We start from the raw sequence: 72,089 nt of genomic DNA, 5'->3' as shown, positions 1-72,089 counted from the left end.
AGAGGACCCCCAGCCACTGCAATGTGGGAGTGCTAACCACTAAGCCACTTATCCTACAAGGGACACAGAAGGGTCCATTTAGATAACAGCCAATTCTCCTACCAGTCCATGTCTTTGGAGAGTGGAAGCAAACTGGAGTAACTGAAGGAAACCCATGCAAACTCCATGCAGATGGTGTCCTGAGTAGGATTGAATTGAGGGACCCCAATGCTACAAGTCAGCGGTACTAACCACTAATCCCCTTTTCCTACAAGGATGACAGTGAGTCTAAGCAATGCTCATTACAGGGTTCTTATTTTATATATAGAACTTTTCTTGGTAAGTCTTCTCTCGATGCCAAAGGAGATGACAAAATCCGACAGAAAAAAATCAGATTTTAGCATTTATCTATATGGAATGCGTTACTAAAAAATATAATTTTTTTTTTTAAACTTCACAGCCGACTTCTTAAAAGTAAAATCAGTAGATAAAAAGCCTCTGGGCTGGGATCCCAGTGTTTGCTGTCTTCTGATGTCGCCGTGAAGAATGCGGCGCGGTGCTGAGGTGACACGGAGTCGTGTGAGGTCTCTGCATCTGCCTCGCTGCAGGACGGAGGCCTGGTGACACCTCCGTGTTCTGTCAAACGCAGCCAATATTTGCTGGAGGACGACCTTGGACTCTCCTGCTGACCCGCCGCTTTAGTTCAGCTGCTGAACGTAGGCACCGAGCCATCCCCTCCCCTCTCCAAACTACCAGACCCAGCACCACCATTTAACTCCATCATGGGCTAGCCGAGGGTCTGGCCATGTAGGCCGGTGCCTAGGGCATCAAGTTTCTAGGGAGGAACGCCAAATTGCATTGTCACATTTTTTATTTCTTATGATTGTAAAAACAGGAAATTCACAAATTTGGGGGTTGGGGCGATTTACCTTGCTTTAACGCTGAATTGCCCTCATGGCCTCCAGGGGCACCAACAACATGGAGAAGATTGGTCCTGGCACTATTGGCTGGTGTGCCCCGTGGTGTTCTTTGGCTCTCTCCCGGTATTGAAGGTTAAACAGGCCGGTGTCAGCATGATAAGAGCCCATGGGAACACCGGCCCAGATGACGTGTCCTGTATGTTGGGGGGGTGGGGCTTCAATTCCAGGGACAACTTCTGACTGTCTGGACTGAAGGACTGAACTCCCTTTGTTAAATTCTCTGCAGCTGGTAGTGTCCTATCAACCAGTGCTGGGGGGAGGACTACAATGACCCACAGAGGTCAGGAAGAGTTCAATTCTGTTTCAGAAGGCAGAAATTAGACTATTTGTCTGTCTGTCTCTCTGTCTCTGATTATCTATCTATCTATCTATCTATCTATCTATCTATCTATCTATCTATCTATCTATCTATCTATCTATCTATCTATCTATCATATGAAATACTGAAGGAGAGGGACAAATATATACATAGTAGATTGATTAGATGATCTCAGTGGTAGAAGATGGATAAATCTATACAGGACAGAAGGATAGATGGAGCGGAGGGAGATATTTGTTATTCTCTCTGTTGGCCGGAGTTTTGGCACTCACAGCCCCTCCGGTGTTAAAGTTCAGAAATGTCTCTGGCTCTATATATAGATGATGGGACATGTCAGGTGTCCCCGCTCTCTGCCCCGGCCGGACGGACAATTTGTTGTCACCCTCCATGTTACTTGTCTGGAAGAAAAACAAAGTGTGAATATCCTCCTCCTGTTGCTGGTCATTTTCCTAAATTCTCTGATTTCCCCGAATGTCAATTTATTTCCTCCTTGCTGCCTGTCCTGTCCCTGTCCTCCCCGTTGCCTGTCCTGTCCCTGTCCTCCCTCCTGCCTTTCCTCCCTCTTGCCTATCCTGTCCCTGTCCTCCCTGCCACCTGTCCTGTCCCTATCCTCCCTCTTGCCTGTCCTGTCCCTGTCCTCCCTCCTGCCTTTCCTCCCTGCCGCCTGTCCTATTTCTGTCCTCCCTGCCGCCTGTCCTGTCTCTGTCCTCTCTGCCGCCTGTCCTGTCTCTGTCCTCCCTGCCGCCTGTCCTGTCTCTGTCCTCCCTGCCGCCTGTCCTGTCTCTGTCCTCCCTGCCGCCTGTCCTGTCTCTGTCCTCCCTGCTGCCTGTCCTGTCTCTGTCCTCCCTGCTGCCTGTCCTGTCTCTGTCCTCCCTGCCGCCTGTCCTGTCTCTGTCCTCCCTGCCTCCTGTCCTGTCTCTGTCCTCTCTGCCACCTGTCCTGTCTCTGTCCTCTCTGCCGCCTGTCCTGTCTCTGTCCTCCCTGCCGCCTGTCCTGTCTTTGTCCTCCCTGCCGCCTGTCCTGTCTCTGTCCTCCCTGCCGCCTGTCCTGTTTCTGTCCTCCCTGCCGCCTGTCCTGTCTCTGTCCTCCCTGCCGCCTGTCCTGTCCCTTTCCTCCCTCCTGCCTTTCCTCCTTCCTGCCTATCCTGTCCCTGTCCTCCTTCCTGCCTATCCTGTCCCTGTCCTCCCTGCTGCCTGTCCTGTCCCTGTCCTCCCTGCTGCCTGTCCTGTCCCTGTCCTCCCTAGCGCTTGTTCTGTCCCTGAGGCTGGTCTCCTTACTGGCCGGAGGCTTGTCTCTTTACTGGCCCGAGGCTGGTCTCTTTACTGGTCCGAGGCTGGTCTCTTTGCTGGTCTGGGGCTGTGTCTTTGCTGGTCTGGGGCTGTGTCTATGCTGGTCTGGGGATGTCTCTTTAATGGTCTGAGGATGCCTCTTTGCTGGACTGAGACTGTCTCTTTACTGGTCTGAGGATGTCTCTTTGCTGGACTGGGACTGTCTCTTTACTGGTCTGAGAATGTCTCCTTGCTGGATTGCGGTTGTCTCTTTGCTGAATTGGGGCTGTCTCTTTGCAGGATTGGGATGACTCTTGGGATGACTATCTAGTCACCCACCACCCCTGTCCAACATCTCCGCCCTGCCCCTCCCACCCCCTAAAGGGATCTGGCTACCCAGTTTAAAATGCCTCAGTCTATTATTTGTCCATTTGGGGCCTGGTGTGAACGATCAGGGCCGGTGCTAGGATCCCTTTCCACACAGACGAAGGCGCAACCCCCCCCCCCCAAACAATGAAACTCCCACACTGCGCACACTCCACCCACGCAGTGAGAGACGCAATGCACCCACAAACCCAACCAAACCCACCACATGCCCCCACTGTCCACAGCCATGCAAGCACCCCCCATGCCGTGGTCGCAACGCGTTGGGGAGTAGTGCAAAAGACGCCACACAGCACTGGAAACCTGAGCCATGCTGAACTGTCACCAAATGGCAGTGTGCAATGAGGGGGTGGGGCCACTCATTCCCCGCCTTCCACAACCAGCAATGGTCAGCTGGCAGGCGAGATGAACCAAAATCTTCACGCTGCGCCTTTCTCCTACCGGGTGAAGAGTTGAGGTCATGGGTTGCCTCCCCTGCCAACTACCTGTGGTTAGTCATGGAAGTCCTGGACTGAGTGAGATTGGATGTCTGGCTCTTTAATCGCAGCAGATGAGCAGTTGATGGTGGCGCGCGCGCGGACAAGAACTCTCCGTCCTCCAGCCTGCGACGTGCCGCAGAGACCTCCGTCTGTTCCATTGTGCCGAGCGAATATCAAGGTCTATCGGAGGACTTTTTTTTTTTTGGATAATGCTCCCTGTTGCCACGGCAACTGTATAACAAGGGAGCCGTCAGATGTGATTTTTGACAGACGGCCGACCACGGAAAAATAAGTCAGGTGTTTAAAGGGGTAGAAAAAAGTCACATTGATTTCTGACTCATTAAAGTGGACCTGTCAGTCACTTTACAAGCCTGCATGAATAAATCCCGGACATGCCCCAAGTTACAGGAACAGGATCATTGTTCAGAAAAGCTCCACCTTTTATTGTTAAAAAGTCATCCTTAATCTCCAGCATAGGGATGGTGGAACCCATCATAATGGGCACAGCAGGTGTACAGACCTGGGAACTCAACACAGGGATGGTGGGAACTCCTCCTAATGGGCACAGCAGGTATACAGACCCGGGAACTCAGCACAGGGATGGTGGGAACCCCTCATAATGGGCACAGCAGGTGTACAGACCCGGGAACTCAGCACAGGGATGGTGGGAACTCCTCACAATGGGCACAGCAGGTGTACAGACCCGGGAACTCAGCACAGGGATGGTGGGAACCCCTCATAATGGGCACAGCAGTGTACAGACCCGGAAACTCAGCACAGGGATGGTGGGAACCCCTCATAATGGGCACAGCGGGTGTACAGACCTGGGAACTCGGCACAGGGATGGTTGGAACCCCTCATAATGGGCACAGTGGGTGTACAGACCCGGGAATCCAGCACAGGGATGGTGGGAACGCCTCATAATGGGCACAGCAGGTGTATAGACCTGGGAATCCAGCACAGGGATGGTGGGAACCCCTCATAATGGGCACAGCAGGTGTACAGACCTAGGAACTCAGTACAGGGATGGTGGGAACCCCTCACAATGGGCAGATTGGGGACATAAGTGACAACTTTCTTTCTTTTGTTCCAGTAATTCCCAGGTGCCCCCTGTGCACCTGCTCCTGGCTCCACCAACACGTGCGTTGGCTTAGGTTAAGTGTTTTGGATCCCCCTGCCTTGAATTCTCCAGTAATATCCATGTGCTAATCTGTGCGCCCTCTTCTGGAGGTTGGCAATGTGGCAGGGCACATCCTTATCTGGCTGGCTCGCCAAGCCATGCACCGTGAATCATTTTAGCTCTACCTGGAATTCTTCAGTGATATCCATGCACTAATCAGAGTGCCCTCTGATGGCGGTTGGTGATATGGCAGGACTTCCTTGGCTGGCTCGCCAAACTGTTCACCGTGAATTATTTCAGCTTTCAAACATTAAAATTAATTACTGGAAATTATCACCTGATGGGCGTTCTGTGCTTCGCATTCAGCACAGGTGGGAGGAAAATATAATCCGTCCAATTTTTGGTCAGCAGCTGGCGTTTTCCAGCAATTTCCAGCGAATGTTTGGACAGGTGCAGGTAATGGAGTGCATGATCTGTGCCAGTCAGTGCAATGCACAACCTAAAAATACTACGTCATTTTTTTTTTTGCCCCCGTGCACCATATATAGCGACAATAAACCTGTCATTATGCAAGTTTCAATTTTAATTATTGACTCTTAAAATCATCTTCAATTGCACAATCCCTATAAAGCAGGGGTGGGGAACCTTTTTTCTACCAAGGGCCATTTGGATTTTGGTAACATCATTCGGGGGCCGCACAAAATGTATGCATAAATGTAATAGGCATTGCTTTGCGGCAAAAAAACGCTGTAAAAAATTGCATGACTTTGAGGTCACAAAAGTGTGAAAGGGGCCTTCAGTAATCAAGGTATAGTGTGCCCTCTTTCAATGCAGACTGACCACAACATGCCCCCTTTCAATGCAGACTGACCACAGCGTGCCCCCCTTTCAATGCAGACTGACCACAGCGTGCCCCCTTTCAATGCAGACTGACCACAGCGTGCCCCCTTTCAATGCGGAGTGACCACAGCGTGCCCCCTTTCAATGTGGAGTGACCACAGCGTGCCCCCTTTCAATGCAGACTGACCACAGCGTGCCCCCTTTCAATGCGGAGTGACCACAGCGTGCCCCCTTTCAATGCGGAGTGATCACAGTGTGCCCCCTTTCAATGCGTAGTGCCCAGAGCGTGCCCCCTTTCACTGCGGAGTGCCCACAGCGTGCCCCCTTTCAATGCGTAGTGCCCCCTTTCAATGCGGAGTGCCCACAGCGTGCCCCCTTTCAATGCGGAGTGCCCACAGCGTGCCCCCTTTCAATGCAGAGTGCCCACAGCGTGCCCCCTTTCAATGCGGAGTGCCCACAGCGTGCCCCCTTTCAATGCGGAGTGCCCACAGCGTGCCCCCTTTCAATGTGGAGTGCCCACAGCGTGCCCCCTTTCAATGCGTAGTGCCCCCTTTCAATGCGGAGTGCCCACAGCGTGCCCCCTTTCAATGCGTAGTGCCCCCTTTCAATGGGGAGTGCCCAGAGCGTGCCCCCTTTCAATGCGGAGTGCCCAGAGCGTGCCCCCTTTCAATGCGAGTGCCCAGAGCGTGCCCCCCTTTCAATGCGGAGTGCCCAGAGCGTGCCCCCCTTTCAATGCGGAGTGCCCAGAGCATGCCCCCCTTTCAATGCGAGTGCCCAGAGCGTGCCCCCCTTTCAATGCGGAGTGCCCAGAGCGTGCCCCCTTTCAATGCGAGTGCCCAGAGCGTGCCCCCCTTTCAATGCGGAGTGCCCAGAGCGTGCCCCCTTTCAATGACCACAATGCAGAGTTAACAGCGTGCCAAGCCCCAGTGCACTTAACTTACCTGTTGTAGCGGCGGGCGGCTTCCTCTCTTCGTCTCTTCGAGTCCTCCCGCGTCCCGCCTCCCAATGTCATTGGCCGAGGAGGAGGCGGATCCGTGAGACAGTAGCGAATTTTCATTCGCTATTGTCACACAAATGGGCGGGCTCGAGGTGCACTGTTCTGCTGCGCCTCGGGTCCACCCACAGTGTCAGAACGGAGCCATTGGCTCCTTCTGACAGAGCGGCACGGGGGGGGGGGGCGGATCGCAACGATTGTTGAAGAATCGTGCGGGCCGCCTGTGGGCCGGAGGTTCCCCACCCCTGCTATAAAGGGTGCAACAGGACAGTAAGCTTTAAAGCTGTACTAAACCCAATACCAACAATATAATATATTGCAGCTTAGCAATCATTAGATGGGATGGCTGCATTAGTTTTCTTTTTTCTTTTTCCCTTTGTTGTTATCTGGTGATCTGGCCAGTAACACCCTTCCTGTATTATAGCACCTCACTCTGGATGAAAGAGAACAGCAGACAGCAGTGTTGTCAGTCTGGGGGGGGGGGTGATCTGGCCAGTAACACACCTTCTGTATTGGAGCACCCCCACTCTGGATGAATGAACACAGAAGGGACAGCAGACAGCAGCATTGTCAGTCTGGGGGATGATCTAGCCAGTATCACACCTTCTGTATTGGAACGCCCCCGTTCTGGATGAAGGAGCACAAGAGGCACAGAAGACAGCAGCATTGTCAGTCTGGGGGGTGATCTGACCAGTAACACAATCCCTGTGTTAGATCGCCCCCCCCTCCCACTCTGGAGGAAGGAACAAAGGAGGCACAGTAGACAGCAGCATTGTCAGTCTGGGGGATGATCTGACCAGTAACACACCTCCTGTATTAGAGCCCCCTCACTCTGGACGAAGGAGCACAGGAGACACAATAGAAAGCAGCATTGTCAGTCTGGGGGTTATCTGACCAGTAACACACCTCCTGCATCCCCCCCCCCCCCCCCCACACACACACACACACACTCTGGATAAAGGAGAACAGGAGGCACAGCAGACAGCAGCATTGTCAGTCTGATGGTGATCTGACCAGTAACACACCCCCTGTATTAGAGCGCTGCCACTCTGGATGAAGGAAAACAGAAGGCATAGAAAACAGTCCCCTCCCTTCTGGATGAAGGAGCACAGAAGGCACATCAGACAGCAGCATTGTCAGTCTGGGGGGAGGGGAGTATTAGATGGACTAGCAGATTTAAATACATTAACAAATTGAGGCCAAACTCCAGCTCACACTTTATAATCCATTTACAGTGAACAGTTTTGTTTCTTTTGCGATAAAGGATTTACATAAATGAATAAAAGCCGATCATTGTAAGTAGGGTTTGCGCCAATACAGGTTTTTTTACTGGCGAGTACAAGTACCGATATACTTTCGGTCAAGTACTCATCAATACCGAGTACCCATTCTTTTGCGGTGCAATTTCAGCCCATACAAAATGAATGGCCTTGATACGCACTGCAAAGAATCGCATACGATTTAAACAGGAATGCAGTGTGATTCCTCTCCGAATGGCATGCGGTTTCCCGCACTTCTCCTGTGTGAACTCAGGCTGAAGTCCACCATAACAAGCCTGGGTTCACACAAGAGCAATGGGGGGAAACCGCATGCCATTCGGAGAGGAATCGCACTGCATTTCTGTTTAAATCACATGCGCCTCTTTGCCCAGTCATTTTTTATGGGTTCAAATTGTACTGCAAATGTATCGGTTTCGGGTGTTGGTGCATTGGCTTAGTACTGGCACTGATACCTGTATCAGTATCAATGCAACCCTAATTGCAAGCACCCCTGTCGGTGGTTATTGGTTTGTCTCAACCCCCTAACTGCTACATTTTGCAGGACAGCTTGTTCTGTTGCAAAACAACAGACTTACTGGCAGGGTCACCGGTTGAAAATAAAGAAAGGAATGCCTAAAACAGAAAACAAATACAGCCATCACATGTAAATTTGGCTAAGCTGCAATATAATAATGCCTTTTTTTTGGTACAAGGAAGGAAGCCTGGATAGCAGACTTATGTTTTTAGTGCACAATTTGGATTTTTATTCATTTTTTTCTTAAAAGTAAATTTTGGGATGAATTTTGAAATGCTATAAATCCTGTATAATAATAATAATAAATAATAATAAATCCTCTATAATAATAATAATACTTATTCAATTGCTGCTCCAACTCTTTCATAGTGATTGAAAGTGCTCCCTCTGGTGGTCGTTTGTGGATCAGGGATTAACATTCCTGCTTAAAGCAAACCTGTGAAGCTTTTTAGAAGCTGTAGGTATTTCTTTCCCCTGCCTTACTGTTACCTCTGCTTCCCTGGAGAGCATCAAGGACCCAGCTGCTTCTTTGCCCCCTTTGGTCCTTCAAATCTGACCCGCTCTTAAATCTTGCACAGTTGGACCTTGCTTTGTGCACTGGTGTGCAGTCATGTTGGATCAGGAAGGGGCCATCCCCAAACTCCTCCCACAAAGCATGAAATTGTGCAAAATCTCTTGGTATGCTGACACCTTAAGAGTTCCATTCACTGGAACTAAGGGGCCAAGCCCAACCCCTGAAAAACAACCCCACACCATAATCCTCCTCCACCAAATGATTTGGACCAGAACACAAAGCAAGGTCCATACAGACATGGATGAGCGAGTTTGGGGTGGAGGAACTTGACTGGCCTGCACAGAGTCCTGACCTCAACCCGATAGAACACCTTTGGGATGAATTAGAGCGGAGACTGTGAGCCAGGCCTTCTCATCCAACATCAGAGCCTGGCCTGACAAATGCTCTTCTGGAAGAATGGTCAAACATTCCCATAGACACTCCTAAACCTTGTGGACAGCCTTCCCAGAAGAGTTGAAGCTGTTATAGCTGCAAAGGGTGGAGCCAACTCAATATTGAACCCAACGGACTAAGACTGGGATACCATTAAAGTGCATGTATGTGTAAAGGCAGGCGTCCCAATACTTTTGGTAATATAGTGTATGAGTGTATATATATATATATATATATATATATATATCTATATCTATATATGTGTGTGTGTATATATATAAATATATATGTGTGTAAAATATATATATATATATATATGTATGTGTGTGTTTGTGTGTGTGTGTATATATATATATATATAATTAATTTATTTTATATATATATATATATACACACACACATATATATATATATATATATATATATATATATATATATATATGTGTGTGTGTGTGTGTATGTATATATATATATTTATATGTGTGTGTGTGTATAAATATATATTTATGTGTGTATATATATATATATATATATAATTAAATAAATAAATAAAAAATATATATATATATATACACACACACACACCTGTGTAGATAGATATATAAAAAAAAAATTTGTAGACCAAGGGGAAAATCATATTTAAAGTTTACAACACTTTTTGGACTGCTGAGATAAGTTCAATTAGCCTGGAGAAAAAAATAAAAATGTTTCATCGCTGGATGTTCATGAGACAGAAGGAGCAGTAAAGTGCAGTCACTGTACAGCTCTACTAAGCAGGTTATGTGCAGCTGATCATATTTGAATATGTATTTGAATAATACCCTATAATATATTCTACTGTGCTGCATTGTAACCAGGCGGGTATGCCCCTCCCCTCCAACCCCCCCCCCCCCCATACAAGGTTGCGGCCATCCGATAAAACGACAATTTCCTCTCCGATAACCCCCCCCCCCTGCCCCCACATTCACAGCTACAAAGGTCTGGCTATATCAAGCAGCCAACCTCATGCCACCCACTCCCTGGGCACAGTGTCAGCTCCCCCCCCTCTCAAACGCCCTCTTGGCACATTTAACCCCTTCACTGCCACAGCCCGCAGCATACAAAGAGCCGTGTATTATTTATTTTTTTCCGCTGACAAGTTGTTTTGGACGGCAGAAGAGGCCGTGAGATTGAGCGCCCTTTGGCCGCGGGCCAGTCATGACCCTATCGGAGCAAAGATGAGCCGGAGACAAAGGGGCGCTTTATGCCGAGGGAAGAATGGCAAACGAGGGAGGGGGCGGGGCCTACGGGACGCGGCTTTAACTGGGCAGAAAGTTTTTCCGAAGCGTGAGATGAATTCACTGAGACGTTTGGATCTTGGCGCTTGGCCGTGCGAATATTTGTTGGGTGTTTTCATAGCCCTTCAGTAAAGTAAAAGATGAGAAAAGATATAAAAGATGAGGAATGATACAAATGATGAGAAATTGTAGAAAATATGAGAAATTATACAAATGATAAAAAATTGTAAAAATTATGAGAAATTATACAAATGATAAAAAATTGTAAAAATTATGAGAAATTATACAAATGTTGAGAAAAGATGAGAAATGATACAAAAGATGAAAGATGATACAAAAGGTGAGAAATGATAGAAAAGATGAGAAATGTTACAAATGATGAAAAATGATACATATGATGAGAAATGATAAAAAAGATGAATAATTATGCAAGTGATGAAAAATGATACAAATGATGAGAAATGATACAAGTGTTGAGAAAAGATGAGAAATGATACAAAAGATGAGAAATGATGCAAATGACGATGATAATAGAAAAGATGAGAAATTACATAAAAGATGAGAAATGATACAAATGATGAGAAATTATAAAAATGATGAGAAATGATGCAAATGTTGAGAAAACATGAGAAATGATAAAAATGATGAGAAATGATACATATGATGAGAAATGATACACATGATGAGAAATGATAGAAAATATGAATAATTATGCAAATGATGAAAAATGATACAAATAATGAGAAATGATACAAAAGTTGAGAAATGATACAAATGATGAGAAATATGCAAATGACGATGATAATAGAAAAGATGAGAAGTTACATAAAGGATGAGAAATGATACAAATGATGAAAAATGATACAAATGATGAGAAATGATATACAAATGAGAAATTATACAAATGATGAAAGATTATAAAAATGATGAGAAATGATACAAATGTTGAGAAATGATACAAAAGATGAGAAATTATGAAAAATTATACAAATGATGAGAAATTATCTAAAAGATGAGAAATTATGAAAAATTATACAAATGATGAGAAATGATACAAATGATGAAAATGATTGAAAAGATGAGAAATGATACAAAAGATGAGAAATGATATAAAAGATGAGAAATGATATAAAAGATGAGAAATGATACATTCAGATAGCGATTGCCCCACACATGTGAGGTATCACCGGGAACGTCGGATCACAGGCAGTCATTCTGGCACCAGAACTCCTCTGCAAATTTTAAGTGATAACCTGTAAAGGCTTTAGTAAGCATTGCCTATGTATAGTAAGATGTTAATTAGTTAGAACCCCCCAAACATTCTATATTTTTTAAAGCAGAGGCCCTAGAGAACAAATTGGTTGGTTTTGCAATTTTTTTATGTCACATTATATTTGCGCAGCGGTTTTTCAAACCCAATATTTTGAGAAAAAATACACTTTTTTTTAATTTAATGCAAAAAAACACCACGCATAATCCAATATTTGTATAAACTCTAAAAGATGATGTTATGCTGAGTAAATAGATACCAAACATGTCAGGGTTCAAAATTGCGTGCAACGGTGACAAACAACGTAAATTTTGCTATCCATAGGCAACGCTTTAAAAGCCTTTACAGGTTAGCGCTTTATATTTACAGATGGGGTCTGGTGGTAGAAATACCGCCCATGATCTGACATTTGTGGTGATACCTCTTGTGTGGGACGATCGCTGTTAGCATGCGTGTGGGACCGACATGAGTGTTCGCCTTTGTGTAAGAGCCTGGGTGGGCACTCTAAAAAAAAGATTTTTATTAATTATTAGTTTTTTGGGTTTTTTTATTAATTTTTATTTTACATTTTTATTTTTTGCTTTATTTTTTTTTTAATCATTTTTATTGCTGTAAACATCCCCTGTGACAGCAATAGGCAGTGACAGGTCCTCTTTATGGAGAGATCTGGGGTCTATAAGACCCCAAATCCCTCCTCTGCCATTAAAAGCATTCAAAACACAGAGATCGGCGTTTTTGAATGCTTTAGATTAAAAAAAAAATAGTTTCCAAGTAAATCGGAAGTGATGTTATATCATTGCTCCTGGTTTGCTGTTCCGAACAGCCGGTCCAAGCTGATCCTGGCTTTGCTTGGCTGCCTGGCCAGCCGGCTGACGTGCCGGCTGGTTGCTCGGGTCTCCTGGTGGGATGGGAGAGACTGAGAGAGCCGCTGATGGCGGCAGGAAAGGAAGTCTTCACCCCAGTTGCTTGTAATAGCAGTCGAGCAGCTAGAAAGCCGCTCCAGTTGCTATTACAAGACCGCCGTGAAGAGAAAAACAGGCGCCACTGTAGTTAGCCAGAAAGGTTTATTGCACAGTATACATAATCACTTACACACAGGTAAGCTCCAGTCCGTATGGCAGCGTCTCCAGCGCACGATCCGGCCGTCCACCGGTCCGGAGGTGATGTCACAGGAAGCTGGTCAAAGAACTTGGTTACACCGGAAGCCGCAATTGGAACGCAGGCTCCCGGAAATGACGCAACGCGTTTCGGAGCATGCGCACTCGGCTCCTTCCTCAAGCGTTTCTCTGAACATTACAAGACCGCCGGCTCTAAAAAAAAAATCTGAAATGAGGGACAAATGAGGAGGACAGAAGGACTTTGTTCCAAATGAGGGACAGTTACGAGCTACACTATGTGGTAAGGTTGCCCCCTTACTGGTACTGGTGCCGATACTAGGCATTTGCACGGGTATCACCAATACCTTCTGTCAGCTGTCAGCGGGATTTCCCTATTAAATGTAAAGAAAAGAATGCCGGCAATTATTGGTTTTCCTTCCCTGCCGCCTCCTCTCCTCCCGCCAAGGCCATCTAAGTGTAGTAAGGCCACAATTTAATGTATAAAAGGTAAGAAATACACTCACAAGGTTAAAAACCATTCCAGCATAAATGATGAATGTGGTGGTCCGGGGGGCGCTCCCCGCTTTCTGGTAAGTATCTCCGAGTTTACCAGGAAGCGCTAGGAGCCACCAGAGCCCCCCGGAACTCTGGTCACCAACACCCAAGCGGCTATCACCACAGAGTAGAGCGGATAAACACCACATTCATCATTTATGCTGGAATTGTTTTTAACCTTGTGAGTGTATTTCTTACCTTTTATACATTAAATTGTGGCCTTACTGTACTTAGATGGAGCTGTTCACTGAGTCCCTTCCAGTTCCCCCCCCCCCCGCCCTACCCTCACTAACTCCCCCCCACCACTCTGCCCTTATCCTCCTCCTCCAAACCCCCCCTGCCCTCACTTATCCTCCTACTCTCCCCCCACCCAACCCTGCCCTCACTTATCCTCCTACTCTCCCCCCTTCCTGTCCTCAATTACTCTCCCCCCCCGCCAACTTGTCCTCTCCTACTCCGCCCACCCACCCTGCCCACGCTTATCCTCCTACTCTCCCCCCCACCCAACCCACCCTGCCCTCACTTATCCTCCCCCCCCCCCACCCTGTCCTCACTTACTCTCTCCCCCCCCCGCCAACTTGTCCTCACCTACTCTCCTACTCCGCCCACGCTTATCCTCCTACTCTCCCCCCACCCACCCTGCTCTCGCTTATCCTCCTACTCTCTCCCCCCCACCCAACCCTGCCCTCACTTATCCTCCTACTCCCCCCACCCCACCCTGTCCTCACTTACTCTCCTCCCCCCTCGCCAACTTGTCCTCACCTACTCTCCTACTCCGCCCACCCACCCTGCCCACGCTTATCCTCCTACTCTCCCCCCACCCACCCTGCTCTCGCTTATCCTCCTACTCTCTCCCCCCCACCCAACCCTGCCCTCACTTATCCTCCTACTCCCCCACCCCACCCTGTCCTCACTTACTCTCCTTCCCCCTCGCCAACTTGTCCTCACTTACTCTCCTACTCCGCCCACCCACCCTGCTCTCGCTTATCCTCCTACTCTCTCCCCCCCCACCAAACCCTGCCCTCACTTATCCTCCTACTCCCCCACCCCACCCTGTCCTCACTGTCCTCCCCCCTCGCCAACTTGTCCTCACTTACTCTCCTACTACACCCACCCACCCTGCCCTCGCTTATCCTCCTACTCCCCCCCCCCCCACCCAACCCTGCCCTCACTTATCCTCCTTCTCCCCCACCCCACCCCACCCCACCCTGTCCTCACTTACTCTCCTCCCCCTCGCCAACTTGTCCTCACTCTCCTACTCCACCCACCCCGCACTCACTTATCCTCCCACTCCCCCCCCCCTTCACCCAACCCTGCCCTCACTTATCCTCCTACTCCCCCACCCCACCCTGTCCTCACTCTCCTCCCCCCTCGCCAACTTGTCCTCACTTACTCTCCTACTCCTCCCTGCCCACCCTGACCTCGCTTATCCTCCTACTCCCCCCCCACCCAACCCTGCCCTCACTTATCCTCCTTCTCCCCCACGCCACCCCACCCTGTCCTCACTTACTCTCCTCCCCCTCGCCAACTTGTCCTCACTCTCCTACTCCACCCACCCTGCACTCACTTATCCTCCTACTCCCCCCCCCCCCACCCAACCCTGCCCTCACTTATCCTCCTACTCCCCCACCCCACTCTGTCCTCACTCTCCTCCCCCCCCCAACTTGTCCTCACTTTCCTACTCCTCCCTGCCCACCTTTGTCCTCACCCCAACTCCCCCCCTCCCCACCCCCCAAACAATCCCTCTACCTATTCATCCTAGGTGATGGGTATCAGAAGAGCCACTGATAAGGCAGTACAGCCAGCCCTCTAGGTTTACATTAAGGTGAACTTTGCAATGGTCTCATGACAGGTCCTCTTGTTTTCTGGCAGGTGTAATAATGGAAGCGAGGAATGCCTACATATTTACATAGTTATATAGTTAGTCAGGTTGAAAAAAGTCCATCTAGTTCAAGCAATTTAAACAGATCAGGAAAGGAGTCGTCTCGCGATCGCGCCAGGAGGCCCGCTGCTTGCCAATTGTTTTCTGGAGACACATGAGGAACATCCAGTGCGGTGGAGGAATTTCCAGGAACATCTGGATGTGGGGAGGAGACAGGGGGGACCAGAGTGGGTGATGAGGAGGAAAGGGGGGGGGGGATCAGATCATACATGAAAACAGGTCAATAGGGAGAAGAGATATCGCCATTCCAAGGAGAGGACGGGCCGGACCCACCACAAGGAGCTTCAACTGAGAGCGAACCAAACATTTCCGGAAGGATGGGAGTAAACAAGAATCCTTTGTTGGGTCAAAAAAAAAAAAAATCATCCTCGTTGTATCAATTTTCTACAAAGTGTGTTTCTGCCTATGGATTGTTCTTTATGGTTTCCTTCTCTAAATAAAAGTCAACCAATCATGCCTGACTGGCTGAAAACAATGCACTGCGGGACTGAATGTTAGACCACATAATAGGGATGCACCGATGCCAGGGGGTAACTACAGGGGTTGCAATCAGGGGCTGACTGGCAATTTTCGGCCCAGGAGGCAAACACAAACCAGAGGCCCATGGTGCAGCTACTCGGCCCCCCTCCCACTCTCCCTCATCCTGGCCTCCTCCTGACCCCCATTCCAGGCTGAAGCTCTGCGCCTGGTACTCTCTGCTGATCGAATCCAGGTTCCCCACCTGGCCAGCAGGGGGCGGTTGGGGGGAGCTGGGACAGCTCAGTCAGGGCTGGCTGGGGGAGGAGAGTCTCCAGTGGGGCATGGAACTGGCCTCTGCTCAGACAATTTACACCATCCATGCTGGGGGGGGAGGCCTGCGTTTTTTTCTTGTCTTCATCCCGCACTCAGTAGGTTAGCAGGGGGGACTTTTTACTTCTTCACATCCTTTAGGCATGTCTGTGGCAGGAGCGGTGCAGCCTTTCAAGGGGCATCAGAGCAGCCAGGGGGCAATTGCCCCCCTGCCCTTGGCCCAGTCCTCCCCTGGTTGCAATTGCAACCGGGCCCCATGTGCGGCTCCCCTGTACACCTGGATAGGAGGGACGGCGGGGGGCAGCATGTAGAGGAATCACTGTCCTCCTTTTTCCTCCTGTAGCTGCAGGAGGGAAATGGAGGAGATTGGTTCCTCTGTATGCTGTCCCCGCCACTCCTCCTATCCAGTTCACTTGTGTTCTGCTGTCTCTGGGCCCCTGTGTGCTCCCCTGCCCCCCCCCCCCCCCACTGTGCTCCCCTGGTACCCCCCCTCCCCCCCACTGTGCACCCTCCCCTCTCCTGAGAGAAGCAGCTTGTCATCATTTTGGTGAGTCCTCCTAATCGATAGTTATCTGGACCAATTGATGTGATTGTTAGTTTGCAGACAGAGGTACTGGGGATCGGTCATTTACGATGAGATGCAGCTTGTCATAGTTTTGGTGAGTCATCCTAATTGATGGGGATCTGTATCACTCAACGTGATTGATGTTAGTTTGCAAACAGAGGTCGGGGAACTGTCATTTAGTGCCGACAGCACCACTGCCTCCAAATGACAGATCTTCCATTTGCTTCAGTTTATAAGCAAGCTGGTGAGGATCCTTTGTGATGTCATTGACCAAATGTGGGCATAACTATATTTGGTCAATGACATTGTCCAAGATCCCTCCGCTATTTTTAAACTCTGGCAGTACTGGGGATCGGTCATTTGTGATGAGAGAAGCGGCTGGTCATTATTTTGGTGAGTCATCCTAATCGATAGGGATCTGGACCAATTGACGTGATTGATGTTAGTTTGCAGACAGAGGTACTGGGGATCGGTCATTTGTGATGGGAGAAGCAGCTGGTCATCATTTTGGTGAGTCATCCTAATCGATAGAGATCTGTATCACTGAACGTGATTGATGTTAGTTTGCAAACAGAAGTTAGGGATCTGTCATTTAGGGCCGATAGAACTACTGCCTCCAAATGACAGATCTTCCATTTGCTTCAGTTTGTAAGCAAGCTGGTGAGGATCCTTTGTGATGTCATTGACCAAATGTGGGCATGACTATATTTGGTCTGAGGTCAATGACATTGCCCAAGATCCCACACTATTTTTAAACTCTGGCAGTACTGGGGATCGGTCATTTACAATGAGATGCAGCTAGTCATTTTAGTGAGTCCTCCAAAGCGATGGGAATATGGACCAATTGACATGATTGATGTTAGTTTGCGGACAGAGGTACTGGGGATCGGCCATTTGCATTTGCGATGAGATGCAGCTTGTCATAGTTTTGGTGAGTCCTCCTAATCGATGGGAATCTGGACCAATTGACGTGATTGATGTTAGTTTGTGGACAGAGGTACTGGGGATCGGTCCTTTACGATGAGATGCAGCTTGTAATCGTTTTGGTGAGTCCTCCTAATCGATGGGAATCTGGACCAATTGACGTGATTGATGTTAGTTTGCAGAAGTACTGGGGATCGGTCATTTACGATGAGATGCAGCTGGTCATCATTTTGGTGAGTCCTTCTAATCAATAGGGATCTGGACCAATTGACGTGATTGATGTTAGTTTGCAGACAGAGGTACTGGGGATCGATCATTTACGATGAGAAGCAGCTGGTCATCATTTTGGTGAGTCCTCCTAATCAATAGGGATCTGGACCAATTGATGTGATTGATGTTCGTTTGTGGACAGAGGTACTGGGGATCGGTCATTTGCCATGAGAGAAGCAGCCGGTCATCATTTTGGTGAGTTATCCTAATTGATAGGGATCTGTATCACTTGATGTGATTGATTGAGATCAGGGATCTGTCATTTAGTGCCGACAGCACCACTGCCTCCAAATGACAGATCCCCCATTTGCTTCTGTTTGTAAACAAGCCGGAGAGGATCCTGGAGGGATCTTGGGCAAACAGAAGCAAATGGGGGCAGTGGCGGAGCTAGACTTTTAAAACAGGGGTGGCAAAGGGGTGGCAAGGTATTATTTTGGGGGGTCAATATACAAAGTGTTCAATTACACTAAAAATAAGTTTCCTGTGTGTGCTGCCGCGTTATGTTTTGTTTTGGAGCTGTTTGGAGCACGAAGGAGCTGCGTGTCAGCTTAACCAATGAAAAGTGTAGCAGCAACACATCCCCCATATAGACCTCCCCCGTACAGTAGGCCAGGGTAAGGTGAGGTCCCGTCCCCCATATAATATAGATCCCCCTTACAGCATGCCAGGGTGAGGTCCCGTCCCCCATATAGATCCCCCTTACAGCAGGCCAGGGTGAGGTGAGGACCCCCATATAGATCCCCCCTTACAGTCAGCAGGTCAGGCATTGGGCAAGGGCAGGTTCCCCATAAGATAGATTCCCCTTTCCTTTACAGACTTCTCACTACTCAGTCAGTCACTAGTACAGTCAGACAGTACTACAGTAGTAGTCTGTTACCTACCTTTTGTAGTAAACCAGCATGCCCCCCATCAATGTAGTGACCAGCATGCCCCCCATCAATGTAGTGACCAGCATGCCCCCCCATCAATGTAGTGACCAGCGTACCCCCCCATCAATGTAGTGACCAGCGTACCCCCCCATCTATGTAGTGACCAGCGTACCCCCCCCATCAGTGTAGTGACCAGCGTACCCCCCCCCCCCCCCCCATCAATGTAGTGACCAGCATGCCGTGTCCCCTTCAATGCAGAGAGACTTACCTAAGGTAGAAGAACACAGCCTGACATCCATCCCACATGTTCAGTCTGCCCCGCAGCTAATTCTCTTGACCGAGCGGTGAGCACGGCACAGCGAACCAATCACGTCGTGAATAGCGGCACAACGAACCAATCAGGTGTGCAGGCACGTGTGATTGGTTAGCTGTGCAGCTGCTCATGGCGCCGCTGCTCACCACTCAGTCAGGAGAACTAGCTGCAGGTAGGCAGACGGAACATGTGGGACGGATGTCGGGCTCTGTCCTGCTACCTTCTACAACCACTGAGTATCATACGTTCAGCGATGTGACTATCGCCCACGCTCTATCGTTCAGCCCTACCTATGAGTGTAATGTTTTCAGCGGGTGGCAACAGGAGTGGCAAGGACTTCGTCTGGGGTGGCAATTGCCACCCCAGCTAGCCCTCTGGCTCCGCCACTGAATGGGGGGATCTGTCATTTGGACGCAGAAGTGTAGCGGCACAAAATGACAGATCCCTGACTGCTCTTTGTAAATATTATCACTTTTAAAAGAATACATCATACAGCATCTGCAAATGTGCAGATTTAAGGCGTGATATGGACTGTAATTAGCGTTCTTTTTTTAATTTTATCTATTCTATTTTATTAGCACTTTATGGTTTTAGACATTATACTGCGATTGATCGTCATGGCGAAGTTCTCCTTTAAATTAATTCCATGCTGCAAGTCCCCGAGCCAAAGATGACAACAGCTCTTTATTAAAGAGAAAACAAAACGACCACAAGTTTGGGCAAACGGCGAAACAAATTAGGACAAGCTTGTTCCAAACAGGCCCACATCCTCCTCCTCATCCTCATCATCATCATCATCAGGATGGTCATCCCAATCCAGCCCTTCCTCCCTCTGAGCCGTCCCGAAGATTCCATCAAACAACACATTGTGTGAAAGGCTGCCAGCCACCAGCACAACGTACAGAACGGGGAGAGGGGCGCCGCGAAAAAGAGGGGCGCAGAGAGAAAAGAAAAGGGGGAGAGGAGACAACAAGAACCAGGAGAAGAGGAGAAAAAAGCCAAATTCACAGAGAAATTACAGAGAAGAATGTAAGAATCCAACGATGAAACAACGATTGTAGTGAGTACAAGACATGACTCAAGTGTACATGACTGCTTTTTTTTTTTTTTCCTTCTTTCTTTGCTTTTTTTTTTTCAACTATTTTTATTATTTTATTTTTTCTCTTTAATTTTACTTTTTCTGTGTTCTGTTTTTTTTTTTTTTGTTTGTTTGTTTGTTTTTTTTTTACTTTGGATTTTCTTCTTCTTTACTATTGGTTCTTTTTATATTAAGGTGTATTTTTTCTGTCAGCTTTTCTTCTTTTACTTTCTTTTCTTTCCTTTTTTCTTCTTTTACTTTGCATTTGCATTCCATACTTTGTGCACTTTTTTTTTCTTTTTTCTTTCCCTAATCTTTCTTGTATTTGCTTTGTATTACTTTGACCTTTTCTTTGGCATTTTTTTATCTTTTTTTTTTAATCTTTTTTCTTTGCAGGGGTTTTTTTTTTTCTTCTTTTACTTTGTAGTACTTTTTCTCTGTCATTCTTTTTTTCTTCTACTTTGTATTTATTTATTTATTTATTTTTATTCATTCTTCTTTTACTTTGTATTACTTTGTACTTTTTTCTTTGACATTCTTTTTTCTTCTCTTTTTTTTTCTTTTCTAATCTTTCTTCTTTTACTTTGTAGTACTTTTTCTTTGCAGTTTTTTTTTTTCTTTTCTTCTTTTACTTTGTACTTTTTCTCTGCCATTCTTTTTTTCTTTTACTTTTTATTTATTTATTTCTATTCATTCTTTTACTTTGAATTATTTTGTACTTTTTCTTTAACATTCTTTTTTCTTTTTCTTCTTTTTTTTTCTTTTCTAATCTTTCTTCTTTTACTTTGTAGTACTTTTTCTCTGTCATTCTTTTTTTCTTCTACTTTGTATTTTTTTTTTTTTTTATTATTCATTCTTCTTTTACTTTGTATTACTTTGTACTTTTTTCTTTGACATTCTTTTTTCTTCTCTTTTTTTTCTTTTCTAATCTTTCTTCTTTTACTTTGTAGTACTTTTTCTTTGCAGTTTTTTTTTTCTTTGTACTTTTTCTCTGCCATTCTTTTTTCTTTTACTTTTTATTTATTTATTTCTATTCATTCTTTTACTTTGAATTATTTTGTACTTTTTCTTTGACATCCTTTTTTATTTTTCTTCTTTTTTTTTATTTTCTAATCTTTCTTCTTTTACTTTGTAGTACTTTTTCTCTGCCATTCTTTTTTTCCTTTACTTAGTATTATTTCATTCTTTTTGTACTTTGTATTTTGTACCTTTTCTTGTATACTCCTTTTAGTTTGTACTTTTTTTTCTCTGACATTCTTTTTTTTTTTTTTTTCTTATCTTTCTTCTTTTACTTTGTAGTACTTTTTTCTTTACATTTTTTTCTCCTCTTTTTCTTTGTAGTAGTATTTTTTCCCTGCCATTCTTTTTTCTTTTACTTTGTATTTTATTCTATTCATTCTTTTCTTACTTTGTATTACTTTGTACTTTTTCTTTGACATTGTTTTTTTTTTTTTCTTTGCAGGTTTTTTTTTTTTTTCTTTTACTTTGTACTTTTTTCTTTGACATTCTTTTTACTTTTTTACTTTTTTTTTTCTAATCTTTTTTTTCTTTTAGTTTTTCTTTGCCATTTTTGTCTTTCTTCTTTTACTTTGTATTACTTTGTACTTTTTCTTTGACATTCTTCTTTCTTTTACTTTGGTTTTTTTTTTTTTTTTTTCCACAATAAATTTTAATTGAACACATTTTTATAAATATAAAAGTAGTAAGAAGTTATATACAAAAGAAAGGGTTTATTTAAGGCAATACACTATTAAAAAAAGAAGAACATGAACATCTCCCGAATATGTAAGACATTTTTGTCAAATATCAAGGCAGAGCGGGTTTAAGCAGCATAAAGCCAAATTACCTAACTTTTACTTTGTATTACTTAAAAAGTTTCCTTTCCATTATCCAATCTCAATTTCTCTTTTCTTCATCCCATCTCACTTTTTTTAAAGCAATAATAAACCCGAAAGCAAACACTTTGTTATTGCAGCCTACCAATTCCTAGATGTGGTGGCTTCATTAGTTTTCTTTTTTGGATTGTCTTTCCTTTGTTTTCACCTAGTGATCCTGCCAGTGAGTCTGCCATTTTTTAAAAGAACAAGCTCTCCAGCAGATGTATCAGTTACAGGGATGAGACAAACCATTCACCACTGATGGGGGGTACTAACAATAATCAGCTTTTTTATTTATGTAAAATCTTTATCACAAAAGGAAAAAACTGCTACTGTAGCTGAATATAAAGTATTAAATGCCAATCAGCTTCAATTTTTTAGTGTGTCTAAGTCTGCTAGTACATTTACCCCCCCCTAAGGCTTACAGTGCTGCTGTCCAAAGATGCCCCCTGTGCTCCTTCATCCAGAGTGGGGGCGCTCTTGTACAGAAGGTGTGTTACTGGCCAGCTCACCAGGTGGAAACAGAGAAAAAAAAAAAAAGAATGCAGCCACCACATCTAATCGCTAAGCTGAAATATAATACATTTTTGAAATAATACCACTTTAAATACCACTTCTTTTTTTATTTATCCTTTTTGTCTTGTTTATTGTTATTCTTTTCAAATTACCTTTCATCTTATTCTTTTATATCTTTTTTTTTTTTATCTCCTTCTCTCTCCTAATTTCTTTTACTTTGTATTTTCTCTTTTCTTTTCTCGCCTTTAATTTTCTTAATTCTCTCTCACATTCCTTTTTTGTTTGTTTGTTTGTTTGTTTTTTTTGCTACTCTTTTCAATTTTCCTTTTTATATTGTTTTTTTTTTTTTTCAGCTCAACCTTTCTTTCACTTTCAATTTTGCTTCTCTGCAGATTAAAAAAAAAAAAGGGAAATATTTTATTTTCTATTGTCTGTAGAGACAGAAAAATAGCTAATGTAGCAAATTCTAAACCACGCACAGTTACTAATCCTTTTATTGTATCATAATGTGAGTGTGTTATAACGAACTGTAAGAATAATGCACGAATACAATACAAACATTTTCCCAACTTTTAGTATTTGTGGACACCTGACCATCCCACCTACTAAAAGTATGTGAACCCCCCCCCCCCCCCCCCCACACACACACACACACACACAGATGATGGAGGTCAGGTGTCTCCAATGAAGGGTCCTGTTAACACTCCATCATACAAAGACACTTTTGGGCAATTATGGCAACTGTAACATTTTGGATTTCCCATTATTTATTTATTTATTTATTTTTATTTCCCATTATCTCTGTGACATTTGCCACCAGAAGAGAAGAGGGCCAATCTCACAGGCAGCCCCCTGACTTTAGATATAATAATATATAAAATGTCACATTTAGATCTGTACAGCGTTTTATTTAATATTGTTTAATGTTTTCTGTGGCCACAAAATGTGTATGAGCGGCTGCATGTCCTAGTTTAGCCACTGGACCTCTGGGAGATTTATCCCCCTTCCTGACCAGGCCATTTTTTTGCGATGCGGCACTGCGCTACTTTTTTTTTTTTTTTTAATTTAGGAAAAAAGTTTGATAGTATAAAGGGTTACAATATTCATCAAGCATATTACATGTCATACAATAAACATTGTACATAAGAGCTAATAACCCTCATTTCAAGTTGTAATAAAATGGAAAAACGACTGCGCTACTTTAACGGACAATTGCACGGTCGTGCGACGCTGTACCCAAATAAAATATATATAGGTCCTTTTTTTCCCCCACAGATAGAGCTTTCTTTTGGTGGTATTTGATTACCACTGGGTCTTTTATGTTTTGCTATACAAGAAAAAAAAAGCCAAATGTTTTGAAAAAAATTTTTTTAGCAAATAAGTAATTTTTCTTCTTCACTGAAGTGCACTGATGAGGCTGCACTGATGGGCACTAATGAGGCGGCACTGATGGGAACTAATTAGGCGGCACTGATGGGAACTAATGAGGCTGCACTGATGGGAACTAATAAGGTGGCACTGATAAACTGCACTGAAGAGACTGCACTGATGGGCACTGATAAACTACACTGATGAGGCTGCACTGATAAACTGCACTGATAAGGTGGCACTGATAAACTGCACTGATGAGGGTGCACTGATGAGGTGGCACTGATGGGCACTGCTAAACTGCACAGATGAGGCTGCACTGATAGGCACTGATAAACTGCACTGATGAGGGGGCACTGATGACCACTGATAAACTGCACTGATGAGGCTGCACTGATGGGCACTGCTAAACTGCACTGATGGGCACTGATAAACTGCACTGATGGGAACTGATCAACTTCACTGATGAGGTTGCACTGATGAGGCAGCACTGATGTGGCTGCACCGATGGGCACTGATGAGGTGGCACTGATGGCCACTGATAAACTGCACTGATGAGGCGGCACTGATGGCCACTGATAAACTGCACTGATGAGGCTGCCCTGGTGGGCACTAATGAGGCAGCACCAATGGACACTAATGAGGCAGCACTGATGAGGCTGCACTGATAAACTGCATTTATGAGGCTGCACTGGTGGGCACTGATGGCCCTTTACTGCGATCCGTCCTCAGCTGTGTCACTAACACAGCGGTCACAGAGTGCCCCCCATGGGTTCTGGGGTGGGGGGGAGCATCCATGGAGGCCCTCCCAGAACTTGAAGCCTATGCTGTAGCTGACTTTTGGGTATAGCACGGGTAGGAAGAGGTTAATGGAACCCATACGCATCTCTAAATGTTTTGGAGCGCCAAACTGCATAGTGCCGCAACACCACATGGTTCGGGGTGGCGCGTTTTTGGAAAAGAGTCAGCGACTTCTTTTATGTGTTTCGGGCTCCTAGGGCAGTCAGTCCATTGAAATGAATGGGCTGCCCTGCACACCAAGCACGGGAATGCACATAAAATGCGCACGTGCGTCCACGCCTGCAGTAGTGTGAACCAAGCCTAAATGTCAACAGTGGCCCCTTTGTTCCCATCACACCCACCCCCCCCCCCCCAAATTGTCACTCTTCTTCCAGTTGTAGCAATTTATAGTTTGTTGCTTTCCTCTGAGGGGTCATGAGTTTTGGTTAAACTTAGAAACATAATTGGCTTCCCCCATTCACGGTCATCTGTAGCTGGAGTCACTTTTGCTCGCCAGCGATTTGTGAACTGCCGTTGCGCGTAATTGCGGCGCCCGCAGCTATAAAACTCCCTCTGGGCTGCGAATTGACAACACAGAACCATTTAGCTGCCGATCCTTTAATAGCGCGGCCTCGATCCGTCACCTCCACGAGCGGAGAACAAATGGACCGCTGAGGAGGTTTAACAACATGTCAATGTCAGTTCCAAAATTTTCACTATTTCGAAATCTGAAACTTTAGCGATTATAATCGCTGGTGAGCCTATCATGTCCCGGCACTTCCTGTTACAGGGTGACCACTCTCTGTCCCTAGAATCACTATAGAAAGTTGTGACTTGTGACACTACAGGTGCTGACGGTTGGGCAGGGCCAGGACACGGGGTGGGCAGGAGGGACGGCTGCCCTGGGCGCTATGTCTTTTTGCAGGGATGTGGGCACCCTGACCCTAAAAGAAAAGGGGGTACAGATTAACCTCTGCTTGTGACACTACAGGTGCTGACAGGCAGGGCCGGGACAGGGATTGGGCAAGAGGGACAGCTGCCCTGAGCTCTATGGTTTATTGCAGGGATGTAGGCGCCCTTACCCTAACCCTAAAGGAAGAGGGGGTGCAGTTTGACATCTGCTTGTGACACTACAGGTGCTGAGGGTCGGGCAGAGCCAGGACAGGGGGTGGGCAGGAGAGGCGGCTGCCCTGACCGCTATGTCTTTTTGCAGGGATGTAGGTGCCCTGACCCTAAAGGAAAAGGGGGTACAGATTGACATTTGCTTGTGACACTACAGGTGCTGACAGGCAGCGCCGGGACAGGGGGTGCACAGGAGGGGCAGCTGCCCTGGGCACTATGGTTTATTGTAGGGATGTAGGCGCTCTAACCCTAAGCCTAAAGAAAGAGGGGGTACAGTTTGACATCTGCTTGTGACACCACTGGTGCTGATGGTCAGGCAGGGCCAGGACCGGGGGGTGGGCAGGCGGGTCGGCTGCCCGGGGCACTATGGTTTATTGCAGGGATGTAGGCACCCTGACCCTAACCCTAAAGGAAGAGGGGGTGCAGTTTGACATCTCCTTGGGACACTACAGGTGCTGACGGTCAGGCAGGGCCAGGACAAGGGGGTGGGAAGGAGGGATGGCTGCCCTGGGTGCTGTGGTAATATGTGAGGTGCGGGGGCACCACAAGGAGATTGGGGGGAGGAGATTTGTGTTGGGTGTGGGAATGTGAGTGGTAGCAGGAGGTAATAATTGTTCTAGGAAGACAAATGTAGAGAGTGGTGCTAAGAGTGGGGATTTGGGGGGGGGGGGGGTGTATTTGAAAGGGAGGATGAGGGAAAGGGATTTGTGCTAGGAGGGGGGATTGGAGGAGTAGAATCTGTGGTGGGAGGGGGGATTTGGAGTAGGTGGGGAGAGGATTTGTGTCCGGAGGGGAAATTTGGAGGGGCAGAGGACTTGTGCTAAGAAGGGATACTTTTTTTTTTATTGGGGGGGGGGGGGTTGTGCTTGGAGCATATGCAGAATGAGAGGATTTTTGCTGGGAGGAGAGATTTCAGCAGGTGGGTGGGGTGCAGGGGGAATTTATGCTTAGGGGGCAAGCATGGAGATTAGTGCTCTTTTTTTTTTGGGGGGGGGGGGGTTGCTGACACATAATGCACATACATCCAAGGGGGTGGCGCTCTTTGGCATGTTTGCTTTGGGCTCTTGATTTTCCTGTGGTCAGGGAGGCCAGAACAGTCTACACCAGCAATACCAGTGTAGGTGTTGTCAGCCACTGTGTTCCTAGACCAGTACAGCCAATAACAGCATTCCTGATCGACACCCAGGGGAGGACTGGGCCAGGGGGCAGGGGGGGAAATGCCCCCTGGGCCGCTCTGATGTCCGGTAAAAAGGCTGCACCGCTTCTGCCACAGACATGCCTAAAGGTTTCCTGGTGAAGAGAAATAAAAAGACTCTGACACTGACCTCATGGGTGCAGGATGAAGACAAGGACAGAGCGTGGGCCTCCCCCCCCCCCCCAGCATTAATGGTGTAAACTGTGTCTGAGCAGAGGCCAGTTCCATGCCCCACTGGAGACTCTCCTCCCCTGGCCAGCTCCCCCCAACCTCCCCCTGCTGGCCAGGTTGGGAACCCGGATTCATAAGTAGAGAGTACCTAGACTTCAGCTTGAAAAGGGGGTCAGGAGGAGGACGGGAAGAGGAAGAGTCGGGCCGAGTCGCTGCACCATGGGCCTCCGGTTTCTACTTGCCCCCTGGGCTGAAAGTTGCTAGTCTGCCCCTGTCGACACCACACCAGTCCCAATGTCACCAGTGCACCTGATCACTGGTATCACCAGTCACATTGTCACCAGACCAGTGTAGTCAGCCAGCGTCCCTGATTGCTTTTCTTTCCTGTAACAGAGAAACGTTGGCATGTCCAAGCTGAAGTTCCTGCCACATTTTTGGTTGGCGTTATCCTTTACAGTATTCTGTTTCATCATCTTTTAGACATGACTGGCCCCGCCTCCTTTTAGGAACATTTATAATCCTGTCCTCATCAGATGACCCCCGCTGACCCCTTTAAAAATCCCCATGACACTTTTATGATGACGGGGTTAAAGGTGTAGATGCCAAACATACCAAAAAAAAAAATGATTGGCTTGGCATGTAGCATTGTTTCAGGTGGAACCATCATTAACCACTTCTGGACCCGGACCTTTTTCTGACACTTTTTCAGAGAAATCGTTTTTTTTTTTTTTTTGCTAGAAAATTACGTAGAACCCCCAACCATTATATATATTTTTTATATAGAATAAAATGGAGATTGTTGCAATATTTTTTTAATCAAAATTACTTGGAACCCACCAAACATTATATATATTTTTAGCAGAGACCCTAGAGAATAAAATGGAGATTGTTGCAATATTTTTTATCAAATTTACTTAGAACCCCCCCCCCCCAAACATTATATATATTTTTATCAGAGACACCACAGAATAAAATGAAGATTGTTGCAATATTTTTTATCAAATTTACTTAGAACACCCCCCCCCCCCCCCAACATTGTATATATTTTTTATATAGAATAAAATGGAGATTGTTGCGATATTGTTTTTTATCAAAATTACTTGGAACCCCCCCCAAACATTATATATATTTTTAGCAGAGACCCTTAAGAATAAAATGGAGATCGCTGCAATATTTTTTTATCAAAATTACTTAGAACCCCCCCAATCATTATATATATATTTTTAGCAGAGACCCTAGAGAATGAAATGGAGATCCTTGCAATATTTTTTATCAAAATTAATTAGAACCCCCTAAACATTATATATATTTTTAGCAGAGAACCTTAAGAATAAAATGAAGATCGTTGCAATATTTTTTATAAAATTTACTTAGAACCCACCCCCCCCCCCCAAACATTATATATAATTTTAGCAGAGACCCTAGAGAATAAAAGAAAGATCGTTTCAATATTTTTTTTTCTCAAAATTACTTGGAACCCTCCAATCATTATATATATTTTTAGCAGAGACCCTAGAGAATAAAATAAAGATCGTTTCAATATTTCTTTAATCAAAATTACTTAGAGCCCCCCCCCCCCCCCAAACATTATATATATTTTTAGCAGAGACCCTAGAGAATAAAATGGAGATCGTTGACTTTTTTTATCCCATCGTATTTGCACAGCGGTCTTACAAACGCAATTTTTTTTTTTTCTGGAAAACATTCACTTTTTTAATTAAAAAATAAGAAAACAGTAAAGTTAGCCCAATTTTTTTCAATAATGTGAAAGAGAATGTTACGCTGAGTAAATAGATACCCAACATTGTATTATAGGATATAAAAAGAAGAAGAACCCAGAAATTCTGGATTGTCGGGGAACTCAACCCCAGATAGGGGAGTTAGTCTACATTACTACATTCAGTGGTGTATTTTGGTTTTGTGCTGCCCTAGGCGAGACTAAAATTGCCCCCCCCCCCTTATGTAAATTTGCCCCACTCCTTTTTTAACAGATGTGGCTCCCTCCAAAATCGAAAGACTACAAGTCCCAGCATGAACCCCTGAGATCTCACGAGAGGGGGTGGGTGAGGGAGAGAGAGAGAGAGGGGGTGGGAGGGGGTTGGAGACTGAGAGGGGGGTGGGTGAGGGAGAGAGAGAGGGGGTGGGTGAGGGAGAGAGAGAGGGGGGTGGGTGAGGGAAGGAGAGAAAGAGAGAGGGGGGATGAGAGATAGAGAGAGAGGGGGGATGAGAGATAGAGAGAGAGGGGGCAGGTGAGGGAGAGAGAGAGGGGGGATTAGAAAGAGAGAGAGAGTGAGGAATCAAAGAGAGAGAGGGGGGATGAAAGAGAGAGAGAGGGGGGATGAGAGAGAGAGGGGAGATGAGAGAGGGGGAGGGATGAGAGAGAGAGGGGGGATGAGAGAGAGGGGGAAATAGAGAGAAGGGGGGGTGAGAGAGGGGGGATGAGAGAGAGAGAGCGAGGGGGGAATAGAGAGAGAGAGAGGGTGAAAGAGAGAGAGAGGAGGGGTGAGAGAGAGAGAAGGGGGTGAGTGAGAGAGAGAGAGGGGGGTGAGAGAGGCGGTTCTAGCAACCAGTGGCCAATAGAGTCTCAGGTGGAGGGGGGTGGCTTTTTTGCTGCCCCCTGCAAAGTGCCGCCCTAGGCCTGGGCCTTGTTGGCCTAGGCCAAAATACAGCACTGACTACATTACTACATTCTCAGGACTTTAAAGGCTGTGAGGTTGTCATAGACTGGGAGAACGCACAATATGTAAAATAACATCTTCATTTCAAACTATCAGAAAGGATAAAAACATTATGTCTGGGTGTGACACGCATAGATGGGAACCTAGTCTAATTGTAATGCGCTACAATGCATGTGTGCTGGAGCTGTGTTGCCTATTGGGGTGCTATTCAAAAGGAATGGTAACCCAAGGGCTAACACATTTAACATCACAATAATCTCTTTTTTTTTTTTTTTGTAGAATGGAAAACCATTTTTGCCAAAAACACCAGAACTAAGGAACCAAGATGAAGGAGTAACATGGATGTGTAGACCAATATCGGAGAAATTACCCAGGTCAGAGATGTGACCGGAAATAAAGGAAGAGGGGACGGGGAGCGGACCACAATGGCCGACCACAGCAGACTTTAGAAAAGAAGGATGCGTCGGTAAATATCACGCATTGAACGCAGCAGAGGAGCTCATAAAAAACTTCCCAAATTTTTTTGAGGACTGTGGACCAATGGGGCCGTTCCTCCGCCTGTTAATTTGGACTGTCGTATTCTTCTCTCTACTTCCTTCGAGCTCGACCAGACGGCATCGGCGTCCGCCAAGATGGAGGTGCCCCGCCTCCTGCAACTGCACCATCGACAACGTCCTGTGCAATGCAACCAACGAAATACCGAGGACGTACTCGCCGGATATCCTCTCAACGTAAGAGAAAGTTCAGCTGTTTCCATTATAAGTATCATTACTGAGGCGCAAAGAATCTGGATGTTGACTGGTTGTGTCTGCCAATCAGGGCTCATTTACACAGGCGGTGGCAAAAATAGGTGATTGAGCTGCAGTTTTACAACACCCATTGGTGTGTGCAGGCTATTGCATTAGGGTGTGCACGCCAGAGCACAAACACACATGCGTGTATATCAGCAGAGCAGTGGACGGTGTCAGTAGAGCAATGATTGGTGGCAGTGGGCGGTGACGATTCGTTTTTTAATTTTATTATTTTTTTACAATTTTATTTTTTAACTATTTTTACGATATTCTTTTTATTATTTGCTTATTACTTATTTTTATTTTTTTACATTTTTTTTGGAGCCCCATTTATGGGGCTTTGGTGAAATATCAAGAGTCCAAACAGACCCCCATGTCTCACTTTTGAGATCAAAAAAGAAACTGAGAAACAAAATTCCCCAGTTCCTTTCTCTGCAGTCTGCAGTAAACACAGTGTACTATGCTTCAGCTATGAATGAAGACAGGAGTGATCAGCACAGATTACTCACTGTGTTCATTCAGAACAGGAAGGGGCCAGTTAATGAAATATTTACCAGCCCCTTCCCTGTTCCTGAGAGGAGAGGAGGGAAGCTGGCAGCATTGCAGGGGGGAGACAGGAATCAGCATCGCACAGGGTAATTAGGGTGTCCCAATACTTTTGACAATATTTTGTGTGTGCATTTATATATATATATATATATATATATATATATATATATATATATATATATATATATATGTGTTCGTGTGTGTGTGTGTGTGTGTATATCTATAGATGTATATATATATGTATATCTATAGATGTGTGTGTGTATATATATATATATATATATATATATATATATATATATATATATATATATATATATATATATATATAATATACATTATATTACTAAAAGTATTGGGACGCCGGCCTTTACACACACATGAACTTTAATGGCATCCCAGTCTTAGTCCGTAGGGTTTAATATTGAGTTGGCCCACCCTTTGCAGCTATAACAGCTTCAACTCTTCTGGGAAGGCTGTCCACAAGGTTTAGGAGTGTCTATGGGAATGTTTGACCATTCTTCCAGAAGTGCATTTGTGAGGTCAGGCACTGATGTTGGATGCAGTCTGCGCTCTAATTCATCCCAAAGGTGTTCTATCGGGTTGAGGTCAGGACTCTGTGCAGGCCAGTCAAGTTCCTCCACCCCAAACTCGCTCATCCATGTCTTTATGGACCTTGCTTTGTGCACTGGTCCAAATCATTTGCTGGAGGGGGGGATTATGGTGTGGGGTTGTTTTTCAGGGGTTGGGCTTGGCCCCTTAGTTCCACTGAAGGTGAACTCTTAAGGCGTCAGCATACCAAGACATTTTGGACAATATCATGCTCCCAACTTTGTGGGAGCAGTTTGGGGATGGCCCCTTCCTGTACCAACATGACTGCGCACAAAGCAAGGTCCAGAAAGACATGGATAAGTGAGTTTTGGGGTGGAGGAAGTTGACTGGCCTGCACAGTCCTGACCTCAACCTGATAGAACACCTTTGGAATGAATTGGAGCGCAGACTGCATCCAACATCAGTGCCTGACCTCACAAATGCACTTCTGGAAGAATGGTCAAACATTCCCATAGACACTCCTAAACCTTGTGGACGGCCTTCCCAGAAGAGTTGAAGCTGTTATAGCTGTAAAGGGTGGGCCAACTCAATATTGAACCCTACGGACTAAGACTGGGATGCCATTACAATTCATGTGTGTGTAAAGGCAGGCGTCCCAATACTTTTGGTAATATAGTGTATACATACACACAATAGTTCCCCCTTAAATAATACTGATTATTCCTCCGCTCTCCCGGACGCAGTAGAAGAATTGTACGATGACCACATCTGCAGTAACGCACCACAATCTTCATATCTCATCTCGCGCCTCCTCTACGGGCGTCGTACCGCGATGCACGCTCTGTAGATAAGTGGGTGAATCGCCTTTTTTTGTAGACAATGGAATTAGACAAACACCATCACTTCAAAGAGACGGAATCCAATCCCCGCACTCGGGTTTCCATGGTAACGCTAAGAACAAAACTCGTCTAAAAAGTGAAGATATTTCAAAAAAGAAAGAATAAGATTTTTTTCCCCTCTTATTTCCTGGTAATAGAAAGGCGTAGAGGTAAATATTATCAATGTAAGACGGGGAGTTGGATCATTCGAAGCTCGGCTTTTGTTGGGAAAAAAAAAAATATTATGAAGACTGCTGAATGATCCATTCCTTGTGTATTACATTTGACCTTTCTACTTCAGACTCTTGAAGCATCCTCGGATCTCAGATGGATGTCTTCAAGGTTACATGAACCAACCAGAACAAATAGCACCTTTATTAAATAGAATACTTGTATACCATTGCTTTAAGGAACACTGCGGCATTTACTGGAAAGAAACTGTTGATTTGTAGGGTTCAATATTGAGTTGCTCCACCCTTTGCAGCTATAACAGCTTTATCTCTTCTGGGAAGGCTGTCCACAAGGTTTAGGAGTGTCTATGGGAATGTTTGACCATTCTTCCAGAAGCGCATTTGTGAGGACAGGCACTGATAATGGAGGCTCGCAGTCTCCGCTCTAATTCATCCCAAAGGCTTCTATCGGGTTGAGGTCAGGACTCTGTGCAGGCCAGTCAAGTTCCTCCATCCCAAACTCACTCATCCATGTCTTTATGGACCTTTCTTTGTGCACTGGGCCAAATAATTTCTTGGAGAGGGGATTATGGTGTGGGGTGATTTTTTAGGGGTTGGGCTTGGCCCCTTAGTTCCAGTGAAGGGAACTCTTAAGGCATCAGCATACCAAGACATGTGCAGGCCAGTCAGGTTCCTCCACCCGGAACTCGCTCATCCATGTCTTTATGGGCCTTGCTTTGTGCGCTGGCGCAAATTATTTGGTAGAGGGGGGATTATGGTGTGGGGTTGTTTTTCAGGGGTTGGGCTTGGCCCCTTAGTTCCAGTGAAGGGAACTCTTAAGAAGTCAACATACCATGACATGTGCAGGCCAGTCAAGTTCCTCCACCCCAAACTCGCTCATCTATGTCTTTATGGACCTTGCTTTGTGCACTGGTCCAAATCATTTGGTGGGAGGGGGGGGTTTGGTTATGGGGGTTGTTTTTTAGGGGTTGGGCTTGGCCCCTTAGTTCCAGTGAAGGGAACTCTTAAGAAGTCAGCATACCAAGATATGTGCAGGCCAGTCAGGTTCCTCCACCCAGAACTGGCCCATCCATTTCTTTATGGACTTTGCTTTGTGCACTGGTCCAAATCATTTGGTGGAGGTGGGGGGGGGGGTAGGGCGTGGAGGTTGTATTTCAGGGGTTGGGCTTGGCCCCTTAGTTCCAGTGAAGGGAACTCTTAAGGCATCAGCCTACCAAGACATGTGTAGGTCAGTCAGGTTCCTCCACCTGGAACTCGCTCATCCATGTCTTTATGGACCTTGCTTTGTGCACTGGCCCAAATCATTTGGTGGAGGGGGGGGGGGTTAGGGTATGGGGGGTTGTTTTTTAGGGGTTGGGCTTGGCCCCTTAGTTCAAGTGAAGTGAACTCGTAAGGCATCAGCATACCATGACATGTGCAGGCTAGTCAGATTCCTCCACCCCAAACTGGCTCATCCACGTCTTGCTTAGTGCACTGGTGCACAGTCATGTTGGAACAGGAAGGGGCCATCCCCAAACTCCTCTCACATAGTTGGGAGCATGAAATTGTCCAAAATGTCTTGGTATGCTGACATAGGCGGCTCTCTAATTAGGCAAATTAGGCGGTCGCCTAAGGCCTCGCACCTACAGGGGCCTCGTGGCCAGTGGCCGAGCGACAACATTTAGAAGGGCGCTGTCAGGGAAATCTCCCAAGTAAAAGATTGTTTTAAATCCTCGGATATAAAAGTTGCAGTAGTGTGCTGCATTCCCTTCACTGCGGCTGCTAGTTGTCTGTTGTCTGCTGACACTTATACTGCCTTCTCTGCCTGGGGATTGGCCGTCTGATCATGTAATCCTAAGATGTGGAGGAAACGGTGGGCGTGTACCTGCATCAGTAGGAAGTGACTGCCCGGTCAGCTCACTCTGCTATCATCGGTTGTTGCTCTGGGAGGAGAGCCCTGCCCTGGCCCAGGAACATACAGGTAACCAGGCCCCCGACTTGTCACTCTGCAGGCTGGTCATAGATTTGTGGTGTCTAGGGGAGGAGAAGAAGAAGGCCATGGGTGGCTGGGGGAGGAGAGGGTGGTTGGAAGAGAAGGAGAGGGTCCCTGGGTGGCTAGGGGAATAAGATAGGGTCCCTGGGTGGCTGGAAGAGAAGGAGAGAGTCCCTGGGTGGCTAGGGGAAAAGGATAGGGTCCCTCCTTGGTGGCTAGGGGAAAAGGAGAGGGCCCCTGGGTGGCTAGGGAAAAGGAGAGGGCCCCTGGGTGGCTAGGGGAAAAGGAGTGGGCCCCTGGGTGGCTATGGGAAGAGGAAAGGGCCCCTGGGTGGCTGAAGGAGAAGGAGAGGGCACCTGGGTGGCTAAGGGAGGAGAGGGCCCCTGGGTGGCTGAAGGAGAGGGCCCCTGGGTGGCTGGAGGAGAAGGAGAGGGCCCTTGGGTGGTTGGGGGAGAAGGAGAGGGCCCTTGGGTGGTTGGGGGAGAAGGAGATGGCCCCTGGGTGGCTGTGGGGAGAAGGAGAGGGCCTCTGGGTGGCTGTGGGGAGAAGGAGAGGGCCCCTGGGTGGCTGTGGGGAGAAGGAGAGGGCCCCTGGATGGCTGTGGGAGGAGGAGAGGGCCCCTGGGTGGCTGGGGGAGAAGGAAAGGGCCCCTGGGTGGCTGGAGGAGAAGGCGAGGGACCCTGGGTGGCTGGAGGAGAAGGAGAGGGACCCTGGATGGCTGGAGGAGGAGAAGGAGAGGGACCCTGGGTGGCTGGAGGAGAAGAAGTTGAGGGCCCCTGGGTGGCTGGAGGAGAAGAAGGAGAGGGCCCCTGGGTGGCTGGAGGAAAAGGAGAGGGGCCCCTGGGTGGCTGGGGAAGAAGGAGAGGGCCCCTGGGTGGCTGGGGCCCCCCTGTGACGCCAGAGTCAGTTGCCAGGGAAGAGAGTGAACCTGAGCCAGTCCTGCATATCTGACATCAAAGACAAACATGGTGGAGCTGGAGCCCTTTGCCCTACACAATGACAGCACCCGAGGTGGAAAGTGAGGGGTAGTGGGGCTGTGACATTAAGCCCGGAGTTGAGAAACACTGCCCTAGACTGTGGCGGACTGAGGAAGGGAAGTGTAAGGGGGTTTTTGGAAACTCTGATGCAAGGGGGAGCTTTGGTGACCACAGAGTTCCCTTTTATACCAGAATCTCCAGCTTTCCCCCTCAAATCAGGGTTCCCAAAACTCTCCTTACATCAGAGTCTCCAGCATTTCCCCTTAAATCGGGGTTCCCAGAACTCCCCTTACTTCAGAGTCCCCTTGATTCCCCCTAAATCAGGGTTCCCAGAACTCCTCTTACATCAGAGTCTTCAGAGTTCCCTCTTACAGTGTAAGGGGGAAACTCTGGAGACTCTGATGTAAAGGGGGCTCTGTGAAATTTGATTTAAGAGGGGGACTCTAATGTTAAGAGGAATTCTGTGGACTCTGATGTAAGGAGGAGATGCTGGGGGGAATCTGATTTAAAGGAGAACTCTTATGTAAGGGGGGACATTGAACTCTGATGTAAGGAGGGACTCAGGGAATCATGACCTATAGGGAAATGCTGGGGACTGTGATGTAAGAGCAGACATATATACATACATACCTGAAGTTTAATGATCTTTGATTAAAAAAGAATTGGTTAGAGAAAATTCTAGAAACTGGGAATTCATAGTACAAAGGTTAAGGCTCTTAATACAGTTGTGTTCAAAATATTCAACCCCCACTGAAATTGATTGTTTTGGCCAGTTTGACATTGATTTTGATCATTCAGTCATCCTGCTTACAATTAAATCAAAGAGGCACGTGTAGGTCAGACAAATATAACATAACATTTATAAAGAAATAACCACAAATGTCTTTTCTGTGCTCACATCATTATCAGTTTTATTCAACCCCCAAGTGACATTCAATCTTAGTACTTAGTACAACATCCTTTTACAGTTATAACAGCTTTTAAACGTGAAGCATAGCTTGACACAAGTGTCTTGCAGCGATCTACGGGTATCTTCGCCCATTCGTCATGGGCAAAAGCCTCCAGTTCAGTCACATTCTTAGGCTTGTGCACTGCAACTGCTTTCTTTAAGTCCCACCAGAGGTTCTCAATCGGATTTAAGTCTGGTGACTGTGATGGCCACTCCAAAATGTTCCAGCCTTTAATCTGCAACCATGCTCTAGTGGACTTGGAGGTATGCTTGAGATCATTGTCCTGTTGAAAGGTCCAACGTCTCCCAAGCCTCAGGTTTGTGACGGACTGCATCACATTGTCATCCAATATCTCCTGGTACTGAAGAGAATTCATGGTACCTTGCACACGCTGAAGCTTCCCTGTACCTGCAGAAGCAAAACAGCCCCAAAGCATGATTGACCCCCCCCATGCTTCACAGTAGGCAAGGTGTTCTTCTCCTAATATGCCTTGTTCTTCCTCCTCCAAACATAGCGTTGATCCATGGGCCCAAACAGTTCTAATTTTGTTTCATCAGTCCACAGAACACTATCCCAAAACTTCTGTGGTTTGTCCACATGACTTTTGGCATACTGCAGTCGACTCTTCTTATTCTTTGGAGACAGCAAGGGGGTGCGCCTGGGAGTTCTGGCATGGAGGCCTTCATTACGCAGTGTGCGCCATATTGTCTGAGCAGAAACTTCAGTACCCACATCTGACAAATCTTTTCTCAGTTCCTCAGCAGTCACACAGGGACTTTTCTCCACTCTATGCTTCAGGTAGCGCACATCAGTCGGAGTCAGCATCTTCTTTCTGCCACGACCAGGTAGCGTTTCAACAGTGCCCTTTGCCTTGAATTTGCGAATGATGCTTCCTGTGGTGTCTCTTGGTATGTTTAACATCTTTGCAATCTTCTTATAGCCATTGCCCTTCCTGTGAAGAGTAATCACCTCTTCTCTTGTCTTCCTGGACCATTCTCTTGACTTCACCATGTTTGTAACCACACCAGTAAATGTCTAGAAGGAGCTGAGTATCAGTCATTTTAAAGCTGCCTAATTGGTGCTTATTAGGCTTTATTGCTGCTCCCTGACATCCACAGGGGTTTTCAATACCTGATTGAAAACACTTCAATGAACCTCTGTTCTTCAGAGTGGTAGTCTTTAAGGGGTTGAATAATTGTGTCAATGAAGAATTCACAAAAGAAACATTTACTACTGTATTACAAAACCAATTGATGTCATTTTAGTTGCATATGGTTCTTTAAGAAGTCCTTGTAGGGTTTCATTCTGAATACAATTACAAATGTACACTAAATTCCCTAAAACCCTTTACAGCATTGGGGGTTGAATAATTTTGAACACAACTGTATATGCAATTTATACAGTTAATTTTTATCGCTTGAATTATTTTTCCCATTGTGGGCGTGAGTGGGGCCTCGTGTCCAAGTTTTGCCTTAGGCCTCACAAAGCCTAGAGCCGCCTCTGTATGCTGACACCTTAAGAGTTCCCTTCACTGGAACTAAGGGGCCAAAACAACCCCACACCATAATTCCCCTCCACCTGATTTTATATATACTGTATATTATTTATTATATATACTGTATATTATTTATTATATATACTGTATATTATTTATTATATATACTGTATTTTTTTATATATATGTACAGTGGGAGAGAGAGTTTTTTTTAATACAATATAGATAGATAGATAGATAGATAGATAGATAGATAGATAGATAGATAGATAGATAGATAGATATTATTGGATGCCTTCCCTCCGTCTATGAGCTGGAAACATCCCCTTCATACCTGATGTTTGTCAATATTTTGTATCTATAAATAGAACATTGCTACTATAAATAATATCCACATTGTAACAATGTAGATAGATAGAATATTATTTGTGTCAAAATAAAACCTTCACAGTGCATTCACCTTTCAAGCCGCTCTCTCTGTTCGATGATATGAAGTGCAGTCTTTGATGCGCACCCGGGCCCATTTTTGTATCTCTGATATGTGTGCAGTGGCAGCCATTGGATATTATATATTTCTATACACACACAGTATTAATATTACACCCTACAGTCGTTTCTGCCAATGTTGTTTGTGCAGCGATTCTGTAACCAGCTGAAGGTCTGTGTGCGGAGCCACCCCAGGTCTGTGACCTCGATTGATTCATTCTGTTTTATTTCAGTTCATTCCTCAGATGCGGCTTCACCAGCATCCCCTCTGACAGCTTTGCACCTTCTCAGACAATGCAGATCCTGTAAGTATTGTTATTACCATTAGGACTAATTAGTCACCGTGTAATTACTCGTTAGTCACACAATGTCTTCCAATCTTCCAGCTCCGTCGTTCTGTATTGCAGCATTCATTTTCCTGTTACAAATAAATGGTTTTTTAATGATTTTTGTAATAAACTAAAGTACAAAATGTGCTTATAATTTGTGCGATGGGTGTGCGGGGATTCATTTTTGCAGTATAAAATGTATCGCTTTTGTGGACTTTCTGGCATATTTGAACTTTGTTTGGGTTACAGAGAATCAAAAATAAAAGTAAGGACTCCTTTCTCTATCTAACTCTCTTCTCCTGATATACTCTGCACTGCTGGAGGACTCTGCTCCTTCCTCTATAACTCTCCTCTCCTGAAATACTCTGCACTGCTGGAGGACTCTGCTCCTTCCTCTATTACTCTCCTCTCCTGAAATACTCTGCACTGCTGGAGGACTCTGCTCCTTCCTCTATAACTCTCCTCTCCTGAAATACTCTGCACTGCTGGAGGACTCTGCTCCTTCCTCTATTACTCTCCTCTCCTGAAATACTCTGCACTGCTGGAGGACTCTGCTCCTTCCTTTATAACTCTCCTCTCCTGAAATACTCTGCACTGCTGGAGGACTCTGCTCCTTCCTCTATAAATCTCCTCTCCTGAAATACTCTGCATTGCTGGAGGACTCTGCTCCTTCCTCTATAACTCTCCTCTCCTGAAATACTCTGCACTGCTGGAGGACTCTGCTCCTTCCTCTATAAATCTCCTCTCCTGAAATACTCTGCACTGCTGGAGGACTCTGCTCCTTCCTCTATCTAACGCTCCTCTCCTGAAATACTCTGCACTGCTGGAGGACTCTGCTCCTTCCTCTATAACTCTCCTCTCCTGAAATACTCTGCACTGCTGGAGGACTCTGCTCCTTCCTCTATAACTCTTCTCTCCTGAAATACTCTGCACTGCTGGAGGACTCTGCTCCTTCCTCTATCTGCTCCTTCCTCTATGACTCTTCTCTCCTGAAATACTCTGCACTGCTGGAGGACTCTGCTCCTTCCTCTATAACTCTCCTCTCCTGAAATACTCTACTCTGCTCTGCTGGAGGACTCTGCTCCTTCTTCTATAACTCTCCTCTCCTGAAATACACTGCTCCTTCCTTTAACCCTTCTCTCCTGAAATGCTCTGCCGGAGGACTCTACTCCTTCCTCTAATTCTCCTCTCCTGAAATACTCTGCACCGCTGAAAGGACTCTGCTCCTTCCGCTAGTTAACTCTCCTCTCCTGAAATACTCTGCTCCTTCCTCTACCTAACTCTCCTCTCCTGATATACTCTGCACTGCTTGAGGACTCTGCTCCTTCCTCTATAACTCTCCTCTCCTGAAATCCTCTGCACTGCTGGAAGACTCTGCTCCTTCCTCTATAACTCTCCTCTCCTGAAATACTCTGCTCTGCAGGAGGACTCTGCTCCTTCTTCTATAACTCTCCTCTCCTGAAATACACTGCTCCTTCCTTTAACCCTCCTCTCCTGAAATGCTCTGCCGGAGGACCCTGCCCTTTCTTCCGTAACTCTCCTCTCTCGAAATACTCTGCTCCGCTGAAAGGACTCTGCTCCTTCCTCTATAAATCTCCTCTCCTGAAATACTTTGCACTACCGGAGGACTCTGCTCCTTCCTCTATCTGACTCTCTCCTCCTGAAATACTCTGCACTGCTCCTTCCTCTGCCCGCTGTCTAGTATAAGGATTTATCTTCCATCCATAGACTTCAATGCTCACCAGTCACTAATTAACTGTTCACTGTATTGCAGCACAGGATGGCCCAAATGTATAAAATGTTTCCCCTTTACATCCCTTCTGGGTCTCTATATAGACTCTGGTGATGATATTCTGTAGTTCCCATTCTCTGGTGATGATATTCTGTAGTTCCCATTCTCTGAGTTCTTCTGTCTCCTCACATCTCAGATTTCCCTCTTTGCAGATTGTTCACCTCCTGCTCCTTCGATGTGATCGCAGATGACGCCTTTTCAAAACTGAAGCATTTGGAATATTTGTAAGTGACGCAGACAGAAGAAGATGTATTGTAGAAAATATGTGCAGAAATAAGAGGAGTGAGGCCCTCTGCCTCGGCCAGGGTGCAGTCTAAGGCAGTGGTCTCTAAACTGTGGCCCTTGGACCTGATATGGCCCCTTTGCTAGCATTTATCCGGCCCTTGTGGCATTATTTTATTCATGGACACTACTAATAAAGGGCATAATTCCTACCAATTACATCAGTAATGGGGCACAGTTCCTCCCAATGACACCAGCAATAGGGCACAATGGCACCAATGATGGGGCACAGTTCTCCCAATGACACCAACAATGGGGCACAATAGCACCAATGACGGAGCACAATACCACCCAATGATGGGGCACAATACCTTCAAATGGCACCAATGATGTTGCACAATACTTCCCAATGACACCAAGGATGGGACACAATGGCACCAATGGTGGGGCACAATACCGCCCAATGATGCCATTGATGGGGCACAAAACCTCCAAATGGCACCACTTATGTTGCACAATACTTCCAAATGACACCAATGATGGGCACAATTACTTCCAATGACAGGGCACAATACCGCCCAATGATGGGGCACAAAACCTTCAAATGTCACCAATGATGTTGCACAATACTTCCCAATGGCACCCAATGATGGTGCACAATACCTACCAATGGCGCCAATCATTGAGAAAAAATTCCTCCCAATGACGCCAATGATGGGGCACAATTTCTCTCACCGAGACCAATGATTGGGAATTGTTTTACTCCCAATAATGCTGGGACATTTTGTACTACCAATGGCCACACTCTGACCCCCTATAATCTGAAGGACAACAAAGCCCTTTGTTTACAAAGTTTGGAAACCCCTAAATTACGTTAACAATGGGGCACAATTCCTCCTAACGATCCCAATGATGGGCACAATTCCTCCCAATGGCGCCATTGATGGGGCACAAGTTCTCCCAATGATGCCAACAATGGGTCGCAATACCACCAGTGATGGGGCACATTTTCTCCCAATGACACCAGTAATGGGGCACAAATCCTCCCAATGACACTAATGGTGGGCACAATTCCTCCCAATGACACCAGTGATGGGGCACAATTCCTCCCAATGACACCAGTGATGGGGCACAATTCCTCCCAATGACACCAGTGATGGGGCACAATTCCTCCCATTTACGTCAACAATAGGTCCCAATGACACCAATGATGGGGGCACAATTCCTCCCACTGGGACAAATGATGGGGGACGGTTTACTTCCACTGACGCTGGGACATTTTGTACTTGTGATGGCCACAGTCCAGCCCCCCTAAAGTCTGATGAACAAGAAACTGGCCCTTTGTTTAGAAAGTTTGGAGACCCTTGGTATAAGCTCATGATCACGGCACCCTGAAATAGGTCTTCCGGCTCTTCCAGGGGAGTGAGGGGGTGGGGCTGCATTTATGCATGGCCACCATAGGCAACATGGCCACAAGGGGCAGTACAAAAAAGCATATTTGTGCTGCACTGGAACTTCATATGGTCATTTGTTGGCCAAGAATACTAACAAAGTTTAGGAAAAAATGTGCAATCTGTTTAGATTTGAGCAAAATGTTTTTATTTACTTTGTAGGTTCATCGAAAACAACAATATCAAATCAATTTCTAGAAATGCGTTTCGTGGACTGCGTTCTCTGATCCACCTGTGAGTACATCAATATATATATATAAACTAAATGGCCAGCACTTTGTGGACATCTGACCATCACAACTATATAAGTTTGAACATCCAACCATTTCAACACCATGGTCGTTAATATGGAGTTCTAGATCTTCTGAAAGGATGTTTAACAAGATTGTGAAAGGCGTCTGTGGGAATTTTTGGCCATTCGTGAAGTCAGGTACTGATGCTGGCTGAGAAGACCTGGCTCATTCCAATCAATCCCAAAGGTGTTAAGTAGGGTTGAAGTCAGAGCAGGAATGCTTGAGACCACGAGTTGCTCCATCTGGACAACCATGTCTTTATGGAGCTTACATCTGGGATAACTTTCCTCAAGATTTTGGAGTGTGTCAGGAATTTGTGAGGTCAGGAACTGATGTTGGATGAGAGGACAGCACTAACAAATTGGCATTCCAATTCATCTTAAGGATGTTCACTAGGGTTGAGGTCGGGGCTCTGAAGGACACTCAAGTTCCTCCACACCAAACTGCTCAAACCATGTCTTTATGGAGATATTGGTTGAGAAGACCTTACTCATTCCAGTTCATCCCAAAGGTGCTCAGTAGGGTTGAGGTCAAGGCTTTATGCAGGACACTTGAGTTCCTCTACACCAAACTGGTCAAACCACGTCTTTGTGGAGATATTGGTTGAGAAGACCTTACTCATTCCAGTTCATCCCAAAGGTGCTCAGTAGGGTTGAGGTCAAGGCTTCATGCAGGACACTTGAGTTCCTCCACACTAAACTGGTCAAACTATGTCTTCATGAAGTTGGCTTTGCACATGGGAACACAGTCTTAGTGGAACAGGAAAGGGTCTTCACCAAACTGTTCTCACAGTATTGAAAGCCACAATTGTCTAAAATGTCTTTGTATGATACATTAGCAGTATCCTTCACTGGAAGCCCCTGGACTCAACTATTTGGAGGGGGTTTGTCTAGGTTAGGCCATAAATTGTATCAAAACTGGTACTCAATAGATTTTTCCGGCTCCCCTTATATTACCTCCAAGCCCCGGGGGCTATAATTTGTTGATAAATGCCATTTTCTTTCCTGAACTAGCTTTATCATGTTTTAAATTACCTGGATGAGGCAAATTTTTATATATTTCTTTCCTTGCGTTTCTCCCTTTAGGAGTTTGGCTAATAATCATCTGGAGTCTCTTCCGAGTGGGCTGTTCAGGCCCCTGTCAGCCATAAAGCACATGTAAGTATATAGCAGTCATTTATTTCCTTTCCAGAACTCAAACAAGTTAAACATTTCCAGGGATGGGCAGATTTCTGCTGGACGTTAGTCTTTAGTAGATACCAATGGTTTTGTGCAGTTATCTCAAACTTTTGTTCTTATTTTCTCAGTTTGGCTCTGTATAGCATTTGGCCATATAGTATATTTGTTTAATTTGTGTGTCTCCTGCTGGCACATTGGACCATGACACTGCCGAGGTCCTCCTCCTTCTCTTAAGTTCAAGGTCAAAGCCCCCAGGGTCTGAAAACATGTCAGACTGGCAGCATTGTGCAGTGCACAGGCTCCAATGCTGTGCCTTTTTTAATGTACAGGGGATTGTGGAGGGATTACATTAAGACAGATTTCAGACGGGTATAGATGGTCCCCCTTACTGGTTACAGGAGGCATTTTTACACAAAAATGGATTTTTGTAAGATCTTACCGTAAAATCCTTTTCTCTTAAGCTCATTGACAGACGTAGTCTTCTTGATTCTCAAGAGCTGGGTTATGTTGTCTCCGCAGGAGTAGGACTAGGCAGAAAGACAAAACGTTCTGGCTCCACCTTAGGGGCAGTCCCTGAGGGTATATCCTCCCTCTCTCTGCTACAGGGAATCAGTTCTGTTTTAAAGCAGTACAGAGAATTTAACCCAACCCAACTCAATGATAGAGGGGTGGGTACTACGTCTGTCAATGAGCTTAAGAGAAAAGGATTTTACGGTAAGATCTTACAAAAATCCATTTTTCTCTATCGCTCATTGACAGACGTAGTCTTCTTGATTCTCAAGAGCTGGGACATCCAGAAGCAGTGCCACAAATGAGGGGTGGGATTGACAAATCAAATCCAATCTAGAAGGCCAAACCGGTGCCAAACTAGAAGTTTTAAAGGCTCATTATAAACAAAGAATGAGACTAAAGAAAAAATTTTCCAACGGAAAAACCCTCGAGGTAGACCACTGGTCTCCTCAAATTGCGGCCTGCAAAACCTTGCGGCCAAACGAGGCATCAGACGATGCCATTACATCAACTTTATAATGTTTAGTAAAGGTATGCACCGACGACCAGGTAGCCGCCTTGCACACCTGGACCACTGACGCCTGATGGCGAAAGGCCCATGACGCACTAAGTGCCCGAGTGGAGTGCGCCTTAACAGGGAACGGGGGCTCCCGACCCTTAATAGAATAAGCCTGTACTACCGTCTGTCTGATCCATCTGGAAATGGTCGCGGCAGATGCAGGCAACCCCTTTTTGGGTCCATCTGGGATCACAAAAAGTGAATCCGTCTTGCGAAACGAGTCTGTCGTTTTCAAGTATACCCTGATCGCCCGGACCACATCCAAGGAGTGTAAAGCAAACTCCCGAGGATGACTGGGCTTAGGACACAGGGAAGGTAATACAATTTCTTCATTTAGATGAAATTCTGAAACCACTTTTGGTAGGAAGGATGGATTCGGACGAAGAACCACCTTATCTTTATGAACCACCAAATATGGGGAACGACAAGATAATGCGGCCAGTTCTGACACCCTGCGTGCAGAAGTAATAGCCACCAAGAAGGCCACCTTCTGGGACAACGTAGGTAGAGGAATCTCCCTAATATCTTCAAAGGGAGGCTTCTGAAGAACCGACAACACTAAATTAAGATCCCAGGGGGGTAACGGCGCGTGCACTGGCGGAGCCAGATGTCGCACCCCCTGGATGAAATTCCGCACCAAGGAATGAGTAGCCAAAGGCTTCTGAAAGAAGATGGCTAATGCTGAGACCTGACCCTTGATAGTACTCAAGGCCAGTTTCTGCTCAACCCCTTGTTGCAGAAAAGCCAATATTCGACTAATCGAATAAGACCGAGGACGGAACCCCAAAGGTTCACACCATGCAATGTAGGACTTCCATGTGCGATGATAAATCTTTCTGGAAGTCGCTTTCCTTGCTTCAACTAGAGTAGGAATAACTGAAGCTGACAAACCTTTGTCCTTCAGCACCTGGGTCTCAATAGCCAGGCCGTTAAAGCCAGCGATCGTAAAGCAGGATGGAAGATCGGTCCCTGAGACAGTAGATCCTCCCTGAGAGGAAGTCTCCACGGGACGTCCGCCACCAGTCTGACCATGTCGGCGTACCAAGCTCGACGAGGCCAGTCCGGAGCTACCAGGATTACTGGAATTCCTTCCTCCTCTATCCTGCGAAGAAGTCTTGGCAGTAACGCGAGAGGAGGGAAGGCATATATTAGCTGGTATTGCCCCCACGGGGCGATCAGTGCGTCTGCGGTTTCTGCTAGAGGATCGCGGGAGCGAGCCACGAATCTCTGAACTTTCCTGTTGAATCGTGATGCCAACAGATCCACATCCGGGGTGCCCCACCGTAGGCACAACTGGTGGAAAACGTCTGGATGGAGGGACCATTCCCCCTGATCCAGGGTCTGACGGCTGAGATAATCTGCCTGCCAATTCTCCACCCCCGGAATGAACACCACAGAGATTGCTGGAACAAATCGTTCCGCCCAGCGAAGAATGCAAGCCACTTCTTTGGCCGCTCGGACACTCTTGGTGCCCCCCTGGTGATTGACATAAGCCACGGCCGTGGCATTGTCCGACTGGATCCGAACCGGGCTGCCCTGGAGCTGCTCGGTCCAGTGAATCAGACAAAGTCTGATCGCTCTCAGTTCCAATACATTTATCGGTAACCTGGATTCTTCCGGGGACCAAAGTCCCTGGACAGATAACTGACCGAGAATTCCTCCCCATCCGGATAGACTGGCATCCGTGGTCACTATCGTCCAATATATTGGCAGAAATGACTTTCCCTGGCTGAGCATCGGAGACCGAAGCCACCAGACCAGAGACTCTCTGGTCTGTTTGCTCAATCGGATCTGATTGTCCAGGGATTCCGGATTCCGATTCCATCTGAGAAGAATCTCTTGCTGAAGAATTCGGGTATGGGACTGGGCAAATGGGACTGCTTCGAACGAAGCCACCATCAACCCCAGAACCCTCATGCACGTCCGAAGGGAAGACCAGCTGTTGGACAGTAACAACTGGACTGCTGATTGAATCTTTCGGAGTTTCCCTACCGGAAGAAAAACTCTTGTCCTGACTGTGTCTAGAATTAGACCCAGATATTCGAGCCTCTGGGTGGGAACCAGAAATGACTTTTGCTGGTTCACCAGCCACCCGAATTCCTGTAAAGAAATCATAGTAATTTCTATGTTTTGTAGCAAGGTCTGAGGAGACTCTGCATGAAGCAGAAGATCGTCTAGGTAACCAAGGATCGATATGCCTCTTTGGCGCAGAAGTGCCAACATTGGGGCCAACACCTTTGTGAAGACCCGCGGAGCCGTGGCGAGACCGAAAGGTAACGCCACAAACTGATAGTGGTTCTCTTCTACGGAAAAGCGTAGAAACCGCTGATGTCCTGCGAAAATGGGAATGTGAAGATAGGCGTCCTTGATGTCTATGGACGCTAGGACATCCCCTGGATGCAGGAAGGCTGCTACCGTGCGAATGGACTCCATTCTGAATCTTCTTATGTTGACAAAAGAATTGAGTGCTCTTAAGTCCAGAATTGGACGCACTTTGCCCTCTTTCCTGGGTATTGTAAATAGGTTTGAATAAAACCCTTGAAACCGTTCTGTCCAAGGAACGTGGACTACCACTCCTTGTTGTAGTAAATCTGTGACTGCTCTCCGCAGATCTTCTAAACGATCTGAGGATAGTCGGATATTGGAAGGGAAGAATCGCGCCGGTGGGAGAGATCGAAACTCGATCTTGTACCCTGACCTTATGACTTCGCAAACCCATTTGTCCGGGATTCTGGAAAGCCATGGATCCGGGAACCGGCGAAGACGTCCCCCCACCCCAGTTATGGGTGGGGGCACACCTTCAGGCTTTGGATGGTTTATCTTCAGGTCTGGAGGGGGCGGGCTTTTGCTTGCCCGACCAACGACCCCTGACGCCTCCTGCAGGAGCTTTGGAGGACTTAGTTTTTTCACCCGCGGGACGAAAAAACCTCTTGTGAGCAGAAAAAGAAGGCCCTCGTCTTTGACGAGTTCCTCTACCTTTAAAATTTTGCGGTAAAAAGGTGCTCTTTCCACCCGTGAGATCTTTAATGATCTCATCTAAGTTGGCTCCAAATAGACGCTCTCCTGAAAAGGGGATATTAGCCAATGCTTTTTTGGAACCTTGGTCGGCTAACCAACCTTTTAGCCACAGTGTACGCCTGAGAACCACTGTTGAGACTGATGCTCGCGCCAATAATGGAGTGGCGTCTAACGCCGCATCACACACAAACTGTAACCCCTGTATCATTTGTTCCAACAAATCTGATACCGCCTGAGGGACCTCTTCTAAGTCCCGGCGTAACCACTTGGTCCATTCAGTTACAGCCTGCGAAACCAGACCAATAGCTATTATAGGTCTGAAAGCTGATCCAATCAAGGAAAACATGGTGCGAGACATAGCTTCTATCTTGCGATCCACTGGATCTTTAAAAGACGGAGCGTCTTCTAGAGGAATAACCGTGGCTTTATTCAATCTAGCAATTGGTGAATCCACCACAGGTGGTTCTGTCCATTTCTTAATAAGGGTTTCCTCAAACGGATAACGCCTGTCAATGCGTTTAGAAATAGTAAAAGTGCGTTTTGGCAGACGCCATTCTTCTTCGATTGGATTGCCAAAACATTTGGGCAATGGAAAAACCTTCGCCACTTTGATGCGTTTTTTAGTCCCAAAAGGGATTTCAGTTTCAGCTATTTCCGATGGAGTACCCTGTAACCTTAAGGTTTCTTGAACAGATACAATGAGTGCGTTTACCAACGCTTCCTCTCGGGCTATGGCGGATGCCGAAACATCCTCCTCACTGTCTGAAGAGACAGGACCCGAGACACCAATCCCAGATGAAGTACCTGCAACTGCAGAAATGGGCTCAGAGTCTGAATCCGAGGTTTCAGATAATATGGGGTTAGGCGGGGGTCGCTTTCTTGCGCCCTGTCCCTGACAAGCCACTTCCACCCGGGACACAAAAGTTTCCATAATAGCTGACAATGATTCAATTGTCAATGGGGTGCTGGAGGATCCCGCAGACCCCTCGAGGGGATCCGGAGGAGATACATGAGTGGCAGGGTCCATGATAATTCAGGACACCTTTGCCAGCAAAACAAAAAAACTTTTTCTTTTTTTTTTTTTTTTTTTGTGCGTCTCCCCCTAGCGCAATAGCGCCCCTCAGAGTACCTGCTTCTCGATCCCACAGAGAGAGAGAGGGACCCCCAAGGCTCACCAACCGATGCAGTGCAGTTTCCAACCAACTGCAGTCAGCGTCTGTCTTACACAGACTGGAAGGAGCTGTTTGCTTTTTCCCGGGTAGAAGGACGTGGCTCCGCCCCCTGTGTACGCCTTCCGGCGTTCCCAGCTCTCCACAAGGTAGCTGGGCTCACAAAACATGGCCGCCCCCATAAAAGAGACATAAGACTCCAAAAACATGGCGGCCGGCGTGACCTGAGGACATACATGCATTAGGTCTACGGCAAAATGGCGGCGGACCGCCAAAATAGTTTTCCCAGCACATCCACCTGCATCTCTGCTAAGAGGCGATATATGGATCTACAGAAGATATACTACACATAAGGTAGGATTATACCTCCTATGTCAGCTGTAATGTTACAGTCTGCTGGGTAGAGTGTTAGCTCTTAAACCAAGTCCACTTCCCACAAACACATGCTGTATTACAAGGGGGACTTGTAAGTATCAGATATATACTGACCATATATGGAGGGGCCCATAATACATACTGCCTCATAACGAGGAAAAAAAGGGAACGTTTACTCACCATACCGAACCGACAGGCACCCTCTCTTCACAATACCCTCTCCACCGGGGTGGGGGTTTGTGGACCACTCCGGACGCCTCGACTCTCTGGTTCTTGGCGTCCAAGCGAGACTTTTAACTCGCAAGGTCAGTCCCTCCACTGGGACTCCGTCGCGGCCGACCCAGCGCGGAGCTCTGGTCTGCACGCGCTCGTAGGCAGAAACCGGGGTGACCACTGGATCTCAACATCCAGCCCGTCGCCCGGCCCCGCATACTTACTTGAATGTGTCGCGGCCGACCAAGCGCAATGCCATGGTCTGCGCGCGCTCGTAGGCCGGCTGGGGTGACCACAAGTGTCGCCCAGTCCGGCATCTTTGCTTGAAGATCTCACAGGAAAAAACACTGGAGAAAACTACCTAAAAAATGTCTTTTTCTTAAAGAAAAAAGTCTTGCCAGGACCAAAAGATCCCAGCAAGGAACTTAGGTCCTTACTCCTGACTAGACAGAAAAAACTGATTCCCTGTAGCAGAGAGAGGGAGGATATACCCTCAGGGACTGCCCCTAAGGTGGAGCCAGAACGTTTTGTCTTTCTGCCTAGTCCTACTCCTGCGGAGACAACATAACCCAGCTCTTGAGAATCAAGTAGACTACGTCTGTCAATGAGCGATAGAGAAAATAGTTTTGAGGATTTTGTCACCCTCACTAATGACATGAGGCATATTCTCCCTCACTAGGTGTGTTTACCCACAATAGCTACAGGAGGCACCAGTTACATGAGGCAAACTTACAAGGCACAATCCCCCTCCACCAGTTACACAAGGCATCCTTACGAGGCAAAGCCACCTCCACCAGTTACACGGGGCATCCTTACGAGGCAAAGCCACCTCCACCAGTTACATGGGGCATCCTTACGAGGCACAGCCACCTCTACCAGTTACATGAGGCATCCTTACAAGGCACAGCCACCTCCACCAGTTACATGCGGCATCCTTACGAGGCACAGCCACCTTCACCAGTTACATGCGGCATCCTTACGAGGCAAAGCCACCTCCACCAGTTACATGCGGCATCCTTACAAGGCAAAGCCACCTCCACCAGTTACATGCGGAATCCTTACGAGGCATAGCCACCTTCACCAGTTACATGAGGCATACTTACAAGGCACAGCCACCTCCACCAGTTACATGCGGCATCCTTACGAGGCACAGCCACCTTCACCAGTTACATGCGGCATCCTTACAAGGCAAAGCCACCTCCACCAGTTACATGCGGCATCCTTACAAGGCAAAGCCACCTCTACCAGTTACATGAGGCATCCTTACAAGGCACAGCCACCTCCACCAGTTACATGCGGCATCCTTATGAGGCACAGCCACCTTCACCAGTTACATGAGGCATACTTACAAGGCACAGCCACCTCCACCAGTTACATGCAGCATCCTTACAAGGCAAAGCCACCTTCACCAGTTACATGGGGCATCCTTACGAGGCACAGCCACCTTCACCAGTTACATGAGGCATCCTTACGAGGCACAGCCACCTTCACCAGTTACATGAGGCATCCTTACAAGGCACAGCCACCTCCACCAGTTACATGCGGCATCCTTACGAGGCACAGCCACCTTCACCAGTTACATGCGGCATCCTTACGAGGCAAAGCCACCTCCACCAGTTACATGCGGCATCCTTACGAGGCACAGCCACCTTCACCAGTTACATGAGGCATACTTACGAGGCAAAGCCACCTCCACCAGTTACATGCGGCATCCTTACAAGGCAAAGCCACCTCCACCAGTTACATAAGGCATCCTTACGAGGCACAGCCACGCTACCAGTTACATGAGGCATCCTTACAAGGCACAGCCACCTCTACCAGTTACATGAGGCATCCTTACAAGGCACAGCCACCTCTACCAGTTACATGAGGCATTACCTCCCTTACCAGTTACATGAGGCATCCTTACGAGGCACAGCCACCTCCACCAGTTACATGAGGCATTTACCAGTTACATGAGGCATTACCTCCCTTATCAGTTACATGAGGCCTCCTTACGAGGCACAGCCACCTCCACCAGTTACATGAGGCATCCTTACGAGGCACAGCCTCCTCCACCAGTTACATGGGGCATCCTTTACAAGGCACAGCCACCTCCACCAGTTACATGGGGCATCCTTTACAAGGCACAGCCACCTCCACCAGTTACATGGGGCATCCTTAAGAGGCACAGCCTCCTCCACCAGTTACATGAGGCATCCTTACGAGGCACAGCCACCTCCACCAGTTACATGGGGCATCCTTTACAAGGCACAGCCACCTCCACCAGTTACATCACCTCCACCAGTTACATGAGGCATACTTACAAGGCACAGCCACCTCCACCAGTTACATGCGGCATCCTTACAAGGCAAAGCCACCTTCACCAGTTACATGGGGCATCCTTACGAGGCACAGCCACCTTCACCAGTTACATGGGGCATCCTTACGAGGCACAGCCACCTCTACCAGTTACATGAGGCATCCTTACAAGGCACAGCCACCTCCACCAGTTACATGCGGCATCCTTACGAGGCACAGCCACCTTCACCAGTTACATGCGGCATCCTTAGGAGGCAAAGCCACCTTCACCAGTTACATGCGGCATCCTTACAAGGCAAAGCCACCTCCACCAGTTACATGCGGCATCCTTACGAGGCACAGCCACCTTCACCAGTTACATGAGGCATACTTACGAGGCAAAGCCACCTCCACCAGTTACATGCGGCATCCTTACAAGGCAAAGCCACCTCCACCAGTTACATAAGGCATCCTTACGAGGCACAGCCACGCTACCAGTTACATGAGGCATCCTTACAAGGCACAGCCACCTCTACCAGTTACATGAGGCATCCTTACAAGGCACAGCCACCTCTACCAGTTACATGAGGCATTACCTCCCTTACCAGTTACATGAGGCATCCTTACGAGGCACAGCCACCTCCACCAGTTACATGAGGCATTTACCAGTTACATGAGGCATTACCTCCCTTATCAGTTACATGAGGCCTCCTTACGAGGCACAGCCACCTCCACCAGTTACATGAGGCATCCTTACGAGGCACAGCCTCCTCCACCAGTTACATGGGGCATCCTTTACAAGGCACAGCCACCTCCACCAGTTACATGGGGCATCCTTTACAAGGCACAGCCACCTCCACCAGTTACATGGGGCATCCTTAAGAGGCACAGCCTCCTCCACCAGTTACATGAGGCATCCTTACGAGGCACAGCCACCTCCACCAGTTACATGGGGCATCCTTTACAAGGCACAGCCACCTCCACCAGTTACATCACCTCCACCAGTTACATGAGGCATCCTTACAAAGCATAGTCACCCACACTAGTTACAAGAGGCACTTTTAACTACACTAGTTAAAGGCACGTTTACCCACACTAGCTACATGAGGTGTTGTCACTTTCATTAGTTACATGAGGCATCATTGCTCTCATTGGGTTACATGAGGCACGGTTCACCCACACTAGTTACATGAGGCATTGTCACCCTCACTGCAGTATATAATATGGCTTCCTGTAAACTAATACATTTTCCCTTTTTTTTTTTTTAAGCAATAATAATATTGTTGGAACTCTGTTTATTGAGGCAGTAATCATGGACACACCCTTGAAGTGAACGATAGTCATATGTATGTATGTTGATGGAGTTGCCCCTCAAAATGTTTTTCTAACCTTGTCTGTACTGCAGTGATCTGCGTGGAAACCCCTTACACTGCGACTGTCGGATCAAGTGGCTGGTGCACTGGGTACACGGACCCGGGAAAAACATTGCTGTTTGGCCCCCACTGCCATGCCAGGAAGCGGGCAAAATTACTGGGCGGAACCTGACTGCATTGTCAGAAAAAGACTTTGAGTGCGTCACCGGCAGTAAGTACCGACAGGAAACTGCTATCCTAAAATCCCACACTTTAATGGCTACACCTGCGAGACAAAAAAAATCTTTCAGCAAACTTGATTTCGTGGCACAATTGCCCATTTCACCTTCATTTTACCTTGGATGTGCCGCACAATTTGATTTATTTAAAGGCTGAACACCGGGACCCCCCCCCCCCCCATTATTTAAAGGCTGAACACCGGGACCCCCCCCCCCCCACCACCACCAAAAAAGCTCAGACACAGGTGCCTTCCTCTGCAGCCTCAGAGTGAGTGAATGAATGGGAAGTGCTCTGTGCTCAGCAGCTTCCTGTTCATTCACAAACTGAAGCAAAGGAAACAGTTTACTATGCTTCAGTTATGAATGAACACCGTGAGTGAGTGTGGTTGTTTAGAAAAGGAAAGGTCTGGTAAATTATCTATGGACTAGCGCTTTCCCCCACTCTTCATCCTGAAACATCCCCCCCAGCAGCTGGGGGGGGGGGGGGGCGTAGAGAAGAGGAGGGAAAGCAGTAGCAATGTGGGGGGGGGCAACAAGGGAGGAAGCCCAGGCAGTAGGAGTGATCATTTCAGAGAGAACAATGGCCTGCTGTGTTTACAACATCTTACTGTCCTCTCTCAATCGCGGCCGCCGTTCCCATGGATTGGCAAGCCACGCCCTCCCCGTGCCTAGTGGGGGCAGGAGCATGCCGCTGGTGGCAGGAGCTTGCCCCCCAGCACCACTCCCGCGACCGTCATATCCCTATGTCAATTCGCACAGCCGAGCCAGCCTGCCGCAGTAAAACTGCGGTGGGCAGTCGGCAAGTGGTTAATAATTCGATCCATATAAGCATGTATTTTATTTTGGGAAGATTTTTAGGACAATATGAAGAAAAAAAAAAAGGGGGGGGGGGGGAATTGTAACTAAAAAAATTCAGAGGCAGAGTACTTAAAATATATATATTTTGTTGTGCAATTCGTTATATGTTAAAAACAAAAAATATATAAAAACAAAAACAAAAAATATATAAAAACAAAAATAAAAAAACAAACAAAAAAAAATATATAAAAATAAGCTAATTAGGCAAAAAAATATGATTCTGTACACTATTATTTGTGCCTTTTTCTTTACGGACTAAACAAACCTCAAATAACATAATGCAAAAAAAAAGAAAAACCTCAGAACATAAAATAACAAATAAAAAAATAATAAAATAAATAAATCTGCAGAGACCTTTTGTAGCCTTAAAACCTCCTTTTTCCCCTTTGGCTCCAGTAAAGGTCATAGACATTTTCTGCAAAAGTGAAATGGTGTCAGATTTGCTCATCTCTAGAAGTACACCGGAGACGGCGCAACCCAACAGTGTCCCATAAACCTGAAATATCTCTTTATAGAAAACAGAGAAATGACAGCAGAATAAGAACACACGGTCCATAGAGTGCTCCTTTTTTTTTTTTTAAATTTTTAACTTTTGTCTGGCTTAGTTGCTTAGTAGAGATCTATTTTTGTCCCAAGCATTTATAAAATAATTTACAAGTTGATTCACTCATATCTCTGCTGGAGGTCTGTTCCAAGCATCTACTACTCTTTCAGTAAAAGAATACATTCTAAGTATAGATTTTAATTTTCCTCCTGTTAGTATGAGGTTACGGCCTCGTGTTCTTGATCTTTTTGAAAATCCTCCTACCCTCCCAAACCTCCTTATCCTTCATAGACTTAAAGCAGGCATGTCCAACCTGCGGCCTGGGGGCCGCATGCAGCCCAGAACCGCAGGCAATGCGGCCCACTGCCCCATGACAATTTTTTATTTTTTTGCTGGGAAGGAAGGAAGTCGAGTCGGGGGCACAGCCACAGAGGCAGCCTCAGAGGGGATCATCCACTAGTTGTGTTAAATTAGTGCTGGGGGGGGGGGGGGGGGGGCGCGGCAGCACGGGAAGGGCGTGGGGGTGTTTTATTACTTATTTACCTTAACTAATAGTATATATGCATATATATACGCATATATATAATAGTATATATGTGGCCCGAGAAAATTTCTGTACACTCAATGTGGCCCAGAGAAGCCAAAAGGTTGGACACCCATGACTTAAAGGCTTCAGTCATTGCACCCTTGTTCTCTCCTTTCCTCCAGGCTGTACATATTAACTTCCTGAAGCCTCTCTTGATAGGTTTTATCCAGTGGCGGCTGGTGCTCCATGGGGGGGCGGCAGCGGCAGACGGACCACACCATACCTCCCTCCCCCCCGACCACACCAGCCCACACACCATACACCCCCCCCCCCCGGTCACCGACTCACTCACCGTGAACATGTGGAGGGCAGGCAAGCGGCGGCGGCGGCGGCTTCTCCTCAATCTCCTCCCTCCTCCTCCTCGGCCAATGGCATGGCTTCTCCTTTCGGCCAATCTGGAAATGGGTCCCATGACCCCGCTTTCTGCTTGGCCAGGAGGAGGATGTGTGTGACAATAGCGAATATTCATTCGCTATTGTCACACAACTGGGTGGGCTCAGGGCGCCCCGAGCCCACCCTTTTTTTAAGCCCATTAGAGCCTCTGCCTCTGATCACGTGCTTCAAAAAAAAAAAACATTGGAATCCATGCGTCCGGCACACTGCATGTAGTTTAGGGGGCCAGATGCATTAATAGGGGGGCGGCGCCCCTGTGCCCCCAATGGACAGGCCGCCACTGGTTTCATCCCTCAGACCTTTTACCATTTCTTTGTCCTTTTTTTTGTACAATTTTGGAATATTAATATCTTGATGTACCAGAATTGGACACAGTGGGGTCAGTTCACTAATTATTGCTTGCAAATTATTATTATTTTTTTTAATATCACATGCAATAATAAAAAATAACAAGTAAAAGTAAAATATCAAAATTGTGGTTAATACAGCATAATTGGTGGGTAAATAGAAAATAAAATTTGAGATAACTCATTAAACTAAATTTACTCAAAGAAAAACAAATTTGGTTTTTACCTTCTTGTGCAGGCTTTCTCATCCCTTTTTACTTCACAGGGACCCCTGAAATAATTTTCAGGTCTCAGAGAACCCCAACTAAAGCCAATCCATTAGAGGTCAGTAGGAAATATGCCCCTTACTTTGGTGGGCAGAGGGAAGAATGCTCCCTACATTGGTGGGCCAGTGGGGAAAATTTCCCTTACATTGGCGGTTAGTGGGAAGAATGCTCCTTACATTGGTGATCAGTGGGAAGAATGCTCCTTACATTGGTGATCAGTGGGAAGAATGCTCCTTACACTGGTGGCCAGTAGGAAGAATGCTCCTTACATTGGCGGCCAGTGGGAAGAATGCTCCTTACATTGGCCGCCAGTGGGGAAAATGCCCCTTACGTTGGCGGCCAGTGGGGAAAATGCCCCTTACGTTGGCGGCCAGTGGGAAGAATGTCCCTTACATTGGCGACCAATGGGACGAACGTCTCTTACATTGATGTCCAGTGGGAAGAATGCTCTTTACATTGGTGGTCAGTGGGAAGAATGCTCCTTACATTGGTGGTCAGTGGGAAGAATGTTCCTTACATTGGATACCATGTAATACACACTATATTACCAAAAGTATTGGGATGTCTGCCGTAGGGTTCAATATTGGGTTGGCCCACCCTTTACAGCTTCAACTCTTCTGGGAAGGCCGTCCGTCTTTGGGGTCCAACATCAGTGCCTGACCTCACAAATGCGCTTCTGGAACAATGGTCAAACATTCCCATAGAAACACTCCTAAACCTTGTGGACGGCCTTCCCAGAAGAGTTGAAGCTGTTATAGCTGCAAAAGGGTGGGCCAACTCAATGTTGAACCCTACGGACTAAGACTGGGATGCCATTAAAGTTCATGTGTGTGTAAAGGCAGGCGTCCCAATACTTTTGGTAATATAGTGTATAGATAATTTTTTCTGAAGTGGGGTATGATTTAGAACCTTAATCAGATGGGGACAGGAATTTGACACTGGGGGGGTATAAACGTCAGATCCAAGTGATGACCGTTTCCCCCCAAAAAAAATGACCTTTCATCCAGCATGGTGTAACTTGTTTGACTTCAGAATTTTCCAGTACCTCAAGTTTGTACCTTTTTGTAATTTGTGTTTTTTGTTGATTCTGTAGACATTATTCAGAGATGGACCTTCAAGTTTCCATCCTTGTCTGTGAAGGCCTTCGAGTATTTGTCAGAGCAGTATGTGGTGATCACACATCCGTTCGAGGGACGCTGCACCTTCCTGGAGTGGGATTATGTGGCCTATCAATTCAGACACTTTGAAAGCATTAAAGGTATGTTTGTACAGTTAGAGGTTTTTGTATTTTATTTTTTTTTTAGGCCTCATGAAGAGTTAAAGTTACTCAAGGAAGGAATAGCTATTGAAGAGGAGTGAATCCTTACCTCTCCAGCCCCTCGTGCCTCCTGAAGACTGATGGGAAACTAAGGACAGCTTCACACAGCCCCCCAAAGCGCTGCTAACCCGTGGTTTGCGTGTGAGATAGCTGTTACTTCCCATAGACGCCTGTGCTTTCCGAAAGCGCACCAAAACTCCTGCATCTTTGGTGCGCTTTCATAAAGTGCAGAACATCATAGAAGTCTATGGGAAAGCGCAGCTAACCTGCACGATACCAGCAGGGCAGTGTGAAGCCGCCTGATACCCTTCTAGGAGGGTTGATCTCTTGGGTCCCCTACAGCTCTTACTGGTTCCTCCTAGTGACCTCCACTTCTCTGCTGTATCCTGTAATTAGTAGGGATCAGAGGGAGCAACCAGTGACTGCTCAGGGAAGACCTAGGCGATCTACACTCCTGGTACTGTCCATTTCCTTCCCACCAGGTTTCAGCAGGCCTGGTGCTAGAGCAGTGTTTCTCAACTCTGGTCCTCAGGGCACACTTACAGGCCAGATTTTAAGTATTACCTTGGGGAGATGCAGACTAGAATACTGCAATCACTGAGCAGCAAATGATATCACCTGTGATGTATTTCAGTTTTCTTACAAACCTGGCCTGTTAGTGTGCCCGGAGGACCGGAGTTGAGAGACACTGTTGCTAGACTATTTTGCGCCTTAGGCAAGACCAGCTATTTGTGCCCATCCACCAAAAAAAAAAAACTTCTATACCTCTAAAACAGGGGTGTCAAACTCAATTTCATTGCGGGCCGCATCAGCATTATGGCTGCCCTCAAAGGGCCGGTTATACCTTTAAGATTAGATTCCAGAGCACCCCACGACATGAGATGTCAAGAGACCCCCCCCCCTCTCTTAAATCAAGAGTCACCCACCCTTCCTTGCATCACAATGCACCCCCTTATCTTGTGCTACTGCCAGGAAGAAGATGCAGGTGGATCTGGGAAGAAAAAATTGCAAGGTCTGGAAGAGGGCCAGAGGAGGGCTAGCGTCAGCTTACAGAGTCTGCTGAATGCTGAGACCAGGGGAAGCATGGACAAGGTGGTGTTGTGGCTGCACAGATCTGTGCAGGATCTGTAGGAGGAGTTCTGCCCTCCTCTCTACTGAGAAGGGGGGGGGGGGCAACGACAAGCCTTTCTGCAGCAGCACAGAGAAGCACAGGATCTGGCAAAGGAGTTCTGGCCTCTCTGCTGCTGACTACTGAGACAAGGTGGGGGCAGAGAAAAGCTGCAGGAGAGGTGCAAGGGCCACATGAAATGGTCTGGGGGGACGCATTCGGCCCACGGGCCTTGTGTTTGACACCTGTGCTCTAAAATATACTTACTATATGGTATAGAAAAGGGCGCAAAATAGTCTAGCACCAGGCCTGTCTATACCCCCCTGTGGTGTGTGTTGCCTCCTCATTGAGCTGACCTGAGCCACCTTGCCGGACACCGGGAGCAGCGCATGGCTGGATTACCTGGTTTGTCCATTCCTTCCCAGTCTCGCCTCCCAGGTCAGTACTTCCACGATTCCATCTTGCAGCGGAGTTTGTCCATCTGCTCCTGCATCCTCCAGTTCTCACTTTGCAGGTCGGTGACGGACCGGGAGAGCGGCCCCGCCAGGCACAGTACGACCCCCAGTTGCCTCTCCACCCCATGCCTGAACTCCTCCATCTCAGCTTGCAGTTCCTTCATGGTCCCCCATCTTTACGGGGCACACTGGTGTGATGTCGCCCCGATTAACGGGTGGCTGGCGCCTACCTTGCCTATAGGTAGCGCCGGCCCTGGGTTTTAGGGGACCATTACTTTTGGATGGAGCCGAGTTAAGGCAGAAAGGTAAGTATTCAGTCCCCTGTTTAGGCCCCTTTCACACGGGCTGGATCCGGTTTTGCTTAGCTGTCCACTGACAGGTCCATTCCCACTCCACTTTAGCAGAACAGACACAGCCCGCTCTGCTCAATGGGCAGCCAGCTGGATGTAAATGGACCATCTATCCGTTTACACCCAACTGCCCTCCGATTCAATCCAACCAGACAAATGAGAGCGGTTCCCCTTCCATTTGTTTTTGCTGGATCGGAGGTAGTCAGGTGTAAACCGGCACAAGTCGATTTAGATCTGACTGCCTATATAGGAGAATTGAGGGTCAGATCGGGTCTAGGCATAACCGAATGGACCCCTTGTGTGAAAGGGGCCCTTACAGGTATACCTTGCTTGAGTAACTTTTGTACAGCTAAAGCATCCCTTTAATGGGGTCAGAGAGTTTAAGCCTGAAAAATATAAACACATTCTTCCCTTACTTCCTATCCTAGTGACACCAGTACAAGAATTGGGGGCAGTTGTTACCAGAAAGGCACAGACAGCAATAAAAGACGTTCAGAAATGAAACCCCCTCCCTGCTTGACCTAAAATGGGTTTTATGTCAGGTCCGGTCCTGATATGAACACAAATGGCAATAAAAAGCCTGACAGAGATTTGAACCCTCCCCCCCCCCCCCCACTCTATCCAAAATTAAATAAAACTTGGACTGGAGTTGAGCTTTTTCTTTGACTGTCCTCATGTTGGTAAGATACAGATGTGAGTTGGTGTTGACTGACAACTGTTCTTTTGTTGGTGGCTTAGTCTGACATCTTTGTTTCCATGGTGCAGGTATGGCGGTGGTCTCCTGCTTGCCTTTGGTAATTGGCAAGCAGTTATTTGTCGTGGTGGCCCAGTTATTCGGTGGCACTTATGTCTACCGTCGAGATCTCTCTCCTGGAAGCCCGTCTGCATTTCGTCCCTTCCAGCATTTTACAGACATCCGCAAGCCTAATGACATTGAGAGCTTCAAGTCCACCGAAGGGGACCTCTACTTCATCATTGCAGACAGTGCAAAGTCTGGGGCCAGCACCCTTTACCGATGGAATGGTGTGGGCTTTTACCCACAGCAGCAGCTGCCTCGTTGGTACAGGGACACGGACGCCGAACCCCTAATGCTCTCGGGTTCCCCACATCTGATCATGAGTAGTGGCTCCCAGAGGCCTCTAGTATATCGCTTTGAGAACAAACGATTGGAACGCCTCACAGATATTCCAGAAGCCTGGGATGTCTATGCTGTCAAACACTTTACCGATGCGGAGGACGGAGTGTTTGCTTGCCTAGTGAGATACATGGGAGACTCTTCTTTGGTTAGGTGGGATGGCTCCATGTTTAAACAGTTACAGCAGCTGCCGTCTCGAGGTTCTCACGTCTTCCAACCTCTTCTCCTTGGTCTACATTGGCACGCTCTCCTGGGCAATGACTATGGCTACGCCTGGATATACCAGCTTGAAAAATGGAAACACTGGGAAGTTGAGGAGACCAATGACAAGGAAGGCTCTTCGGGGCCTTTGGTGCCCTTGCAGGAACTAAAAGTGTTGGAAGCCAGAGCTTTAACCACAGTGCGCGTACGGGGAAGGGAGTTTATTTTTGTGGCAAGCTTTGGAGGGGACACGGTGGTGTATGAGTACATAGAGAAAGACAATTCAATATGAGCTTGTCTGGACAAATGTGCTAAGCAAGATAAGAAAGCCAAGGCCTCAGCCTGGAGATAAAAGTCATCAAGCAACCACTATTATGAAAACCAAAGGCACTGTTTTAACTGAAACAGATTTATTTTTCATTTTCAATATAAAGGACAACGAAAAGAACCTCATTTTCTAAAGAACCACAAACAATTTATATTACTTCATTACAGTAAACGTAACTGAAAACAGATTACATTGCATTACAAATCTTAAGACTCTAAATCAAGGACTACAATGGAGAAAATCACCCAAGAATAACTTCAAGGACTTTGATGGGAGTAGGAGGATCTTACCCAGCCATAACCTTATGGTTGGGTAATGTCTTCCCGACCACATTGCAGCCCTTAAGCTTTTGGCTGGTTAAGGACCTCTTGACCCTATGGACTGTGATGGGTTCAGGAGGACATCACCCAATAATAACCTCAAGGACTGTGATGGGGGTCAGGAAGACCTTGCCCAGCTTTATAACCTTAAGGATTGCTAAAGGTTCAGAAGGAACTTACTCAACCATAATCCTCAAGGACTGTGATTGGAGGTCAGGAATACCTCATCCAGCCATAACCTTAAGGCTTATGATAGGGGTCAGGAGGAACTTACCCAACCATAACCTCAAGGACTGTGCTGGGGTTTAGGAAGACCTTACACAGATTGTGGTAAGGTTATGGTTGGGTAACATCTTCCTGACCCCCCATTGCAGTCCTTAAGGTTATGTGGCTGGGTAAGGTCCTCCTGACCCTATGGAGTGTTATTGAGGGTCAGGAAGACCTTACCCAGCCATACCCTAAAGGTTTGCAATAGGGTCAGGAGAAACTCGTCCTGACCTCCATTACTGTTTTTGAGGTCAGATCATACCCAGTCATATCCTCAAGGACTGTGATTGGGGCCAGGAAGACCTTACCCAGCCATAACCTTAAGGTTTGCAATAGGGTCAGAAGAACATACCCAACCATAACCTTCAGGACTGTGATAAAGGTCAGGATGACCTTACCCTGCCAACCTCTTAAGAATTGTGATAAAGGATATGTTATGGTTGGATAAAGTCTTCCTTACCCTATTGCAGGCCTTAAGAATATGGCTGGGTGAGGCCCTCCTGACCCTGTGAACTGTTATAGGGTCAAGAGAATGTCACCCAACCATAACCTGAAACTGTGCTGGGGGTCAAAAGGACCTTACCCAGCCATAACCTTAAGGATTGTGATAAGGTTATGGTTTGGTAACATCTTCCTGACCCCGTTGCAGCCCTTAAGGTAATGTTGGTGGGCAAAGTCCTCCTGACCCTATGGGGTGTGATTGGGTGTCAGGAAGACCTTAAGGTTTGCAATAGGGTCAGGAGGAACCCCAACCATAACCTTCATGACTGTGATAAAGGTCAGGATGACCTTACCCTGCCATAACCTTACGAATTGTGATAAGGTTATGGTTGGGTAAAGTCTTCCTAACTCCGTTGCAGTCCTTAAGATTAGGGCTGGGTGAGGCCCTCCTGACACTGTGAACTGTTATAGGGTCAAGAGGACGTCACCCAACCATAACCTCAGACTGTGATGGGGGTAAGGAAGACCTTTACCCAGCTATAGCCTTAAGGATTGCTAAAGGGTCAGGAGGAACTTACCCATTCATATCCTCAAGGGAGGTCAAGAAGACTTTACCCAGCCATAACCTTAAGGATTGTGGTAAGTTTATGGTTGGGTAAGGTCTTCCTGACCTAAATGCAGTCCTTTTGGTATGGCTGAGCAAGGTCCTCCTGACCCCATGGACTGCAATGGGGGTCAGGAGGACATTACCCAGCCATAACCTTAAGGATTGCGATAGATTAGGAGGATCTCACTCAATCATAACTTCAATGAAAAGTGACTGGTTAACAGAACTAATGTTAGAAAACATAACACAAGGAACTGACACTTTGTATTTTACAGTTGTTCTGTACATTTCATATATTGAATCATGTTGCAAACTTTTCAGATAACAGTGACATTCTGGCAGGTGTTAAAAGCTAAAGCCAGAACAAAAATCTATTAAAATCATCTATAAAATCACATTCATAGGGCTGGTATGAAGGTGCTATTATTGCATTGTATTAATACTAAACCTCCTTCCACATGGGTCTCAACCTTGACCAATACCTAAAACTATACAGATACATTTGTGTAAATAAAGTATCAACTTTTAGATTTAATTGGTGTCTGGAATCATAATGATTTTTCTACCTAAGTCCCATATGCAAAGTCTGGACGGTTGGCAGGTATATGTATATTCTCCGATCCCACCACTCGCCCTAGGACAGCTCTAACACCTCTTATGCATGTAACCCATCGTCCCCATGTCTTTGTTGAAGATTTTCCCTCACTTCCTGTCTGGTGCATCCATTGTCAGCAGGACAGGCAGTGAGGGGAAATCTCTCTATGGAAGCCCTGAATAGCAGTAAAAACCTGATGGGAGTTCTACTCCATCTCCAAGCCCTCCAAAATTGGAATTTTTATTTTGGCTTATACTCTTTATTACCTCTCCAGTAGGTGAGAAGTCCAAACTTTATTCCCTTTCAAGAGGTACGGCCTCTGAATAAAATTCTCAGCATCAGACTTAATGCCTCCAACCCCCCTGCTGCACACCGTGGTACCTTCCACCAGCCCTCCTCCCTCCCTTAGTGGGCAGCAGATAGAACCAAAGTGAACAGCAGTGAGGGGGAGCAGGCAGTCAACATTCCTGAAGGAAAAAGGGGGGAGATTGGCGCAATCGGACGGCAAGAGCTGCTGCGATAATCTGGATATGGGCAAAAAGCAGATGGCAGAGTCCAGAGGAATTGCTAACACTTTGATGGCTGCAGGCTTTGTAGGGTGAAGTAACCCTGTATGGATCCAAGAAAAAAGAGAGAGAGAAGACCAAGCGCCGATCTAAGTGTAGCAATAAAGTCAATTTAATAGCAATTTAAAAGAATGTTACTCACAAGCGAGCGTAAAAAACAGGCATCTCAATAAGTGTGGGGCATCTGGGCACTGTTCGTCCAGGGTGTCATTCGGGATCCCTTGTGGAGCAGGCACTGTGGGGGATGAGCGGCGATCTCCTGTTGCGAGGCAGGGGACGTGCAGATCCTTCAGCGGCAGTGTAGCAGCGTGGGTCCCTGGGTCGGAGGGCTATGACATCACTTCCTGGGTATGCTGGTGTGTGGAAAACGGCCTGAAGAAGGAGCGCATGCTCCGCAACGCGTCGCTGTTCCACACACCAGCATATCCAGGAAGTGATGTCATAGCCCTCCGACCCAGGGACCTGAAGGATCTGCACGTCCCCTGCCTCGCAACAGGAGATCGCCGCTCATCCCCCACAGCGCCTGCTCCACAAGGGATCCCGAATGACACCCTGGACGAACAGTGCCCAGATGCCCCACACTTATTGAGATGCCTGTTTTTTACGCTCGCTTGTGAGTAACATTCTTTTAAATTGCTATTAAATTGACTTTATTGCTACACTTAGATCGGCGCTTGGTCTTCTCTCTCTCTTTTGTCTTGGAGTCAACATTCCTGACCAGGGATCCTCAAACTAATGCCCTCCAGCTGTTGCGGAACTACACGTCCCATGAGGCATTGTAAAACTCTGACATTCACAGGCATGGTGGGAATTATAGTTCCTGAACAACTGGAGGGCCATAGTTTGAAGACCCCTGGTTTAGACTATAGAAATGCACCTATCTGGATTGGGGGGCGGGGGCAACAGCAATAATCGACCATGTGCCTTAAAATGTATGTAAAGGTAATTTATTTTGTAGTTTTGGATGAAGCATGGACCCCCGTCAGGTTTTTACTGCTGTCTGGGGAAATTAAAGCTGAACTCCGTGAAATCTCAAGACTACCTTTATGGTGGAGTTCCGGCTACCCCAGCACTGCAAGGGTTAAACCCTCATTTTTGTCATTAAAATTCAGTTTTAAGTACCTTGTTCCTCACTCCTGCAGTCTCTCCCTCTCCATGCAACCTGTACCCCGCACCCGCTTCTCTTCGACACTTTGTTGGGTCACGCACTGTCGTCATCAAATACAATGGAGGACCAGTCCTGCATTGTAAGTGAGAATGCCCCCAACCCGAAGTGTCCAAAGAGAAGAGGAGAGCACCATCTGCTGGGGGTGTGAGGGATAAGGTAGGTAAAATTGTTTTTTTAGGCTTCTTACAGCGTGCAACGCCCACACTTCCACCACTTCCCCTCCCCCCTATCATCTGGGGTCCGAAAACTGCCCTGTAGGTGGTTGCTTATCAGAATGAAAAAAGCAAATATATATTATTTCCTATACTGAATCTAAACAGCTGCAAGATAAAAAGTAGATGTAAACCCGATCACTAAAATATCATACAAGATTCTTCTACATGTTACCGTCATTTCAAAAGTCATTTTCAAGATTTCTTTTAAATCCGCAGATTTCATTAACATATAACCCTGGTGATCCTGCCATGAAGGTCCTTGTTCAGGCACTTCCTTTTATATAGGGTGACAACGCTCTACCTATTGATCTCCTGTGTTGCCACTCTTATCACATGCACCCCCTGGTGGTGACTACAAGCAGCCACACCATCACCCCTTGCTCAGGCGTGACCCCACCATTGTGACAGGAAGCCAGCCCACAGAAATTAGGTGCATTTAGACAGGAAGGGGCTGAAAGAGACCGCAGGAGGTCAGCAGCACTGAGATTGGAGGGGGGGGGGCATTAATAGACAAAAACATGAACATTGTTGTGATACATGAAGCTTTGGCAAGGTAAATGTGATATAGTTAAATCTACTTTAAATATTGCTCAAAATTTTTCTTTCAAATTTTGAATGAACCAAAAATGTTTTCACAACTAATTTTACAAAGCGGGGGGGGGGGGGGGGGGGGGGGATCATGGTACCTTTACAGAAAAATGTAATAGTTTTTATATATTGTATCACAGACTTGCACTTTTTAAACATTACCCACAATTTTCAGAAAAATATATTATGAAGATAAGAAATAGTAAAAAAAAAAAGTTCCTAATTTTAGCAGAGTGGGTTTGAATAAATCTACAACTTAAATGAATGCAGAATGCTGCCACCTTGTGGATATTTAAGAGTAGTGTGCACAGGCACAATTGTACAATCTATTCTACTCTATCCAAAATTTACACAAGATGGCCAAACATCTGGACACTTACTTATCACACCTATAAAAGATTATTGGACGTCACACTCAAAAACCATGGCCAATAATATGTATCCCCCCCCATTATTGGACATAAATATTGAGTACCCAACTTCCCCTTCCTCACCCATGTCATTTAATATGGAGCCACCCATTGATGTTTTTATAGAGCCCCTCCGTATGAATAGTAATATGGAGTTGACCCCCCCCCCCCCCATGGGCAATTATGTAGTGTTGCCCCCTCCCTCATGCCATCCTAACCTAATGGCCATTAATATGGTTTTAAAACATTTCCAACTTGAATAGAATAAATGAAGAATGCTGGCACCTAGTGGATATTTTAGAGTAGTGCGCACAGTCCCATTTATACAATCTATTCTATCCATTACACAAAATTACCAAACATTTTCTGGACACTTGCTCATCACACCTATAGGAGCTGTTTGGACATCCCACTCCAAAACCATGGCCAATAATATGGACCCCCCCCCCCCATTGGACAATAATATTGAGTTGCCAAATTCCCCTTCCCCACCCATGGCATTTAATATAGAGCCACCTATTGACATTATTATAGAGCCCCTCCATATGAATAGTAATATGGAGTTGCCGCCCCCCCATGGCCAATTATGTAGTGTTGCCCCCTCCCTCATCATGCCATCCTAACCTAGTAGGAGCTTTTTGGACGTCCCACTCGAAAACCATGGCCAATAATATGGATTCCCCCCCATTGGACATTAATATTGGTTTGCCAACTTCCCCTTCCTCACCCATGGCATTTAATATGTACGGAGCCACCCATTGCCATTATTATTATATAGGATTTATATAGTGCCGACAGTTTACGCAACACCTGTCTACCCCTCAAGTTTACAACTTGAGGGTAGACAATACAAATACAATACATTTTAATATAGTAGATTGAGTCAGAGGGCCCTGCTCGTTAGAGCTTACCATCTAAGATTATAGAGCCCCTCCGTATGAATAGTAATATGGAGTTGCGCCCCCCCATTGCCAATTATATAGTGTTACTGCCACCGCCACCCCCCATATGCCACGCTAACCTAATGGCCATTAATATGGTCTTACAAATTTCCAAAATGAATAAATGGAGAATGCTGCCACCTTGTGAACATTTTAGAGTAGTGCGCAAAGTCACGTGTACTCAGCGTCTAACAATGAGAAGCTTGCTTAAAGAGGTGAATAAGCAAACACATGCTTGGATTTTTTTTTTTTTATACTGGAACCCAAACGAAAAAATGGGATAGTATATAAAAAAAGAACATGTCAAAAATATAAAACAGAATTTGGTGGTGGGGGGGAAGCACAATTGTACAATCTAGTATAGATTGACCAAGAACTATGTATCGGGGTCCCAGAAATACAAATGCTTCCCATTGGTTTATAATAACTAATTAATCAAGCCTGCCTGATTTGATAGTTTAGGAACATCCTCATGTTAAGTATTTTTGGGAATGGGATGGATTACTGTACTGAGTTTATTGGGGGGGGGGGGGGCTTTAGGAAACTGGGGACGACCTCCACTTCTTCGAATGCTTCTTGCCTGACAGACATGCTGACCCTATTTTTAATAGTTTTAATCTCAGACCCGGAACTAATGTAGATGAGGGTTGATTTTCTTGATATCCATGCTGGTTCTGATTCAGCAACTAAAACTACTGAAGCCAGAGGTTAAACAGGAGAGGCTGTAACATGACAGCAGTAACTCCTGGATGCCTGCCTTTATGCATTTGCTTACATAGCAGATACCAACTGTATTCCCCCTATAACAGGAAGTGCCTAAACAAGGTCCTTGCATGGCAGGATCACCAGGGATTATTCTAAAAGCTGCAGACTTTAAAAGATTGCAAGTTGACATCAACAGCATGTTAAAGCTTTTATCAGATTTTAGCAATTGGGTTTACATCTACTTTACCTATCCGCCACAACAGCTAATGAGGGGGGGGGGGGGGGGATCTTAAATCTGCTTTCTATGGAATGCTCACGCAGAGGCACCATTCTGGTTTACCTTCTGCTTCCTTGTGGCAACAAGGAAATCTTGAGTATTTCCCAGTGGAAGCCAGGGAGTCCTCTAAAGCCCATAAAACCATCAGAGAACACGATAGCAGACTCGCACTGCCTGCCAACTTCCTAAATCTGTGCGTCCGCATTCGACTCCAAACAGATTTATCCAATAAGCGTCGCTGTGGCGCCATTCACCAGGCCAGAATACAGAGAAGAGTTTTGCTGGACGTTCAGTGGTGTCTTCTATATCTGTCCCAATAAGGCGGTCCTAGCAAGTCTGTCCTTCAACTGCCTGAAAACGTAGAAAAAAAGTGATATGGTGAGATAAAAGGAACACCAATCAAAACTGCAATATACTGAGCTCCACCCAAAACTGTATATATATATATATATATATATATATATATATATATATATATATATATATATATATAGTATACTTCCCATTCATTTATATCCAAAATTTACACAACATGGCCAACTGACTAACGCACCTACACAAGCTTGTTGGAGATTCAATTCCAAAACCATTGGCATTAATATGGAGTCTTCCACTACAACCACCAGTGGACATTATGATGGAGATGCCCATCATGATCATTAATATGTAACCCTCCTCCCCCCCCCTCATTAACATAGTTGCCAACATTTGAAAAGAATTTCCAGGGACACTTTGCAGCACAGCTATCAATTACTTACCACACCCACTTCCCCAAAGCTCCGCCCACTCCGCATAATTAATCTCCCCCTACTTATCAGATTATAGGGTCTACTTCATAAAGAGAGAATTACAGGAAATTGAAAAGGGAATTGAAAACTTAAGGCCAAAGTAGCAGAGTTGGAATAATTCTCCCATTCAGCTGCACTACTTCTGCCTAAAGTTTAAAATTCTCATCACAATTCCCTGCAATTCTAAAGTGTGAAATGTGCTCAGGTGTGACCATACAAAAAATGGAATATGTAAATATAAATAAAGTGCAAGGTGTAAATAAGTACGATTATACTATCTGGTATAATTAGGTTTTATCGTACTTATTTACACCTTGCACTTTATTTATATTTACATATTCCATTTTTTGTATGGTCACACCTGAGCACATTTCACACTTTATTCACCTGTCTTTGAATTCAGCCCTCTGTAGGGTGATCATTTTCATTTACATAAAACAATGTTGCATCCTTTCCTTCCTAACACATTACCCAGTCCATACCAGTATAGATCCTAACACATTACCCAGTCCATACCAGTATAGATCCTAACACATTACCCAGTCCATACCGGTATAGATCCTAACACATTCCCCAGTCCATACCAGTATAGATCCTAACACATTCCCCAGTCCATACCAGTATAGATCCTAAGACATTACCCAGTCCATACCATCCTAACACATTACAGAGTCCATATCAGTATAGATCCTAACACATTACCCAGTCCATATTATCCTAACACATACCAAGTCCATACCAGTATAGATATCCAGCATGAGATTTTTCCCATTGAGGATTGAGGTCTGTTTTCATTTTTTTGAGCAATATTATTTATATATATATATATATATATGCACACACATACACATACACGGATATGTACACACATTTATCTAGAGCTAGAAAACTATATATATGTATCAATTAACAGGTGTATAAATTATATCTATAAAAAAACATTATTGATAGTAGTAATTAATGGAGTGCGAGGCCTCCAGCTTGTCGGAAGGTGCTCTGTCTCCCCCTGCTGGCGGATTTTGGAAAGTGCACCATGCTGACACCCTGCCTTCGATGACACGTTAAATTTGCGACAGGCGGGAAGAGTGAGCGGGCACAGAGAGAGAGAGACAACCTGCTGTCAGAACTACAACTCCTAGCTGGGGTGAGAGCGACACCGTGTGGCACAAAATTTTTTTTTTTTTTGTGATTTACATTGTCCCTGATTAACAGGGATACTGTAAAATGCCCGGGACAGGCTCCTATTTGTCGGGATTGTCCCGGGAAAAACGGGACAGTTGGCAGGTATGCATTAATAACAAATTGCCCCCCTATGGCCACTAATATTATGCCCCTCATTCATACAGAGTTTCTTCCTCCCATAGACTTTTATATGGAGTTGGCCTCTCCACGGGCCCCGTATGGACAATAATATCAAGTTGCACCCCCATGGCCACTAATATCGAGCCCCTCCATGGACATTAACAGAGGTGCCCCCCATTCCCATAGCCATTATCACCCCCTTTAATATTGAGTTGCCCTCCCCATGGGCCATTAACATGGAGTCCCCCTAATGGACATTAATATGGAGGCCCTACTCATGGACATAAATATAGAGATGCTCCTCTACCCATGGTCATTATAAAGTTCTTCATGGACTTTAATATGGAGTTGCCCTCCCCAGGGGCAATTAATATCAAGCTACCCCACCCCATGGCCACAAAATATGGAGCACTTCCATGCTCATTAATTATACAGTCCCCCCTTCCCCCTAGGCATTATTATGGGGTCCCCCATGGACTTTAATATGAAGTTGCCCTCCCCATGGGCCATTAATATGAAATTGCACTGCATGGTTATTAAAATTGACCTGCCCCCCTTTCCTCGTGGCCATTAATATGAAACCCCCCATGGTAAATAATTATGGGGTTGCCCTTTCCCCTTCTCCCATCAGGGACATTATTATAATTGTTGCCCCAACACCCCCCCCCCTTCCCAATCATGGACATTAATATGGTGTTGCCACTCTTCTGGGAGGTCTTTACACAAGATTTTGAAGGGTGTCTGTAGAAATCTATGCCCATTTATGAGGTTCGGTACTAATGAAAGGACTTGGCTCACAGTTGGCATCCCGATTTACCCCAAGGGTGTTCAGTGGGGTTGAGGTCAGGTCTCTGTGCAGAACACTCTCAAGTTACTCCTCACCAAACTGGTCACACCATGTCTTTATAGAGCTGGCTTTGTACACAGACAACAGTCATGGTGGAACAGAAAAGAGCCTTCACCCAACTGTTACCACAAGGTTGGAGGAGCCCAACTGTCTACAATGTTGTATTAACAGTACCCTTCAGTGGAAACATCTGAACTCTATAATTTAGAATGGGAGGGGGGGGGGGGGTTTACATACTTTTGATGATTTAGTGGGGTGTGATAGTAAACCAAACAAATCCGAATAGCCAGTGACCAAAAAAAAAAGTAGAAAATTGAAGTACAATCTACCTTTGCTGATGCCATTTTCTTCCTCTTGCAAACGTTGAGATCAGCTGCAAAGAAGGAAACCGGTCAGTGCATCATCCTTATGGAGGGTGATTGGCTGGTACTTTGTAATGTTATCAGTATTACGCAATGCTTTAGGCCTCGTGTACACTGCTGCTGTTAAACGGATGTTTAGGAGGAGTTGGGCGTTTTTTCAGCAGCCCCTGATCTCTCCTCTATGGTATCTTATTTGTCCATGCACACTGAGAGGTTTAAGC

The 72,089-nt window shown here is 46.3% G+C and overlaps 1 protein-coding gene and 2 long non-coding RNA genes across 3 annotated transcripts in view; 1 reads left to right on the top strand and 2 right to left on the bottom strand.

Annotated features, from left to right (window-relative positions):
• The first annotated feature begins 30,096 nt into the window (after positions 1-30,096).
• Positions 30,097-61,603, top strand: LOC309543838 (leucine-rich glioma-inactivated protein 1-like). Its single transcript, XM_082276263.1, has 8 exons — positions 30,097-30,490; positions 38,834-38,905; positions 40,874-40,945; positions 42,557-42,628; positions 43,773-43,844; positions 53,395-53,573; positions 57,668-57,832; positions 60,571-61,603. Exons 1-8 carry the CDS (start codon positions 30,300-30,302, stop codon positions 61,431-61,433), a joined length of 1,686 nt encoding a protein of 561 aa, XP_082132389.1. The 5' UTR covers positions 30,097-30,299; the 3' UTR covers positions 61,434-61,603.
• A 105-nt stretch (positions 61,604-61,708) lies between these two features.
• Positions 61,709-62,702, bottom strand: LOC309543841. The gene is made up of 3 exons (XR_014224818.1): positions 62,635-62,702; positions 62,013-62,104; positions 61,709-61,917 (listed from the first exon to the last, which is right to left on the bottom strand). It is a non-coding gene; the product is annotated as an uncharacterized lncRNA (long non-coding RNA).
• A 6,167-nt stretch (positions 62,703-68,869) lies between these two features.
• LOC309543837 overlaps positions 68,870-72,089 on the bottom strand; it is a 7,964-nt gene continuing 4,744 nt past the window's right edge. The window contains exons 2-3 of the long non-coding RNA XR_014224816.1: positions 71,836-71,879; positions 68,870-68,920 (exon numbers count right to left, since the gene is read on the bottom strand). This is a non-coding gene — a long non-coding RNA (uncharacterized lncRNA). The remainder of the gene's footprint in view (positions 68,921-71,835; positions 71,880-72,089) is intronic.

This window comes from Pelophylax lessonae, assembly GCF_965119305.1.
Source record: "Pelophylax lessonae genome assembly, contig: HAP1_SCAFFOLD_410, whole genome shotgun sequence".
In the NCBI taxonomy this organism is placed as follows: Eukaryota; Metazoa; Chordata; class Amphibia; order Anura; family Ranidae; genus Pelophylax; species Pelophylax lessonae.
The sequence above is the reverse complement of the archived record's forward strand: the minus strand, read 5'-3'. Positions and strand labels throughout refer to the sequence as shown.

Excerpts from the sequence above, each read along its gene's own strand:
- LOC309543838 (XM_082276263.1), top strand. The coding sequence starts at position 30,300 with ATGGGGCCGTTCCTCCGCCTGTTAATTTGGACTGTCGTATTCTTCTCT. Across the intron at positions 53,574-57,667 it reads CTTTGAGTGCGTCACCGGCA|ACATTATTCAGAGATGGACC; the intron begins GTAAGTACCGAC and ends TTGATTCTGTAG. Across the intron at positions 57,833-60,570 it reads ACACTTTGAAAGCATTAAAG|GTATGGCGGTGGTCTCCTGC; the intron begins GTATGTTTGTAC and ends TCCATGGTGCAG.